This window comes from Hyperolius riggenbachi, chromosome 5, assembly GCF_040937935.1.
Source record: "Hyperolius riggenbachi isolate aHypRig1 chromosome 5, aHypRig1.pri, whole genome shotgun sequence".
In the NCBI taxonomy this organism is placed as follows: domain Eukaryota; kingdom Metazoa; phylum Chordata; class Amphibia; order Anura; family Hyperoliidae; genus Hyperolius; species Hyperolius riggenbachi.
This window is the reverse complement of record NC_090650.1, coordinates 218005023-218077111: the sequence shown is the minus strand read 5'-3', so window position 1 is coordinate 218077111 and position 72089 is coordinate 218005023. Positions and strand designations below refer to the sequence as shown.

At 42.8% G+C, this 72089-nt stretch overlaps 1 long non-coding RNA gene across 1 annotated transcript; it reads left to right on the top strand.

The window, feature by feature from the left end:
• The first annotated feature begins 37264 nt into the window (after positions 1-37264).
• Positions 37265-68020, top strand: LOC137517576 (uncharacterized). Its single transcript, XR_011020576.1, has 3 exons — positions 37265-37347; positions 42850-42897; positions 67794-68020. It is a non-coding gene; the product is annotated as an uncharacterized lncRNA (long non-coding RNA).
• Positions 68021-72089: the final 4069 nt, after the last annotated feature.

Sequence of the window (72089 nt, the reverse complement as noted above, 5' to 3'; positions counted from 1 at the left end):
CCCAGGGGAAAAAAAAAACCCTTGTCTGCTGGCAGTTTAAGTATAATAAATTAGCACAGAACGAGATAATAATAATAAAAAAATATTTTTTTACCCCATTATCGAGCAGTAAAGGTAGTGAAGTAAATTTTCCATTACAAAATACAATTCATGTAAACTTGGTACACCTTCAAGTAGGAAAAATAGAATTTAGTCAATTTTTTTTTTAGAAATTCCAATACATGGGCAGTACAAAAAAAAAAAAAAAAAAAAAACCCCACCCCAAAAAAAAAAACCCAATTTGATGTCCCAGTACATCACCGCTAATGGACACATGTAGGCATTGAACATGTACTACTTCAGTTTTCATTTTTTGAGGGGGGAGACAAAAAGAACAATGGGATATCGTCATCACTGTTCACACGGTTAGAGTGCAGCAACCCGAGACCAGAATTGTTGAAAAATTTGAGACCGTTCGCTGAACTGCTGCCGTCACATGAATTCTTGGAGGTAGTCGTCATACCGGTCATTATGAGCAGTATTCAGACTGTGTGCTCTCTTTAGGCGATGTTTGAATCGGCACCAATGACTCTCAATCCCTTGAGTGTGGGCACCTGTTTGCGAGTCGACAAAGTTTATGGAGTGGTTGACAGTATAGTGGCAATACTCAGCAGGTAACGCCGAAACCCCTTCATACGCCGCCCAGAGGTCCGAAATAATAGAGCCAGGTCAGACATACTGCTGAAGAATGGGCATTAGAGTACCAGCATCGCAGGAATCCATCAATTTTTAAAAGCCAAGATTGGTTCTACTTTCAATCCCACCAAACATCCTTTTGCGTTGGTGGCCTGGCAATCTCCCAACGTTTTACTTCCGGTGGGAGATGCTGGTTTCATCGATTTCCACAACGATACCAGGACCGCCAATCTGCCTAGGGTTTTAAAAAAAATTGTCCCTAAACCATTGTGTCCACTGCACAGATGACTGATGAGCTACGCCTACTTCGTACTCCATCTGTGCCAACTGCCAAGGTACCCATTTGATGAAGGTACAAGTAGGACAAGTAAAAAATTTGGGGGGAACGGGACTAAATGAGTTTCCTCAAAGAAGGTGCCTGAAAAATATCGGATTCGCATTTTTCCACTGCCGCTCTCGTGGCAGGGACGATGATTGCAGGTCCACCTTCATCCGCTACCAGCGCCACCATCCCCGTATGCCCGCATGCTATTGCTGCCGCACCTGGGGCAGCTTCGGCGCTTCTAAAGAAGGCCTAGGTCTTTTAGCCATTCTTCAAAAGCAACGTCACTTTGTTTTAGCTGATCACACAGCTGAAACAAAGTCATGTTTCTTAACCTCTTGAGGACTGCAGGGCTAAACCCCCCCTAGTGACCAGGCCATTTTTAGTCAAATTGGCCACTGCAGCTTTAAGGCCAAGCTGCAGGGCCGCACACATAGCACACAAGTGATTCCACCCCCCCCCCTTTCTTCCCAACAACAGAGCTCTCTGTTGGTGGGGTCTGATCGCTCCCCCCATGTTTATTTTTTTTAACAAATATTTTTGTTTGTTGTTTAAAAAAAAAAAAAAAAAAGCCTGTGTTGTGAATTCCCTTCCCTCCTTCCCCCCAGCCAGCCAATCATAGCGATCAGCTCTCATAGGCTTCACCCTATGAGAGCCCATCGCTCTCTTGTCCCCCAGGGGGACAGCCGTGTCACACGGCTGTCCCCAGTGCAGCGCTGCTGCTGATCGCAGCGCTGCACCATGTAAATAGATGGCGATCACGCCGTCTAACAGTCTCCCAAGCGGCAATAGCTGCTCGGAGACTGAAGGCGGGGCGGAGCTCCGCCCCCCAAGCAAGAGATGCGCGTGCAGCGTGCGCTCGATCTCCTGCAACACAGAGCCCCAGGACTTTACGCCAATCGGCGTTAGGTGGTCCTGGGGCTGCCGCCGCGGTCACGCCCATTGGCGTGACGCAGTTGGCAAGAGGTTAAACTGTCCATTAATGAATAAAAAAAGATACAGCCCAAAAAAAAAATAATGAAAATTTGGGGTCTGAATAAAAATTGACACACAGTAAATTGTATTGGCTACTCTTAAATTTACCTCACTAACTGAAGAAGAGAGAACCGAGAGCCCGATATGGTGTAGTATGTCAAGGTAATTGGATAATTAGAAAGAGTATAAATTGTATACTCACAAACCAGGGTTACCTCCAGGCAACCACTGTGTAGGCAGGTGAGGAGATTAGCCTGTCCTCACTCAGGAATAAGAAGTCGCTCTCTGTAGGCTTGAAAAACAAGAAGGGGTATCCCCCTCCACCAAAGGTGGATACAATCAGTATTATGGTAGAGAACAGAGGCGCCAAAAGGATAAAAACAATATTTAAAAGTTTTAAAATTATTGCTTAGGAGGCAGTGGTGGACTCACCTCCCACAAGCAGACACAACAACTGTGTATTCACAAAAGGGACATTTATTGGTATACTCCAAATAAGGTTGCAACGCGTTTCGCAGGTCAAACCCGCTTCATCAGGCAATTACAGGAAGGAGCACACAACTGGGGGTAAGAGGCAACACATTTGTACAAATCCTGAACAGACTGCATATCAATAAACATAAATATTTGTATGATGGAATTCACTGGTGTGATTTAAATTAACGGGAAGAGGTGGCTAATTATTGTATTTTGGGGGTGGAGGGGGGGTGGGGAGAGGGGGGGGGGAAAGAGGACGGAGGGCCGGGGGGGGGGGGGGAAATGGGGAAAGAATTGGAGATCGGAAATGGGCGGGGGGGGGGGGGGGAAGAGGGGGGGAAGGGGGAAGGGGAAGAAGGGTGGGGGGGTTTGTTTTAGGGGGAAGAAAGATAGTGGTAATTTTAAGTATTACATCATAGCATTAATATTCATAAACATAATCATAAACATAGTCAAACGTTAATCTCAAGCATGTGGCGAGATACTTTCATAACATACAGTACACAGTATCATAATTCATATATATATATATTTTTTACCCATACATATGTGTATTGGGAGCGGTTAGCCTATATGAAATAGTGCAAAGGAGTTCAGGGCTGGCAATAGTACATTGGGTATTTAAGAAAGACATGCAGAGTAATTTATAGAAGACACATAATGAACAAGCATCAAACAAGATTCACTTACCAGCAGTATGCCCAGATAGCACCTGGCGCCTCAGTGGCCGAGTAGTACTGAACTGCTGTTTATATAGTGTTGAACTCCTCCCCTTAGCTAATTGGAATGTGGGGCGGGCACTTAGTTACGTCATTACGCATGTGTACATGCGTATTTTGATGCGTAATGGCAGTGGCTGGATAGTGTACTGGCTAAGGGTGCTGCCTTTGACATGGGAGACCAGGGTTCAAATCCCGGCCAAGTCAAGTACCCATCCAATAAGGAATTCAAGGCAAGACTCCCCAACAATGCAGGGTGGCCTCCCGAGCGCGTCCCTGTGGCTGCAGCTCTTGAGTGCTTTGAGTCTGACGGGAAAAAAGCGCTATGCAAATGTTTGGATTATGGATTATTATTAATGGCGGTCAAGGATTTCGTATGCGTACATGCGTATTTTGACGCGTAATGGCGTATATGGATTGCATATTGTCAATGCGCGATGAAAAAGGGGCGCATGCGTACTAGCATGATGCCATGCGTACGGTGGCATGGAATGGGAATGTGGCGTATATTTGAACGTGTTGGAATGCGGAACCATTGCTCAAGATAAGAGAACCACTATTTAATATGAATACATTTCAGGTTACTTGATCTGACAGAATATACCATTGTGGCTGTACAATTATATGCAATTATTGTCATACGATTGGCTCTGCATTGCAACAGTACTCTCTATCTATGTAAACGCATATACATGTAAAAATGAGTAAAATTGATAATACAAATAAAAAAATATAAAAGGTTCCGACTAGCCAACTAAGACATAGAGTATGGATAAAAACATGATCACGTTGGAATACTAAGCATAACGTTCTTAACATAAATACGCTCAAAAACAATTATAAAAATGAGCTAAAAACCCAGTTTTTTTAATTGCCTGATGAAGCGGGTTTGACCTGCGAAACGCGTTGCAACCTTATTTGGAGTATACCAATAAATGTCCCTTTTGTGAATACACAGTTGTTGTGTCTGCTTGTGGGAGGTGAGTCCACCACTGCCTCCTAAGCAATAATTTTAAAACTTTTAAATATTGTTTTTATCCTTTTGGCGCCTCTGTTCTCTACCATAATACTTACCTCACTAACTGTAATTGGTTAGCTTTACTGCTCGATAATGGGCAGTTCTGCAAGAAAACAAAACAAACAAAAAAGATTACAGAAAATCAATCAACTGCCTTTATAAACCACCCCCCAAAAAATTGATTACAAAAAAGAGGCTTTACAGACCACAAATTCTACAGACTCCTGCTGCTCTTGTAGAAAATCCTGAGGTGAAAATTCCTGAGGTGAAGTGAAATGATTTTACCTCACACCTGTATAGTTCCGCCTCTTTGACCCCTCCCCCTTCATTCATTTACATTTATTATACATTTCAACAGGGAAAAAAATGGACATTTGAGTCTGTAAGTATGCACCTTCCCTGCTAGTAATTCAAACATGTATATTCATTTAAAATAATTGACATTGTCATGTACTTTCATTCATGATTTTTTTTTTATTGGCTATAATTGTACTGTCTGCCACCAGGTGGCGTGGGTAGACAATCTTTTTTTTTTCCCCCTCTTCACAAACCCTGCGTCACGCCCCAAGCACAGCATTCCTCCAATCAGTAGGAAGAAGTTGCAGAGCACAGATGAAAGAAAATGGCTGCCACAAACGCGAGTGTGGCGTTTTGGGGCCATTTATTCTGTAAGTATGTATCGCAGCATGAAAAGGTTTACATATTTTGTTAGAGGAGATTGTGCGCTTTCTAATGATATATAACATGTGGTTGTGGCGGCGGGAAGGCGGTAAATCGTTGCGGTTTACAGTGATGTTAATTGGTCTATGGGGATTTGATTTTTCCCTTAAAGAGAACCCGAGGTGGGTTTGAAGAATATTATCTGCATACAGAGGCTGGATCTGCCTATACAGCCCAGCCTCTGTTGCTATCCCAAACCCCCCTAAGGTCCCCCTGCACTCTGCAATCCCTCATAAATCACAGTCGTGCTGCTGACAAACAGCTTGTCAGAGCTGGCTGTGTTTATCTCTATAGTGTCAGTCTGCTGCTCTCCCCGCCTCCTGCAGAACTCCAGTCCCCGCCTGCATTCCTTCCCTCCCTGCTGATTGGAGGGAAGGGACGGGGGCAGGGACCGGAGCTATGCAGGAGGCGGGGGAGCAGCTGAGACTGACACTACAGATGTAAATACAGCCTCAGAGCACGGCTGTGATTTATGAGGGATTGCAGAGTGCAGGGGGACCTTAGTGGGGTTTGGGATAGCAACAGAGGCTGGGCTGTATAGGCAGATCCAGCCTCTGTATGCAGATAACATTCTTTAAACACACCTCGGGTTCTCTTTAAAATAGGCTAGCTGCTACATAACTGTAAATCCATCAGGCATTGGTCTTCAACAGCCTTTCTACAGACATGAAATTCTGCAAGATCACAACTTTTGTGGTGAAGTGGACCTAAAAAAGTTTATGCTCACTACCAATTCCACTTAGAATGTTATTCACTGTCTCTCTGCAGTTTGCTGTTGGTCTATGGTCTAATTCTCTCACAATCCTGCTGCTAACCTGTTTTTTGGATTTAACTTCTTTAATTTCTATTGATGAACAAGAGTATGTGCGCACATCAGTTTATTGAAAATCTACAGCAACCTAATGTAGTTTTTTACACAATGAGTTTCTATCCGCAGCATGTCATGGGGGGTGATCCCCCTGGGCCAGTACCACCAACCAAACAGAAAAGAGACCCTGAATCAGGTGGCTTCACATATCTAATAATTTTCAAAAATTCTATATTTTATTTTCACAATTGGTACAAAATTAAAAAAAAAAAAAATACATAAGAAAAACAAATAATAACCTACTACACAAAGTGGAGGTAGCCAAAAAAATAACTCCCTGTTGTAACACTAATGAATCCCCCTGATCTGCTGTCCACAAACAAAGGTGAAACATTTCACCTATGTTGCATGGACCTGGGTCCTGCACTGTGTTAGGTTGTAACACTGTACCAGCGGTGTAAAGACTCAAAGAAAGTTAATGAACTGTGCTGACAGTAAGGGCTGGTTCACTCTACAAGAGCTTTTTAGGGGTCTTTCACACTAGGAGCTGATCCATGCGTTTTCACGGATCGCTTCTAGATTGCGTTTAGAAAGGTAACATAAAAGTCTATTTGACGTTCATGTTAACTTTCCCATTAGATGAAAGCGTTCCAAAGCGTTACATTGTAACACACCTGGGAGCTTCGTAACGTCCAGTTGTGGGGTTTTCCCGTGGGTGAAGTAGAACTACCGCCGCTAATCAGCGTTGCACCGTTCACGCCGCAGGTCATAACATGTGCACGGAATTGGTTTGTGCATGCGTTCTGTGATGCGAAAGAGCCCTAAGCGCTAGTGATTTTGAAAAGCTCGAATGCAATGCACTGTTATGGGGGATTTTTACAAAATCACATTGTTCCAGTGTGAACACTCACATAAGATTACATAAGCAAGAGCTTTTAAAATCACAAAACGTTCAGAAAAGCTCTAGTGGTGTGAACAAGACCTTAGTGACGCATCACCTAATAACACCCATGTCTAAAGACAGAATATTGAACATCAATAGCATTATAAATAAATTAAGTACTGAATGGTGAGATGTGCATGGAGGCACAATGGAGAAGATACACTACACAGGTATAGTTACCACACCAGTGTCCCAAGAAGGCAGCATTGACCAGGAATCAGGATGGGAGAGAGAGGCCCCACATGAGGCATGGTTAAATTACCCTCTTCATCAGGAGATGTTGGCTAAAAGAACTGGAGGCTCTTATGTATCAGTTAAACAAATTGCAGCTGAGCCCGACGGTGCATAGGCAGTAAGCTGGAGCCCGGGCTCCGTGCTTCTGCACATGCACAATCGGACTTGCACGGCTATTGCGCAGCCATGATAGAGGAAGAGGAGCTGTAGAGGGGGACCGCGCTCAGCAACATAGGGCTTCTGCCAACTAAGGGAAGCCTCAATAGGTTCCCGAGGCTTCCCTCTCTTCACGGTAAGTATTAGATTTTGAACCCGAGCTTCGGCTTGGGTTTACTTTAAAGGGTACATGGGGATAAATGAATTACTGCAGATTTACTTACCTGGGGCTCCCTCCAGTCCCTAGAAGTCTCTGTGTCCCTCAATGCAGTTCTGCTGTCGGCCACTATCAGTAACACTACTTCCCAGCTATGAGAGCGCAACCATGAGTGGTGCATGTGCACACTCGCACATGTGCAGAAGCTGCTGACCCAGTCAGGTCAACAGTCGATACAGAGGGGACCCCAGAAGAGTGTTTGACAGCGGAACTGCGGCAAGGGATACAGATAATTCTAGGGGCTGGAGGAAGCCCCAGTAAAGTAAATCTGTAGTAATTTCTTAGCCTTATGTATTCTTTAATGCTCATCACATTTTAATAATTTTATAGCTAATAGAAACAGTAACACAGTATCGCATACAGGTTTTTTTTTTTATGTGAACTTGATTATTTGTGCTGTTGTTTACTTTATATTCCCTATGCAATGTACCTTCATTCAATCTATTTGCATGTACATATGCATAATTCACAGCTTGACTAGAAGCCTACTTTTACAGCCTGCATTATTGTCAGTGTATTAGTGCATATTATTGCATCAGCATTTTAGGCTGTTGTGATGCCAGATTTTACAATGACTCCAGAGACTTCATGCTAATCCTGTTCTATTTCACCTGCTCACAAGAGACGCAGAGAGAAAATAATGTTCTTTGCATGTTCTATATAAATGGTGTAGAAGTAATGAACAGTGCACATCTTAATGGCCTGTTAAATGATCATTAATATTGATTCCCGCTCTATTTATTTTATTTTCCAAATGTCTACTTACTTTATATCCTTTAAATACACTTTTAACAGTTACATATTAGGCACAATAATCTATTCTGCTTTTAGACTGCTGAATGCATAAGCTAATGGCTATGTTTTTCTAAACATAGACATTGCAGCTATAGCAATTTTTATTATTTTTATAGAACACCACAGATTATAGAGTACAATATTGAAAGTATTAGTGGGCACAGTAGTGTATCTAGAAACCATGGGGGTACATAGCAAAAGTTTGATTGCCTCCACCCCCAAAGATTATAAAGTACCTCTGTGCCCTAGGTAGCCTTCCACTATAGAGAGCTAGAGATACCCCCAATATTAGGTTGCCTCAGTATAGATTGGCACAGTATATGCAGCTAGAGGTACCCCCAATATAGGTAGCCAAATTACTCCAAGTATATGTAGCCAGAGTAGCCCCCTCTCTGAAGTATAGGTAGCACCCCTATATTCAGAGTAAGGGAGGCATGCTGGACTGAAGTTACAAACCTCTCTGGGCTCAACCAATGATTTTCCTTCCTCCTAGCAGCAAAGTATCTATGATTACAGAACCCTTTTTTGTCATGTAACAAGAGAGGACACAGTGGCCATAGAGACTCTGATGTTAGGAAGAAGATCATCAGTGCAGCCCAGAGAGATATGTAACTTCTGCCTGACTTGACGTCTATTTTTATTCTTTTGGACTGCATATAATTTATTATTTGTGGGTGATAATACACAATATACAGTATATATTTGTTAAAGGGCCATGCTATACAATAATGTATGTTTGGATGTTTTTAAGAAACAAGTTTGAAATAACGGGTTGGCTCATACAAAGTTGGTAAAATTGCCATGTGCAAACAGCACATGGAAATTTTAGCAGTACTTAAAGGACTTCCGAGGCCAAATGTTCCCCCAAAAAATAAAAAAAAGTTAGATACCTGTATAACTTTGGTGGACACGGAGGACACCGTCCGCGCCCTCTGTGCCGTTCCGCCCGGTGCCCGCCTCTCAATATCCCCCCGAATGTCTCACGACCCCACGGCCAGGGTCGGGCTCTGCTGCCTGTATAAAGATGGCCGCCGACGCTGGCCGCGGCTGCGCACTCTGCATGGCCACTACTGCGGCTGCGCAGCTCTTGGGCCAACCCCCCGATCCACGCTACGGGAAACAGCCTGTTGCGTGGATCGGGGGTTGGCCCTAGAGCTGCGCAGCCGCAGTAGCAGCCATGCTAAGTGCGCAGCCGCAGCCAGCGTCGGCGGCCATCTTTATACAGGCAGCAGAGCCTGACCCTGGCCGTGGGGTCGTGAGCCATTCGGGGGGATATTGAGAGGCGGGCACCCGGCGGAACGGCACGGAGGCGTCCTCCGTGTCCACCAAAGTTATACAGGTATCTAACTTTTTTATTTTTTGTGGGAACATTTGGCCTCGGAAGTCCTTTAAGCCAGTAGAGTGGTGCGATTTGGTGTGACCCACTAGTGTAAGTACCTATAAAATTGTCATGCATTTCCTGTGAGGATAGGAATGGTCAAAAAAAATGTAAATGATTCTGATTATGCAAATGTTTAACGCAAATGTATTCAGCTTCAAAATGGTCTTAATTAAATTCCACCTCAGCTTCATTCAGTTGAACCATTTTATTGCTGCATACATTTCCATAAAAAATGTGTATAATTCTGCATCAACTAAAAATTATTTGCATTTCATGAATCATCCCTACTACTGAAAAAATATGGGTACAACACTTAGCATCTGACCAAACTGGAAATGTGGTAGGGACCTTGAATTGTGAGACTCTCTAAGGCTATACCCACTAAAATGTAGTAAAGTGTTGTACCATGTACTAAAATGTAAAACACTTATCAGCACCATATAAATACATGAACATAAAACTAAATACATGAACATAAAACACTTATGAATACAATATAGTGTATAGTGTAGTGTAGACCAACCTGCTGCAGTTAGACCAACCTGCTGCAGTTCCACACTGCCCTTGCTCATGCCAAGCAGGAATACTTTACCAAGCTCATTGGAGCACAAGCTTCCAACCCCCGGCGTCTCTTTGCCACTTTCAACTCCCTGCTTAAACCCCCCCCCCCCACCCTCCGTTTCCTCCCTCTCTGCCACAGATTTAGCCACCCACTTCACCAACAAAATTGTCTCTATCCGCCAGGAAATATCCAATCTCAAATCTTCACCTCCCACCCCCTCCCAACCAGCTCCTCCTCCACCCTATCCTCCCCTCACATCCTTCACTCCTACTACCACCGAGGAAGTCATCCACCTACTGCAGACTTCCCATACCACTACTTCCCCACTTGACCCCATCCCTTCTGATTTACTCCAGCCTCACTTCACGGAATTGGCCCCAGTCCTCACTACCCTGTTCAACCTCTCCCTATCCACAGGCACCTTCCCCTCAGACTTCAAGCAGGCCACTGTACTACCCCTGCTCAAGAAACCCTCCCTCGACCCCTCGCTACCCTCCAACTACCGTCCTATCTCCCTCCTCTCCTTTGCCCCAAAACTCCTTGAGCGTCTGGTTCACAAACGCCTGACCCAGTTCCTCAATGCTAACTCACTGCTAGACCCACTGCAATCTGGATTTCGGCCTGCCCACTCAACCGAAACTGCTCTCACCAAAGTGGTCAATGACCTTGCCTTAGCTAAAGCTGAAGGTAAATACTCCATTCTCCTCCTTCTTGACCTTTCAGCAGCTTTTGACACAGTAGATCATCCCCTACTCCTCCAGTCCCTCCAGTCCATGGGCATTCATGATCTTGCCCTGTCCTGGCTTTCATCCTACCTCTCCAACCGCTCCTTCACGACCACCTTCAATGAGTCCTCATCCACCCCCAACCACCTCTCGGTGGGAGTCCCTAAAGGTTCGGTCCTTGGCCCCCTACTGTTCACCCTATACACATCGTCCATTGGCAAGGTTATCTCCTCCATGGGTTTTAACTATCATCTGTATGCAGATGACACCCAGATCTACCTCCACACCCCTGACATATCCACCACTACCATGGACAAGGTCTCCTCCTGTCTATCAGCCATCTCCTCCTGGATGTCCGCTAGGTTCCTGAAACTAAACCTAGACAAAACGGAATTTATGATCTTCCCACCCCGGACATCCATAAACCTCCCAGATGTGCATGTCACTGTTAACCACACTACCATTCACCCTACCTCTCAAGCCCGCTGTCTGGGTGTCACCCTGGACTCCGCACTCTCCTTCACTCCCCACATCCAAAACCTCACAAAGTCCTGCAACTTCCACCTTCGTAACATCTGTAAAATTCACCCTTTCCTGACCTCTGCCACCACCAAACTCCTCATCCATGCCCTCATAATTTCCCGCCTTGACTACTGCAATGCCCTGCTGTCTGGTCTCCCTATGACCCGAACAGCCCCACTGCAGTCTATCATGAATGCAGCAGCCAGAATTATCCACTGCTCCCATCGCTCCACCATAGCGGATCCCCTCCTTGAATCCCTCCACTGGCTTCCTATCCAGTCCAGAATCAGATTCAAGATACTGTGTCTGACCTACAAATCTGCCCACAAAACCTGTCCAACCTACATTTCCGATCTTACTCAGAGGTACACACCTAGCCGCTCACTCCGCTCTTCCAATGAACTTCGCCTAACCGCCCCCCGCATCACCCAGTCCCATGCACGCCTCCAGGACTTCTCAAGAGCTGCTCCAACACTATGGAACTCCCTACCTCCACCCATTAGGGCAGCCCCCTCCTTCAACATCTTCAAGAAAGCCCTCAAAACTCACCTTTTCACTGTGGCTTATTACCCCTCACAAGTGCTCTAAACCCACAGCTGAACTCTGGTCTCCTACCTCTCGTGTCCCTACCTCTCCCTTTAGATTGTAAGCCTTTGGGCAGGGTCCTCCTCCTTTTGTGTCCAACCTGATCATGCACCTCCATTACTGTGAACCCATGCTAGGCATCTGAGTGAACCTAACTTGCCTAATCTCCATGCTCCATCCAGTGACTGACTAAGCATTACCTTGTACTCATACTGTGCTGCATGATCTGATCTTTCTTGTATTCAGGTATTGTCATTTTGCTGTATGTCATCCCTAAATATTGTATGTATCCCTATTTATTGTCCAGCGCTGCGTAATATGTTGGCGCTTTATAAATACAACAAATAAATAAATAAATATAGTGCTCTTGCTTTAATAATTCTGCAAAGAAAAAGGTCCTATTTATTAGACCATGTACAACCTGACTTGGAAATAGTCCATTGTAATTTACCAAATGTCATCAGAAACATTGGCACTTAAAAGTAAATACAAAAATCCCTCAAGCATGTAAAGAATAAATCATAGTTAAAATGTGCAGAACGAAAGAAAATGCTGATTTAGTTTGATTTTTGGCAGACTAAACATTTCACTATTTGACTGTTTAAACTTTCTTTTCATCGCGGCCTTTGGAAGCACAGTGGTTAGCTATTAAAGTGAACCTCCAGACTAAAAATCGACTCAGCAGCACTGCAAAGGCCTGGTGTTTCTTTAACAGTTTCACAGCATCAGAACTTTGTTTCTTTTATACAAGCCTAATTTTTAGCTGCACAGAAGAAAACTGCCCGGGCTTTTTTCCCCTGATGCTGTGCAAAGCATGATGGGATTTCTGATGTTGTTGTTCTCGTTCTGCTGTTTTGGTGCAATTTTTTTTTTTTTTACATTTTGAATTTGACATTTGAAGCCTAGCATGTGCAGCTGGGAGGGGTAATCAGGACACAGGACAGTTGGAACTGTGTCTTATGCTCCTTGTCACCTCCTTACAACCAAAAAGATGGCTGCCCCCATGACAAAGATGGCAGCCCCCATGAATCACAAACATTTGCCTGTTCTTTTAAAACCAGGTGGATAAAAAATTATATTACCTATCTATTGTAATTAAAATAACTAATGTAACTTAATGACAGTATGTTTGTTTAGGCTGAAGTTCCCCTTTAAGTAAAAGCAAGAATTACTCTGTAATTTATCAAATGCAGTTCTTCATAAATAAGAACACTATGATCGCTGAAAATATCCTCTAATCATAGTTCTTTGTCTGTCCAATACTGTAGATCAATTAAAGTAAGTAACGGGTGTCAACTTTAATTCATTAACATGGAACTGCTGCCTAAAGATTTTTTTTTATTCTTAGAGATAGAGAGCTGGTAGAATGAAAACAGCTTCTCATACCTGTGACCCAGGGGCGTAACTAGAAATCACTGGGCCCCCCTGCGAATATTTGGATGGGGCCCCCCCATAGGTGCCAAATAATCGTAATGGGGCAGCGTTTCACTGTAAATTAATTGTAAAGTGGGCAGCATTTTACCAGACAATCGTAATGTGGGCCAGAAAATCGTAATGTGGGCAGAGTTCACCAGAAAATCGTAATGTGGGCACCAGTCACCAGAAAATAGTAACGTGAGCAGCAGTCACCAGAAAATTGTAACGTGGGCAGCATTCACCAGACAATCGTAATGTGGGCAGCGTTCACCAGAATATCGTAATGTGGGACAGAAAATCGTAATGTGGGCAGAGTTCACCAGAAAATTGTAACATGGACAGCATTCACCAGACAATCGTAACTTGGGCAGTGTTCACCAGAAAATCATAATGTGGGCCAGAAAATCGTAATGTGGGCAGCGTTCACCAGAAAATCGTAACGTGGACAGCATTCACCAGACAATCGTAACGTGGGCAGTGTTCACCAGAAAATCGTAATGTGGGCCAGAAAATCGCAATGTGGGCAGCAGTCACCAGAAAATCGCCATGTGGGCAGCAGTCACCAGAAAATTGCAATGTGGGCATCAGTCACCAGAAAATCCTAATGTGGGCAGCAGTCACCAGAATATCGTAATGTGGGCAGCAGTCACCAGAAAATCCTAATGTGGGCAGCAGTCACCAGAAAATCCTAATGTGGGCAGCAGTCAGTCACCAGAATGTCGTAATGTGGGCAGCAGACACCAGAAAGTCGTAATGTGGGCAGCAGACACCAGAAAATCCTAATGTGGGCAGCAGTCACCAGAAAATCGCAATGTGGGCAGCAGTCACCAGAAAATCGCAATGTGGGCAGCAGTCACCAGAAAATCGCAATGTGGGCAGCAGTCACCAGAAAATCCTAATGTGGGCAGCATACACCAGAAAATCGTAATGTGGGCAGCAGACACCAGAAAATCGTAATGTGGGCAGCAGACACCTGAAAATCGTAATGTGGGCAGCAGACACCTGAAAATCGTAATGAGGGCAGCAGACACCTGAAAATCGCAATGTGGGCAGCAGTGACCAGAAAATCGCAATGTGGGCAGCAGTGACCAGAAAATCGTAATGTGGGCAGCAGACACCTGAAAATCGCAATATGGGCAGCAGACACCTGAAAATCGCAATGTGGGCAGCAGACACCGGAAAATCGCAATGTGGGCAGCAGACACCTGAAAATCGTAATGTGGGCAGCAGACACCAGAAAATCGCAATGTGGGTAGCAGACACCAGAAAATCATAATGTGGGCAGCAGACACCTGAAAATCGTAATGTGGGCAGCAGACACCTGAAAATCGTAATGTGGGCAGCAGACACCAGAAAATCGTAATGTGGGCAGCAGACACCAGAAAATCGCAATGTGGGCAGCAGTGACCAGAAAATCGCAATGTGGGCAGCAGTGACCAGAAAATCGCAATGTGGGCAGCAGTGACCAGAAAATCGTAATGTGGGCAGCAGACACCAGAAAATCATAATGTGGGCAGCAGGCACCTGAAAATCACAATGTGGGCAGCAGACACCTGAAAATCACAATGTAGGCAGCAGACACCTGAAAATCACAATGTGGGCAGCAGACACCTGAAAATCGCAATGTGGGCAGCAGACACCTGAAAATCGCAATGTGGGCAGCAGACACCTGAAAATCGTAATGTGGGCAGCAGACACCAGAAAATCGCAATGTGGGCAGCAGACACCAGAAAATCATAATGTGGGCAGCAGACACCTGAAAATCGTAATGTGGGCAGCAGACACCTGAAAATCGTAATGTGGGCAGCAGACACCAGAAAATCGTAATGTGGGCAGCAGACACCAGAAAATCGCAATGTGGGCAGCAGTGACCAGAAAATCGCAATGTGGGCAGCAGTGACCAGAAAATCGTAATGTGGGCAGCAGGCACCTAAAAATCACAATGTGGGCAGCAGACACCTGAAAATCACAATGTAGGCAGCAGACACCTGAAAATCACAATGTAGGCAGCAGACACTAGAAAAAAAATGCACCTGTGAAAAAAAAACAATTCACTTACCTGACAGAAGTCTTCTCCTCTTCCGGCATCTCTGGCTCGCAGCTCCCCGAGTCCTCCTGCAGCACATCTCCCGCGCTGACAGGCAGATTGCAGGGCTACGGCAAGATGGCTGCCGAAGCCCTGTACTAGAGACACAAAGTCTCCAGTGTAGGGCTTCTTCGGCGGCCATCTTGCCGTAGCCCTGCTCTGCCTGCCGGAGACTATGCAGGCTGCTGAAGCGGGGCTGCGGGGAATGAACTGGCGCAGCGTCTATTAGACGCTGCGGCCAGTTGAGCACCTTGCTGGGGGGTCCAGAGCAGCGCTCCCCCCACGGACAGTGAGCGGGCCCCAGAGCAGCCCCGGGCGGCCGGGCCCCCCTGCGGCTGAGAGAGTCGCATCCCCGGTAGGTACGCCGGTGGTGACAGCCTTTCCTCCTCCGGGCCCCTGACTTGCTAGGGGCCCCCCTGCAACTGCAGGGGCTGCAGGGTCTATTCCTACGCCCCTGCTGTGACCCAAACCTAAGACTTAGTTTCAGAAACAATTAACTCAAGTGGTATTATATTCAAATTTCATCTATAGTCACAGCATAAAATTAACAGCTAAAAACACCTGACTGGTTTTCAAAGGTTAAAACTCTGTATTTTCACTTTATTTAGCTGCAAATTGATATTGATATAGCGAACATAAAAATTTTGGTACGCAAACTGCAAATGTTCGCTAACTGGCTGTTCGCAGCGAGCTCATAGACTTAAATGGCAGGCGAATGGCCGTCAACTTTAGCGGTTAAAAGCAAAGCCCCCTAGGTGCTGGGAACACCAAATTTGCAGGGTATGTGGAGGAGGACAGTGGGTACAACAGGAAAAAAATAGTTCTTGGCAAACATGGTCTGTTCTCCATTCGGGTTTTTGAAAAGACCTTATAGTTTTTGAGAAAATTGATTTTAAAGTTCTCCTTCAGAGGGTGGGAAATAATTCCGCTGCCGCCGACTTTAACAGTTAACAGCAAAGCCCCGGTAAGTGCTAGAGACACCAAATTTACAGAGTATGTTAGGAAGAACAGTGAGAACAAGAGGAAACAAAATCTAAAATATCTTATAGTTTTTGAGAAAACCGATTTTAAAGTTAAAGCACAAAAATAGCAAAGTATAGCAAAGTCAGTGCGCTAAAACGACTGTATTATGTATTAACATGCATATAAATGTTTTTTTTTTCAGAGTGTGGGTCCCCACTCTAAAGCCTCTTTAACCCCCTGTTCCCCATGCAGGCTGGGAAAGCATGGGGCTTCGCACCTTGAGCTATACCAGCCCGCATGGTCCATAGTATGGGGGGCTGCGGGGGAGAGGGGTAGCCAAGCCTTCCTCTCTCCCCCAGAGCCTTTATCCAATCCATGGACAATGATGATGCCCTGGGGAAGTTCATGGTGGCATGAAGGGGACCCCCAGATGCCCACCCCCCTCCCAGGAGAAATAAGTATAGGGGTACAAAGTACGTCTTACCCACTTCCACAAATGGTTAAATTAAATAAAAACACTAAAACAGAAAAGTCCTTTATTTTTCTTAATTAACCAGAAATACTTACATGTACCTTTAAGAAAATGTAACCACGCCAATATCCTCGGAAATGTCCCACGCCAATATCCTCTAATCGTGAGAGCTTCATTAAGTTGATTGCTAATCTCTGCCCACCCGAGGCCACACATCGCCGCTCCCCACACATCTCTAGCTATACTAAGTATAGCTACAGCCAAAGCATCTATAATTGTTGGCTCCAAGGCACCCCACTGGTCTAATAACAGACCAGTGGGGATCAGGAGGATTTCTACTTTGACAAGTATCTACTTGTGTGGTGTTTCCTCTTGTTCCCACTGTTCTTCTTAACTTACCTTGCAAATTTGGTGTTTCTAGCAATTACGGGGGGCTTTGCTAATAACGACCACTAGTCGGCGGCCGCTGAAACATTTGCCACCCTCTGAAAGAGAACTTTAAAACGATTTTCTCAAAAACTATAAGGTCTTTTTAAAAAATGTGACTTTGCCGGGCAAACTGTTCGGGCCATCTCTAATTAATAAGTCTGCCTTTGCTGGCCAGAATTATCAAAAAAGTTTCTGCAATATCCAGAGGGGAAGCAGAAAACGTTTCCTCCTTTATTTGCTCACTAATTACTTCACTAGGAGTATTTCTGGTAATTTGTCCTGTAACTGGCAATGATACCAGTTAGCTTCAGTGAGGTGCAAATATGCATTCAGAAGACATCAGAGCAGTCTCATAGTGTTTCATATTTATTTTTAGTGTGTTTAATGTTTTAACTGGAAAAAAGTATTTTGAATATAATCCCACTTTAAAAACACTAAACTCATCCCTAGTTTGTAAAATAGCTGCTCATCTCCACACACATAAAACAAATATTTTTCAACTTAAAACACTGGGGCCAATATGCAATTCACTTTTTCTCCTGAGTTTTATCCTAGGAGATATATTCACACCTTCTCATTAAATGCTTTGTAAACCACCAGCAAGCAAGAAAATACTCAAAATAATTTTAATAGTACATTTTTTCATCAATTTATAGGTACTTTTTCAACTGTAAAATGCTGACAAGTTATTTTAAAGTTGAAAATTATCACTTAGGAGATAACTAAGGAGAAAAAGTTAATTGCGTATGGTCCTGAGTGTGAAACTGGTTGACTAGCAATGACATTGAACTCATTTTGGACCAAAGCCTCTGAGAGTGCAGGAAAACAGCTCCTGACTGATAGGTGGAACACCGTTGTTTTTAGACAGCGGAGATCTGTGCCTGAAGGGGTGCGCTATTGTGTCCTGTGCTCGGGAGCTGCCAGCATTAAAACTAAGCTGCATCAGGCTTAGGCAGTCACAAGTGAGGCGCAGTTTTTAACTATTGCCGGTCCAGAATCAGTTAAAGCTTGAACATTAAATTGATGATGAGGGGAGCTAAAAGAAACTAGAAAACCCCCTTTTGTAATCTCTTGATAGTAATCATATTGTCAAATTTAGATTTAGACCTCTCTTCGGTACAAAACACTACTTTATAAAGCAGGAATGTAACATTTAAGATTCAGTACCTTTTTAGTACATTTAAAAAATAGTGGCCAATTCTATAAGTACATACCTTGGTTTACAGCTCAGACACAACCAAAACCTACTGTCTTATATGTATTTTGTGCACAACTCATTGAAATGTATTGGTTCTCACAGTAGAGGATGCAAAATGCTTCCTATGGAGTTGGATTTGAAGTAAGCGGGCACACAGTCATACAATGTCAACGACAGATGTTCACATTGCCTGGTGGAAAAGGCAGCCAAAACATTAGATGATCGTCAGGTGATCTGGCTGATTCCAGCTGGATCAGGTATACTTTCCAAAATTCCAGTATGTTACCACTTAAATGATCTAATATGTGATAGTGAAGCCTTGCACAGCTTATGTTGTGTTTAGCATTCCTAACCATTAGCCCTCTATGCATACCATTTTATGAAATATACGATGTGATAATGGTCCAGGGTACATCTGTATCTTTGCATATCTGAATAGTTCCCTGGCTGACATTGTAACAATATGGTGCTGCTATTCATATTCCTGACAACTAACAGAGATTGAATCTGCTGTTTTTAAATGTATACTTTATTCCATTTGTGTGATGGATTGTACTGTCTGATGAAGATGAACCACTAACTTTAAAAAGTGCTCAGTGTTTAAATAATTCATACCTACTTTGACCTACTTTGACAAGTATCTACTTGTGTGGCATCCTACATTCTGCCTAGAAAGAGGAACATTTCTAAACTCAGAAATAAAACCAAACGATTTACAGTTGTAAAAACATAAAGGGCAACGCCAAGTGTTAAAAAACGTAATAAGACTTAAAGTATGCCTATGCTACATAAGATATATATATTTTTAACAATATGTTTATTGAATTTTTCAAACTATTCACTAACAATACATGAGCACAATTGTAACAACACTCCAGCCTCGATAGTCTGACTCACACTCCACACAGTATCACACTGTACAATAATCTTCCTTCTCTCACAGGAGATACTAGACAGGTAGTCCCCAGTTACCTTACAAGATAGGGACTCTAGGGTAGTTCTTAACCTGAATCTGTCCATAAGTCAAAAAAACACTGTGCCATCTCTGTCCACTGTAGCTCCTCTATGCCCCCATGCCTCCAGTATCCCCCTCTGTGTAACCTCTATTCCTCTGTGCCTTCAGTGTCCCCCTCTACTCTCTCCCCCTGTGTCACCTACCTCTGTCCGCAGCAAAATGTCATTAGACAAGAGAAAATTAGAATGGCAGTGCTCTTAAACCAAGCTAGTCCTGACTCATACTGTCTACAAAAGACTGCTAAGCCTCTTAAAGTCACACACTGTACTCATTACATCTGCAGCAGGTGCTAAAAACTAATCACCCCTAAAAACTAGGTAGGCAGGAGTTATGTTTGTGAAATGAAAGTAAAAAAAAACACCCCAAACAAATGGATTAACCTCCCAGCCGTCATCCGTCAGTGTTTACATACACTGAGAATTACATGTGGCTTTGATGAAATTATTCATTTTAGAAGGATGTTTAACCACTTGAGGATTGCAGTGGTAAACCCCCCTAAAGACCAGGGCAATTTTAACTAAATGGGCCACTGCAGCTTTAAGGCATAGCTGCAGGCCCGTACAACACAGCACACAAGTGATTTCCACCCCCCCTTTTCTCCCCACCAACAGAGCTCTCTGTTTGTGGGGTCTGATCACCCCCCCCCCCCCGTCTTACTTTTTTTAAAAATATAAATATTGGTGCTCGTTTTTTAATAAAATATGCTTGTTTTTTTGTGCTGTCCTCCGCTCCCTCCCTCCCCCCGCCAGCCAATCAGCATGATCAGCTGTCATAGTCTTCAGCCTATGACAGCCGATCACTGTGCAGCCTCAGGAGGGGACAGCTGTGTCACACAGCTGTCCCCAGTACAGCGCTGCTGCCGATCACAGCGCTGTACAAGTAAATAGACGGCGATCACGCCGTCTAACAGTCTCCCGAGCGGCAATAGACTGAAGAGGGGGCGGAGCTCCACCCTCCGAGCATGAGATGGGCGCGCACGCGATCTCATGCAAATTAGAGCCCCAGGACTTGACTCCAATTGGAGTTAGGCATAAACCACTTTTTATTTTTTTCCTTATTCACGAAAGAGGTCCTTTAAGAGAGAGACATCAGTTCCATTCATTGCAATACACATTGGCATCCACACAGCGTGCTGACTTCTCTCAGGCCCCTCCCTAACCTAAGTTAAAAATAACCCAAGGGTTTGGGAACATGCAAGCAAATAAAATTTTTTCGATGTCCAATGTGTCAAGGAGTGTCCTTGTCCCACGAAAAGTGTAAAATATCAAAGGAATGTGTTGTGGTGAATTATCAGTTTCCATCAAAAAAGTAGAGCATTGTTGGTGTTTCAGCAATGTGGTCTAAAGGTGGCCATACACTGGTCGATTTGCCATCAGATCGACCAACAGATAGATCCCTCTCTGATCGAATCTGATCAGAGAGGGATCGTATGGCTGCCTTTACTGCACACAGATTGTGAATCGATTTCAGCATGAAATCGGTTCACCATCTGTGAAGCTGCCGCCGTCCCCCCTGCATACATTACCTGATCTGGCCGGTCTCCGCTGTCTTCTTCTCCGCTCTGGGCTCCAGGCCTGCAGCTTCACAGTACTTCCTGTCCGGGAAGTTAAAACAGTAGAGGGCGCTTACCCTCTAATTTAAACTTCCCATCGGGACAGGAAGAAGTGAAGCCTGCCGGAGCCAAGTGGAGAAGGAGCAGCGGTGACAGTGGGGATACGCGCCGGCCGGATCAGGTAATGTATTGCCGCTAGCGTCAGTCATCGGACATTCGAACGCCGCTATCGACGCACTCCCAACCTGCTGATCACAGTTATTGAATCTGCTGTATATCGGCGGGAAAATCGTTAAGTGTATGGGCCCCTTAAGTATTGTTGGATATGAACTTGGATTTAGAAGAACACTTGGGGCCCATATGTAATTCACTTTTTTTCCTGAGTTTTCTCCTAGGTGATATTTTCACGCCTTAAGGATAAAATTCCTTTCAAGCCACAAGCAAGCAAGAAAACACTCAGAATAATTTTGACAGACTGTTTCACCTACTAATTTTTCAATTGCAGAGTGCTGAAAAGCCATTTTAAAGGACACCAAGGTTAAAATAAACAAATGAAATAAACAATTGTTTCTATCCTGTTCCTCCTAAAATGACTTTTTAAGATATTACACAGTTTAATTTATATTTTTATCTGCTTTTAAGTTTTTACTGTTTTATTGTTTTTGCTTAAAGGATACATACCACAACTGACATGTGGCATAATGAGATAGACATGGGTATGTACAGTGCCTAGCACACAAATAACTATGCTGTGTTCCTTTTTTTCTTTCTCTGCCTGAAAGAGGTAAATATCAGGTATGTAAGTGGCTGACTCAGTCCTGACTCAGACAGGAAGTGACTACAGTGTGACCCTCACTGATAAGAATTTCCCCCTTTTTGTATCTCTTTCTTGCTCTCAGAAGCCATTTTCTTCTAGGAAAGTGTTTTATAGTTGGAATTTCTTATCAGTGAAGGTCACACTGTAGTCACTTCCTGTCTGAGTCAGGACTGAGTCAGCCACTTACATACCTGATATTTACCTCTTTCAGGCAGAGAAAGAAAAAAAGGAACACAGCATAGTTATTTGTGTGCTAGGCACTGTACATACCCATGTCTATCTCATTATGCCACATGTCAGTCGTGGTATCCTTTAATGACACATTCATTGAAGAGTGCTAAAATCGATGAACTATTTATCGTTTTTATATTTTTCCTGCTCTGAGAAGCCATGTTCTGCTAAGAAAGTGTTTTATAGTTGTAATTTCTTATCAGTGAGGGTCACACTGTAGTCTGACTCAGACAGGAACTGCCACTTACATACCTGATGTTTAACTGTTTCAGGCAGAGAAAGAAAAAAGGAACACAGCATAGTTATTTGTGTGCTAGGCACTGTACATACCCATGTCTATCTCATCATGTCACCTCCGTTATCCTTTAAAAAAGAAGATTAAAAAGTATCTCCTAGGAGATAAATCAGGAAAAAAAGTGAATTACATATGAGTCTGGATCTACTAACATTCTCCAGGCTAGACAACACTGAAGAACACTGAAGTGAGCCACCTATGTGGCCAGTACAGATATGTATAATAAAGTGTGGTATTAGGTGGCAAACATTTGCAACCCTAAAGGTGGCCATTAACAGTACAATTTTTAGTGAACTACCATATTTTTGATTAGATTATTCAGATAGTATTGTATGCAAGTGAAGTATGGTCCGGTGTTAGTCGAGTAGCGGAAATGCAGACATCAAACCAACAAAAGGAAAGTTACCCCAATAGGCCTACATTTTAATAACACAGCATAATTAAACTGAAAATTACCTGAAAATTCTAAGGAAAATTTCAAACCTGGGAAAGTACGGCAGTGTGGTATTGTAATTCCAAGGTACACAAAACTTTGGAGAACCCATCACACTGTCCTATTGGTTCATTAACCTCCCTGGCGGTAACCCCGTGTGTGACACGGGGTAAGCCGCCGGAGGGTGCCGCTCAGGCCCTGCTGGGCCGATTTTCATAATTTTTTTTTTGCTGGACGCAGCTAGCACTTTGCTAGCTGCGCCAGCACTCTGATCGCCGCCGGCCCCCGCCCGATCGCCGCTATTTGCTGCGGCGCGCGCCCCCCCCCCCCCCCCCCAGACCCCAGCGCTGCCTGGCCAATCAGTGCCAGGCAGCGCCGAGGGGTGGCCCGGGACTCCCAATGACGTCCCGACGTCAGTGACGTCGGTGACGTCATCCCGCCCCGTCGCCATGGCGACGGGGGAAGCCCTCCAGGAAATCCCGTTCTATGAACGGGATTTCCTGATCGGAGATCGCCGAAGGCGATCGAAGCGGGCGGGGGGATGCCGCTCAGCAGCGGCTATCATGTAGCGAGCCCTCGGCTCGCTACATGATTAAAAAAAAAATTTTTTTAAAAAAAACTGCTGCGCTCCCTCCTGGCGGTATTTTTCATACCGCCAAGGAGGTTAAATGAACCTCTAACAGGCCATTGCTGAGGTCTTGTAACGATTGGTGTCAGCACGCAGAGAGTATCTGATTCTTGGCGATCTGCAGCACCACCAAGAACGCAGATATATGCCTGATTATCGATGATCTGCAGAATCAGCGATAATACAGATGTATTGCTAACCTCTGGATACCAGAATAGTGAGAGTGTTTGGTGCAACAGTAACAACTCTGAGTGGAGACCACCAGAGGAGCTGGCGGCCCAAGACTCCTGAGGAATTCACCCCTGACTGTGGGTGATATTCCTGTAGCCTGTGGACCCCTGGGCGAGGGATCGAGGCTGGGTTGCAGGAAGCCCTGCAGCTAATATGAAAGGTATTGCCCTGGACTGGGCTAATGTAATACAGTAATAGCACAATCCTAGTCTGGGTGTGAGGTCCATAGTCACAACACCCTGGAACTAGTCTGGAGCATAACATAAAATATAATACAATTCCCTAGTCTTGGGTGTGAGGTCCATGATCGTCAACACCCTGGAACTAGTCTGGAATATAACACAAAGACAATACAGTTCCCTAATCTTGGGTGTGAGGTCCTTGATCATCAACACCCTGGAACTAGTCTGAGGTATAACAGAATGATAACACAGATTCCTAATCTTGGGTGTGAGGGCCTTGATCTCAACACCCTGGAACTGGTCTAACAAATAAACAGTACAAAGTAATCTGGCTCAGTGTGAATTCCCAAGTCCTCTTGGTTCAAACACACTGTAAGGATCTGACTATGGTCTGAATGCTTCCACAAAGTGTTTGCAATGGCAGACAACCAGCAACTGACAAGCAAGCAGAATATATAGTAGCTGAACACTGCTGCCCCGCCCAAGCCACTCAGCCAATCATGAGTCCAGCAGGAATCAGCTAATCGTCCTGATCAGCTGACACTTCCCCTGCTGGTATAAAGGTCCTGACTTCTGGCCCGCGCGCGCATAGCTCTTCATCCATCTATGTGGACTAACAGACACAGCCACTCCAAAGGCACGCTGCTGCGTACAAACTGCCACCTTGGACGCGGAAACAGACGCTTTGCTATTAGAACATGCGGCGGCTTTTCCGCGTTCTGCCACACTACCAGACGCGTGCCTACGCGTGCAAACCGCCGCGTTGGACGCGGAATCAGCCGCCTTGCTTTCAGCAGACGCGGCGGCTTTTCCACGTTTTCTCACAGGTCTATACCCTCGTGTAAGTGACACTTTGGAAGAACTCAAAATAGTGGGTGAGTTTGAATGGCAGCTTTTCTACCATTTTGTATCTATTGATGTGGTCTCCTTATATAGCTGTATCTGTCATGGAGATAGTCTGAATGAGATTGGACATTTTTTTTACCTCTTTTATAGAAGATGAGGCTTTACGCTGGTTTGTTTTGATGGGTCTGGAGTTTGTCTTGACTAGGAACTTGTTCCTTTTTGACCAGCAGTGGTACCACAGCGATGGGGACCCCATGTGCCCCCTAGCTTTGCTGGCCTCTTACATCTATGAATCTAGGAACGGTTCCTGGACCGGATAAAACTCAGGACCTGTTACACTGATGACATCTTGATGGTATTGGAGGGGTAAAAGCAAGAATTTGAAGAATTTGAGGAGTTTATGCAGTGTATCAACTTGATTTTTTTTGGTTTAAACATTTTTATCCAAGGTGGTGTGTTACTGACCAATACAAATAATAAGCAGACAGCTGTTAATTTTTTACTCCATGCTTCCAGCTTCCCACCACCATTAATAGCCTCCCCTACAGTCAGTAAGAGGGTCTATAAACAAAAGTAATCCAGAGAGGTTTTCAAAGAATGGCAGATCAGGATAGAGGAGATCTGCTTTCCACCACTACAAGCACCTCTCAAGATATATTTTACCTACTCTCCAATGTATGATCAGATGAAAACCTTGATTAAGAATATTATTGGTAGATTATCAAACAAGATAAGCTAATGGATGGTAAGCGTGATCTACCCCCTTGTGTTTCGTATCAATGAACACAAAGTTTAAAGGATAGACTAACACGTAGTAAGTTAGTCCTCAGACAACTGCATGGTTGGGTGGCAACCACTCTATGGGCAATTTTAGGTGCTACTTTAGGCTCATGTTGCAACCATATTGTGCAAAGTACAGCTTATGCCAGATTTGGTCAGACCTGCAAGTTTAGGCAGTTTATTAACTGCCAAACCTAGGCCAGTTCCCCTTTTCACCTCTGGCCAAGTTGTTCTCCTAATAAATAACCTAAACCACACTGCCTCTAGGTAGGAATATTGTATACTACGCTACCTCTTGTTCCCCCCCCCCCCATTCTTTTAGATTGTAAACTGGCAAGGGCACGGCTCTCTCACCCTTTTGTGGGAGCTAGTCTACTTTAGGGGACCCACCGCAAATCCCCATAGACACTTTCAGCTGGTCTGCAGAAACGGAACAAATGTCCGCTTTCACCTTGTTTAAACCCCCACAAGCCTTATACCCACGGATAGGTAAGCATATCCTGTAACGAACTGTGAGGTTTTCGGTCCAAAAAAAGTTGAAATGGGCTGTGTAGGAGCCGCCGAACGGCCTTCATCTCGGTTCCGTCGGCCATCTTCCTTCTGCTGTGCAGGTCCTTTCTTTCTCCTCATTGGAGGGTTCGTTAGCTGCCGACAGAAGCTGGCACGCCCCCACCTAACAATCCCTCCAATGAGGAGGAAGAAACGACCTGCAGAGCAGAACAAAGATGGCTGACGGACCCGAAATTGCGGCCGTTCGGCGGCTCCTGTACAGTCAGTTCCAACTTTTTTTTGACCGAAACCGCAAAATTCGTTAGAGGACCTGCTTAGCTACCCAGGGATATAAGGCCTGTGAAGGTTTAAACAAGCAAACGGAAGACATTTGTTCCGTTTTGCAGCCCAGGTGAAATTCTCTATGGGGATTTGCGGTGGGTCCCCTAAAGTAGACTAGCTCCCTTTTGTGTTTTGGAATTTGTTACACATTTATTCATATTAATTTTGTCACTGTACTACTAACTCTGTATATTGCACTGTTTCTGTATTTCGTACCATTTCTGTATTTTGTATATTGGTGTGCACCATTGTCTGTATTATTTTGTACCCCATGTTTGTTTCTTACTTTGTACAGCACCACTGAATATTTTGGCGCTTTATAAATCAATAATAGTAATAATTTACTGTTTGTGTGCACCACCTTTGATACATTGCATATTGTGACTGCACCAGTACATTTTGGTCTCTCTTAAAGAAAACCTGAACTGAAAATAAAAATTCAAAATAAATATACACAAGTCATACTTACCTTCCGTGTAGTCTACTCCTCAGTGTCTTTCTCCTGTCCCGCGTCCTATTTGTTCACTGTGATCAGGGGAATTTTCTGTCCTCCATTTTGAAAATGGCTATTACCCATAACAGCTTTCTGGTCAGCACACAGTTAAATTGTAACATCGCCCACTTGAGCCATAGGGAAACATGGACATTACCTGGTACATCAGTTTTCCTCTCAGCTATAACTGACAGCAACTGATATTTTACTGACAGCAACTGATATATTTCAGATCTGACAAAGTATTGTCAGCACTGGAAGGGAATATTGTCAGAAGAAAATGGTGAGCTTCTGAGAGGAACTGATGGCAAGGTAACTATGCAATGTTCATTTGAAGTTACCTCATGCGTTTATTTTAAATATTTTTACTCAGTACAGGTTCTCTTTACGGTGGCCACACACCATACAATTTTTTAAATATCTGTTCAATTTAAGAATTGCAATCAGTTTTTCTGACTGATTGTAACATTTCAAAAATCTGACCAATGTACCACACACGTATGTTAAATTTTTCCCCAATTATGATAAAAATGATTGGATACTCTGACAAAATTGCTAGGGTGTGTATATTAATAAATTGGCAATCTTTAGAAAGATTGAAGAAAAATATCTGGCATTCCAGATCGATAAAAATCTAAGAAAAAGGGAGATCCGATCGTTTTTATCGAATTGCTGAAAATCGGATCATTTTATTGTATCGTGTGTGGCCACCTTTAGGCTCCTTTTCAAGTGATGCAATGCACTGGCAAAAGTAAGGAACTCACTACAAAATGGGGAACAAGCGTTTTAGGTGTCACTAGGCAGATGGATTCTGCTGTCTCTTGCGTGGTGGTGGTTAATTTCACTGGCTTTGCATGGATATTAAACAAAATGTATGTGTTATCCATGCCTACATGCCTGTCCTTTTTTGGATACAGAGTAAGGCTGTGATCACCACTGAGAGATCACACCTACTGACCCAACCTTCTCTGTACAGATGAAGATTCCATACTAATCAGGTAATATTTCAATATGATAAAGGGCTACTGAGTGACAAGCTACTATGTAAGCCTCAAATGAGTCTGTGCAACTCAGTCTATAAGAGAAACTATTCCCAACTTCCCATGAAGGAAAGACCATATCCATACATACAGTATACATACCTGATCCCTTATAGTCTCAGTACTGAGTTAAGTTATTCTTTACAAACTGGATCCCCGCTGCAGAAGCAAAATATCTTCTGTATCCTGTACCTTCTGGTCATAGGAAGTTTGGAAAAGCATTAGAAATGGTTTCAATTAACAGGATTCTGTTTCCAATGTAACTGTATGCAAAAGAGTAAAAGACATACCTCCTGAGTCCCAGTCTTACAGAGAATCCAGCAACCTGCTAACAAGACAAAATCTACAGCCTGCATCAGGTCATCAGCAGGGAGTCTGGAAGTAATAAACACGAATGATGATTTCAGGCACATAGAAGTGTTTTGTAAAGATACCTCAATTCTGGTAGGGTTATCAAACAAATTACCTCATGTGAGGTAATTTACCTCATGGGGTAATGTCATGTAACAATTCTTGTAGGTTTTAGTCATGTTTTACCTCATGAAGTAAATTATGAGGTAATTTGAATTAATTTTACCAAAAATAGCTTCTTTCGTGGAAATTAGGGTTCGAAATCCCTGGTTCGAATCCCAGCCAGGGCACTATCTGCAAAGAGTTTGTATGTTCTCTCCGTGTCTGCAGGGGTTTCCTCTGGGCACTCCAAAAACATACAGATAAGTTAATTGGCTCCCCCTAAAAAAAAAAAAAAAAAAAATTGGCCCTAGACAACAGTACTTACATTACATAATATAGACATATGGCCATGGTAGGGATTAGATTGTGAGCTCCTTTGAGGGACAGTTAGTGACAAGATATATATATATACACTGTACAGCGCTGAGTAATATGTCGGCGCTATATAAATACTAAATAATAATAATAATAATGTTAGCACATAATTTACTGATCAGTTTAAGACCTGCCTGTACCTGTAGGTAAAGTCAATTTGTATGCATTTTGCAGTTTTTAGTGGAGTTACTATTGCTGTTTTACTGTCGTTCCTATTCAGGCTGTGTAATAGAAAAGACTAGTAGAAATAAAACTTTACTAATTTTTACTGGATTTTTTTTTTTGATAAGAGATGCCTATAAATATACTTTTCATAGGTTGCTACATAATCAAATATACCTTCCCCCCTGAAAAAAATAAAATAAAAAAAAAACCTCTTCCAAAGACTATCCTAACTTATGGAAGACAATTAACCTGCTGGGCGGTATGGACGAGCTCAGCTCGTCCATTACCGCCGGAGGCTGCCGCTCAGGCCCTGCTGGGCCGATTTTGTTCAAATAAAAAGCAGCACACGCAGCCGGCACTTTGCCAGCCGCGTGTGCTACCTGATCGCCGCCACACCACGGCGATCCGCCACGTGCAGCGGCGAAAGAGGGTCCCCCCAGCCGCCTGAGCCCAGCGTAGCCGGAACAAATATTTCCGGCCAGCGCTAAGGGCTGGTTCGGAGGCGGCTGACCTCAGGACGTCGGCTGACGTCCATGACGTCACTCCGCTCGTCGCCATGGCGACGAGGTAAGCAAAACAAGGAAGGCTGCTCATTGCGGCCTTTCTTGTTACTTCTGATCGCCGGAGGCGATCAGAAGAACGCATCCGGAGCGCCCTCTAGTGGGCTTTCATGCAGCCAATGTTCAGTTGGCTGCATGTAACAGTTTTTTTTATTAAAAAAAAACCCCTCCCGCAGCCGCCCTGGCGATCTTAATAGAACGCCAGGGTGGTTAAAGACTACTATTATTTATTTACTGCATGCTTACTGCTGAAATACCTTATGATTTACCTCACTTTATGCATTTACCTCATGTTTTACCTCATGTTCGGAAATGGAAAAAAATCTTTCAGAATTGCTAAAAAAAAAAGAGGAAATTACAGCATGAGGTATTTTACCTACAAAAAAATATTTACCTCACATAGCCACCAGAATTGAGGCCAATGAATTTTAAGACTGTATTACTAGTATAATTAAAATTCTTGAAATACTTAAAGCTGTCTGCCAAACCTCTGCCAAATTGTGCTCTCTGCCAAACCTCAGGCCACTCTAAATATGTCTGGTGAGAAGGGTGTACATAACACTTGTTAAACTCCATTTCTTGAGGGCCATATCCATACCAATGTTTAGGATGGACAGAGAAATGTAGAAGTGTGTTCTACTAGATGAGCCACACCTTCCCTGATTAAGTCCCATCAATTAATCTGAGCTGTGTGAGGGCCTTGGCCCTTGAGAAGTGGAGTTCGACAACTGTGGTTTAAATTTCTCTTAAACACCTTTCCCCTTCCCATACTTCCTATGACCTTGAGGTAGAGGTTAGTGGTGACACATTCAAATGGATGCATGCTCTGTGTACCCAAATGATCTGTCTAATGGGTGAAGTAAATAACATGGCTTTTAGTCTGGTTAGAGGCATTCTAAAACCTCATACACATGTACAAAAACAGCAAAGATCAGGATCGCTTGGGTAGCAGTTTAGGGCCCAACACTGTATAGACGTGTCACTAGCCTGCAGGCTAGCGAAGCACCTGCTACTATTTATGGTGAAGGCGGAAGGACAATGCACGGCTCATGCAGTCGGGGTGAGTGGGCTGAATAATGCACTAGGAGGTCGCCATGCTGGATCTTTGGGTGACAATGGGGGCTAGATACTTGCTAGATTCTTGCCCAAGGCAGCATTTATTGGCTATCCAAACTGAGTTTAATGTAATGTGTGTACATAGCATAACATGGGAATGAAAAGCACTTCTTATTACTTCTTATTACAGATTGCTACCATGAGACTCATATTACTAGTGGTGTTAGTGGCTTCAGGTCCACACAGTAACTTTTTTGCAGTTGATGTACAAGCTATTTAGAACTCTTTAAATACTATGTTGTCACACTATTGCCTCATAATACATACTACAGGGAATATATTTTTGAATAGACAATCTATCATGTCCACGCTGATATAACATAAATCATCGGCTCTGCCTGTCAGTCAGCCAGCACCTATTCAGTAGGAGACCTTAGGCAAGTCTCCCTAACACTGCAACTGCCTATAGAGTGCGTCCTAGTAGCTGCAGCTCTGGCGCTTTGAGTCCGCGAGGAGAAAAGCGTGATATAAATGTTCTGGGTTTGTTCTGTGTTGTGATATGTATACAGATGCAAATCATGCATAATCCCCAATATACATATAATGCAAGGAGTAAAATAACAGTTTTAATGTAAACATTATCTCTACACTCATAACTGAACAATTTTCTTGAGCTGACAAAAACTATGATTCAGATTAAACAAAGTTTGAAAACCTAAATTTGCCTGTTATAATTTTTGGATTTATTTTTGTTATATAAATGAGTTCAAGTTTTAAAAATGCATATTTTATAAGTTTTAAAAATGCATATTCTTGTATTTAGATCAAGTACATCAGGATACAGAAGAAAGCTAAACATTAACACTGTTACCTACTATTATTACCACAGGGATCATACAGACGTGAAATATATTCCTTTCATCTGGATTTTCATATTTAGAACTTTGTGCAATAGGTAAAGAATATATTATCAGACAAAACAGGTTGCACAGAACAATTAGCTTCCTGATGGCTTTATAACTATAATGCATGCTGATACGTGACATGCAGTATTTTCTACAAACATCCTTTTTTTTTCAAAGGCAAATTATAACTAAGAACATTGCTCAGTAAAATGTGTGCTCTCTGCTCACAGAACAATTTGGGAGGACATTATAGAGATGTGTTTTCAGACCCGAAGACTTCAACAGACCCGCTATCTGCTTTGCTAGTACTGTAGTTCCTATACCTGTAGCCAACCCACAAATGTTTGCAGCAGGCAACTGACCCATTAACCACTTTACCTCCAAGGGTTTTTCCCCTTAAACACCAGAGCAATTTTTACATTTTAGCACTGCACCCATTCATTCACCAGTAACTTTATCAGTACTTATCACACTGAAATGATCTATACATTGTTTTTTCATCATCAATTAGGCTTTCTTTGGGTGGTACTTTTTGGTAAGAATTATAATATAACTGCATTTTAAAGGGGTACTATGGCGAAGAATTGTAAAATTTAAAATATGTGCAAACATAGACACATAAGAAGTATGTTTTTCCAGAGTACAATGAGCTATACATTACTTTTCTCCTATGTTGCTGTCACTTACAGTAGGTAGTAGAAATCTGACAGAAGAAACAGGTTTTGGACTAGTCCATCTCTTCATAAGGGATTCTCAGCAAGGCTTTTATACTTTATAAAAAATATTTCCTAATAAGGATTTAAACAATGATTCTGGCCAGCTTCCCTGCTCGCTACACATTTTTTTGGCAGTTGGACAGATCAACTGCCATTCACTAAGTGCTTTTGAAAATAAATAAATCCCTGAGAATATCCTATGAAGAGATGGACTAGTCCAAAACCTGTCGCTTCTGTCAGATTTCTACTGCCTACTGTAAGTGACAGCGTAGATTCTTCAGATTCGCACCATCTAAAATTCTTTATTAAATAATGCTCATTAAAATGTTACATCATAAAATATATGTGGGTATCTGTGCAGTAGATGACGCACAGGCGTTTGGTGTGGGTCTGTCATGATTTGAAAAAGGACTGAGGCAGCCCGAAACGCCTGTGCGTCATCTACTGCACAGATACCCACATATATTTTATGATGTAACATTTTAATGAGCATTACTTAATAAAGAACTTTAGATGGTGCGAATCTGAAGAATCTACATTGCCTTGTCTTGTGACTCCAAAGACGATTTCAGCACATCTATTGCAATCCATCGGTGCGGTGACGATTGTGGACTTTGTACTGTAAGTGACAGCAACATAGGAGAAAAGTAATTTATGGCTCGTTTTACTCTGGAAAAACACATACTTCTTATTTGTATGTGTTTGCATATAGGTATTTAAAATTTTACAATTTTTCGCCACAGTGCCCCTTTAATGGGAATAATATGAAAAAATAAAAAAAATATTTATCAGTTTTTGGCCATTATAGTTTTAACAAATAAAGTTTTAAGAAATAAAACATTAGCAGCAGAGATATGAGTCTAATATTGTTTCCAATACAGGATGAGATAAGAAACTCCAGTTGTTAGCTATGCAAAAGAACCATTGAGCTCCACGACTTGCCACGAGTGGCAGAGAGCTCTGTCTTCTGAAGCTTATCATCTCAAGTGTCTGGCACTGTTACTGTTTGTTCACTAGCCTGCTCTGTAATATCATTTAGAATGCTGAGTAGTGTGTAAACTGCACATATAAGAGAACTAGTAGACCCAAGCCCGTTTAAAAACGGGCTCTAGGTCTTTTTTCTGCCGCTGCCGCCAGTGCGCATGTAACTGAAAATAAAAATGAGAATATTTTCTTTGCTACTAATGTTCTAGTAATTATCCGTACTACACAACCAATTCATTATATCATAATTTATTTCGCTTCAGTGTCTCTTTAAAATAATACATGCTACCATAATTAAAACCCACATATTTATTTGCCCATTTTTCTCGGTTTTTACACTGCTTAAATTATGTCCATACCACAATGTATGGTGCCAATATTTTATTTGGAAATAAAGGTGCAACTTTTCAGTTTTGCGTCCCTCTTTATTTACAAGACCATAATTTAATAAACAACAGTAATATTCACTCTTGACATACATATTAAAAAAGTTCAGTACCTAAGGTAACTAATTTATGTATTCCCATATATTGATCTACTCTCTAAGGATCGTCGGCGAGAACGAGTGCTGGAGCGAGTGGGAGTGTGCAATGGCAAGGGACCATTATCTATGTCCCTGCGAGCTGTAGTGTTGTTTTGCAGGGACGTAGATACACATCCCGGGGAAGGGTAAGTGGTTAAACAACCCTTCTTTTTCCCTTTCTCTTCTAAAATAAACAGGGAAAACAATGTGAAGTCTGAAAATGAAGGCCACTTTTACACTTGCATTAAAAACCTGCGTTGCGTTACCCTGTTTTACAGCAGAGTAACACAATGGCAATGCGAGGCAATGGGGCCTAGCACACTTAACGCGTCTTGTTGCGCCAGAAGTGTGTCACTGGGCGAGGGCGGTGCAATGCATATAACCCTGCCAGCGCTCTCTACTGCAGGGTCATATGTTTGTGGTTTTGTGCATTGCATTGTGATGCAGTGGACAAAGGGCATCGTACCACATATGCACATTTCAATTGTAAAACTGGCCTAAATAAAACTTATTTGTATACACAAGCAAAGCCAAAGAGGTATTTTACAAACAAACAAACACAGAACATTTATATTGTGCTTTTCTCCTGGCGGACTCAAAGCACCAGAGCTGCAGCCACTAGGACACGCTCTATAGGCAGTAGCAGTGTTAGGGAGACGTGCCGAAGGTCTCCTACTGAATAGGTGCTGGCACACTGAACAGGCAGAGCTGAGATTCAAACCCAGGTCTCTTGTGTCAGAGACAGAGCCCTTAACCATTACACTATCCAGCCAGCACCTTTACTTTTAAGGAAACCATTAAAAACACAGAGATAGAATGGGTATTAAATCTGCATGTGTTTTTTTCCCACATCCCAAAAATATACATATACATTTATTGGCTTCCCTTAAAAAATGGCCCTTGAATACATTGGAAATATGACTATGGTAGGGATTAGATTGTGAGCTGCTGTGAGGGACAGTTAGTAACTGTGACATGTCACTTAAAGGGGCACTATAACGAAACACTGTAAAATGTAAAATATGTGCAAACAGACAAATAAGAAGTAAGTTTTTTCCAGAGTAAAATGAGCCATAAATTACTTTTCTCCTATATTGCTATCACTTACAGTAGGTAGTAGAAATCTGACAGAAGTGACAGATTTTGGACTAGTCTATCTCTTCAAAGGCAATTCTTAGCAAGGCTTGTATTCTTTATAAAGATATTCCCTAAAAAGGATTTAAACAATGATGATGGCCAGCTTCCCTGCTAGCTACACAGTTGGACAGAGCAACTGCCATTCACTAAGTGCTTTAGAAAATAAATAAATCCCTGAGAATCCCCTATGAAGAGATGGACTAGTCCAAAACCTGTTGCTTCTGTCAGATTTCTACTACCTACTGTAAATGACAGCAACATAGGAGAAAAGTAATTTATGGCTCATTTTGCTCTTGAAAAAAACATACTTCTTATTTGTAGGTGTTTGCACATATTTTAAATTTTAAAATTTTTCGTCATAGTGCCCCTTTCAGGTTTCTTTTAAGGCTGCGCTAAGCTCAATAAAGCACCAGTAAACCCTGTAGTGAAAACTAGTTAGCTGGATTAATGCTGCTTAGCTATGTCCTGTTCTATGACTCTCACCACTTGCAGCAGCTCCATAAATAAACTTGCCAAGGAAACGCCTCCTTCTTGTTACAATATTAGCGTTCTGCATGAATGGGATTATAGCCAGGAGCAGCAATCAGTCAACTGTTGCATAAGTTTGTACTGCATCAAAAATGCCTGCCATGTTTAAGAAATTTCAGGCATGCCTGGCCTCTTGCAGTCTGTGAAGCCCTGTTACAGCTTGCTTGTACTGAAGATATCTTCTCCCTACCAATCCACATCTGTCACCACTTCCCCTCCTCTTTCTTTTGGTCTGCCAGTGTTGTTTTTAAGTAATACAAATATGTAACAAAAAATGGTAAGGCCTCCAGGAGTTTAACCATTTCCTTACCATAGGTTATTTCCCCATAAAAACCACAGCATTTTTCACATTTCACTCATATGATTCATTCTCCAATAGCTTTATTGCTGCTTATCACATGGAAATGATCTATATATTTTTCGCTACAAATAAGGCTTTCTTTTAGTATTTTTTACTAAGAGTTATTTTATCTCTTATGCATTTTAACCACTTTACCCCCGCGCGTACGTATTTCTCCGCCCCTTTTTCCATCCTTTAAAAACCAGGGATGGAGAAACACGTACTTTCCGCGTTCCCGACGCTGCCCGCGCTCCCGCTCGTAAACACGCCGCCCGCCGCTAGTAAACACGCCGCCGCCCGCTCGCCCAGAGATCAATGAACGGGAAAATCCATTCCCGTTCGTTGATCTAAGCCCCGCAATGATCAGCTGCTCTCCTATGGGCAGCGCGATCATTGTGAGAAAAAACTCACGTGTCCAGCCTCCTTATTCTTCCTCCAAGCTTCCGGAAGGAAGCTTGGAGGTCGCATTAAAACAAAAAGTTACTGTGGCCATCTTGTGGCCAAATAGTAAACTACACCCTACACATTTTTCACATACAAATAAATGACTTTTACACATAAAATTAACTCATTACCTCCCACACTCCCCATTTTTTTTTTTTTTGTAATTAAAAAAAAATTGAAAAATTTACAATTAAAAAAAATACATAAATAGTTACCTTAGGGACTGAACTTTTTAAATATTTATGTCAAGAGGGTATAACACTGTTACTTTATAAACTATGGGCTTGTAATTAGGGATGGACGCAAAACTGAAAAAAATGCACCTTTATTTCCAAATAAAATATTGGCGCCAAACATTGTGATAGGGACATAATTTAAATGGTTTTATAACCGGGACAAAAGGGCAAATACGTTTCATGGGTTTTAATTACAGTAGCATGCATTATTTAAAAACTATAATGGCCGAAAACTGAAAAATAATTATTTTTTTCCCCACATTTTTCCTATTTTCCCATTAAAACACATTTAGAAAAAAATAATTCTCGGCATAATGTCCCACCTAAAGAAAGCCTAATTGGTGGCGAAAAAAACAAGATGTAGTTCATTTCATTGCGATAAGTAATAATAAAGTTATAGACGAATGAATGGAAGGAGCGCTGAAAGGTGAAAATTGCTCTGGTGCTCAGGGGGTAAAACCCCTCAGTGGTGAAGTGGTTAAAGGGAATAAGAAGAAAAACATGAAAAAAATCCTTATTTCTCAGTTTTCAGCCATTATAGTTTAAAAATGAAAAGTGCTATTGTATATAAAACCCACACATTGTATTTGCCCATTTGCCCTGGTTATAATAACATTTAAGTTATGTCCCTAGTGCAATGTATGGTGACAAAATTTTATTTGGAAATAGAGGTTTCTGTTTGTGTATACTATATAAATAATTACAAGCCCTTAGTTGCAAAAATACACTCATGACATACACATTAAAAAAGTCCCTAAGGTAACTATTTATGTACTTTTTTTAAAATGTTGTCACTATTGTTTAGTGTTTTTTTTTTATGTATTTTAGTGTATGTAAGTGTATTTTTACTATTTGTCCAATATATTTCCCCACGTTATACTTGTGTACTCTGAACAGAACACAGACATGTTGTGTATGTGTTTTTTACTTTCATTTTCTAAAAGACCATCGGCATCTTGCTAAAGCCGTTGCTCATACATTACAGGCAATTTGATTGGCTTTGGGAACACATGGTTACATTCACCGATCACAGACCAGCAGGGCGGTGATGGAGGCGAGCGTGTATACGTGGACAATTGGCAGTGGCGAGTTAGACAAGTAAAGATGCATATCTACGGCCCTGATCCACAAGTTAAGTTTTTCCGGGGCATAGGTATGCATGGCAAGGATCCGTAACCAGTTAATCCTTTATTATTTTTCACAAAAGAATTACAAAGTGGTTGTGTGAAAAAAAGAAAAGAGCAGCAATGTGGAATGTAGGCAGTTCCTGAAATGTAAGTCTTGGTGTGGGTATTTCTGCATGTTAAAGAGACTCCGTAACAAAAATTGCATCCTGTTTTTTATCATCCTACAAGTTCCAAAAGCTATTCTAATGTGTTCTGGCTTACTGCAGCACGTTCTACTATCACCATCTCTGTAATAAATCAACTTATCTCTCTCTTGTCAGACTTGTCAGCCTGTGTCTGGAAGGCTGCCAAGTTTTTCAGTGTTGTGGTTCTGTGATGCATCTCCCCCCTCCAGGCCCCTCTCTGCACACTGCCTGTGTATTATTTAGATTAGAGCAGCTTCTCTCTTCTCTCTTATCTTTTACAAGCTGGATAAATCCTCCTCTGAGCTGGCTGGGCTTTCACATACTGAGGAATTACGTACAGGCAGAGCTGTCTGCACTCTGCAGGAAGAAACAGCCTGACACTTCAGCGGAAGATAGCTGCAGGGGGAAAGAAACACACAAATGATCTCTTGAGATTAAAAAGAAAGGCTGTATACAGCCTGCTTGTGTATGGATGTATTTTCTATGTGTGGACATACTGTACATTAACCTACTTCCTGTTTTGGTGGCCATTTTGTTTGTTTATAAACAAACTTTTCAAAACTGTTTTTAACCACTTTTAATGCGGCGAGGAGCGGCGAAATTGTGACAGAGGGTAATAGGAGATGTCCCCTAACGCACTGGTATGTTTACTTTTGTGCGATTTTAACAATACAGATTCTCTTTAAGCTTGCATCAACTTCTGATGTGTTGGCCTAAAAAGTGACAGCTATTATGATATTAGTGGACCCTGCAGCTGGAGATTATATGATTCTGTTTTATATCAAACAGCTGGCTCATATGTCATTTAAAATCCTGCATTCCCCAAACAATGGTGGGTACAAACAATGTATGTAAAGCAGGATCCAACTGTGTATGTGTAAAAAGGGAGCTGCTTTAATTTGAGCACCGGAAAAACTCTGTAATAGAATATTGGTGAAATTACAGATATTGTACTTTTGGGCAGCAGCTACTTCTGATTGTAGAATATTGGTAATTTTTACCAATATGTTACTTTCTCCTAACCTCACACCTTATTTGGGCGCCGAGCAGCTTGGCGCAGGGCATACTGAATGACGGCTCTCCCTGCTGCTGCTAAACTCCCCGGTGGCGTTAATTACTATTCCCCCTCCAAGTTGATGCAACTCAGAGGGGGATGTAATTCAGGGTCTGACATCCACCAGAGCCCCGATTAGCTTTATGCGCGGCACGTAGCACATTATTGCTGCTATGACGCCGCCCAGCTTTGGTGCTCAGCGCTGTGTGCCAAAATAACCTGCTTCGCATTAACCCTTTCTACAAATGCCTTACACTAACCTAACCTCCCTTTCCCTCCCCATGATCTCCCTGCCAATATAAGCACCACCTTCTTCCACTAAACATTCCCTTTGCTGATTTCTATGCCTTCTATAGCCGGTATGTATCGTGCGCTGCTGGTGCCCAAATTACTATTTGGATGCCGCTTTAGTTGCAGTTAACATTGCGGGTCTATGCGACATCAAGTTAACCGCCTGGCTGCTGGTGCCCAAATTACTTGCTTCAGATCCGACTACCATATTTCCATACAACAATGAAAGATGGTGTTACAATTCAAGCTTTGCCAAGTATGCATGTTCTTATGGGGAACAGAGGGAAAAAAGCACAAGTGTGGGAGACCGCATCTTAACATTACCAAAGTCTATGTTCCTAAAGCAATGCTAGGGATAGAAAGTCATACAGGGTTTGGCTGCACCTGCAGACATTGTCACCCAGTTTTGATATTAATTCAATGTTGGTATCCAGGTTCGGAGAAAGGCTACATGGGCACTGCAGGATGAACAGAGGCAGGTGAGGTAGAGCCTGAAGTCTGCAACCAGCAAAGGACCAGTAATAAGTCATCTGTAGCTAATAGGGTTTAAGTGAAATTCCACGTTTGATGAGAAATAAGCAATACCATTAATTATAATTAATGACACGCACATTTTTTTTTTTAAGTGGGCCTGAACTCTTGCACAGGGCAGAAGGAAAACATAGAAAACTGCACCCTATATGTATTTAGAGTTTAGCCTGTCTAATTGTCCCTCATCTGTGACTAATCACAACTGTAATTTGATCTCTCAGCTGTTTCAGATGGCTGCCTTGGCAGAGCAGCTAATTTGTAAACACAGAATGTTAACCCTATGTCTGCTTCTATGAAATCAGGAAGTAGACACACTGCAGATTTATTGCAGGATTTCTATCAGCTGTAACAAATACATTTTTTTTGTTTAAAGGTTATTATGGTGTTGCTTATCTTTTAGAGCAGAGAGGAAGTTTTGTGTTCAGGTCCGTTTTAAGTTGCTTACATTATTAGAATTTGACCACTTCAGTACCAGAAGTCTCTGGCCCCTTATGGACCAGAGACTTCTGGGTTAAAAAAACGGAGCTCACTGCTTCGGACCCTTCTCTCTCGCCTTTCGCACCATTCTTCTGTCGCTGAAACCCTCTTCCTTTGCTGTCAGTATGACAACAGAGCTCCGTGAGCTGGTTGATCACAGTGATCCAATGTGATTGGCTCACAGTGAACACAGAGTTAGGAGCCAATAAAATCAGCTCCTGAAAGGCACACGGAGATCTGCTGTCATACCGACAGCCTCCTTCGTGAATGCAGCTACTGTGTGGACCAAACAGTGCGGAGGTCCGTTGAGGCTTGGGCATGCTACCCCTTTGAAGCGAGTGCCACTCTTTTTATCGTTGTGGATTGTACAGTCTGTGGACGCACTACAGAGGATGAGCACCACGGGGGATATTGCTTCTGGACATATACCAGATACTTTTTCATTAACAGATGAGCATGCAGCTCGAGTATTGGCTAAAGCTGGTGAGAATGCACAGTTCCTTCAGACTCCAGATGTTAAACCTCTCAAACGTGAGTTGGAGCTCCTTAAGAAAAAATTGGTGGAACTGGACATGCATGCAAGGACTTTAGCTGAGTACTGTTATACTAGGAGGATACCACGTACCTTGTGTTCACAGGTATCCCCCTTTATGTTTTTGGGTGATCAAAATTTTGGTTCTACCTTTGAGAGGATCTGGAACAAAGCAGCATTTGACACCATGATTTTGACGATTGAGAGGATTTATGATGAGCTTCCAATACTGGAGAAGAAAAGATTGTCAATCATCACCCTGCTAACTGCAATACTTTCAGCTGAGGAAATGCAATCCTTTATTGATCAGCTGTCTATTAAGATCACTGCACATACTAAATCTATTGAGGAAACCAAGCGATCAAAATTTAATCGTGACTCTCAGGATTATACAGATGGCTATGTATACTCTTGGTAAAAGATGGTTCCAGCTAATACTATACAAAAGTTCAACAGACCATTAAGGCCGAAGAGGAGATTGCCACGCCCACAAGGAGGGGGACAGGGGTCCTCACCAAAAAGTTGGAAGATTCACAGAAAAATAAGAGGATGGAATATAATCTCACAAGGGATGAACGTCTTGCTTTGGAGAATCTCAAAAAAAGAACTGAACTTAACATACGGCCAGCTGACAAGGGGGGAGCAGTGGTAGTGCTAGACAGTACATATTATGAGGCTACATCAGATGTTTATCTTAAGATTCAGGATGATTCTGTGATGTGTATACAAAGGAGAATTAAAAGCGTTGTTGATAAAGCGAAAGTGAAGGGCATTATTGATGAGGGCTTAGCTAGATTTCTGATTCAGGATAATCCACTTACTCCTACATTTTATACTTTGCCCAAGATACACAAGAACCTTCGCTGTCCACCGGGGAGACCCATTGTGGCCGGCACTGGTTCGATCTTTGTCCCTTTGACTCAGTTCCTTGACAGGATTTTACAGCCTTTGGTAACAGCTTTGAACTCTTACTTTAAGGACACCACTATATTCTTTCAGAAAATCCAGGATGTTGTTGTAGGAGGGGAGGACCTTAATTTGGTTACTTTTGATGTGGAGCCTCTACACCTCCATCCCACATGATGGGGGTCTAGAGGCTATTGACCTCTATTGATCTCTCTATAGACCAACGTTTGTTCATCTTGGATCTGTTGAATGTTTTGTTGCGCTGTTATTATTTTTACTTTCAAGGTGAGTTTTTCCAGCATCTACAAGGCATGATGATGGGGTTGAATTTGGCCCCGTCGTACGCTAATCTTTATATGGGCCTTTTTGAGGAGGCGTTTGTCTATAATAGTCGCCTATTTCAGCAACATGCGAGATGTTGACTAAGATAAATAGATGACATTTTCTGCGTGTGGGCGGGGCCAACTTCACCCTGGAGGCCTTCAAGGATAATTTGTCTCAATGCTGTGTGGAAATAAAATTGACAAGTCATGTTAGTGCTGAGTGGATTTCCTTTTTGGATATTTGTATTAGAATAGGAGAAAATGGCCTTACCTCTGATTTGTACATAAAAAACACTGATTACAATTCTCTTTTGCACTATGACAGCTTTTATCCTCCCCATATGAAAAATGCCATCCCTAAGGGACAGTTTTTGAGATTAGCTAAGATTGTATCAGACGAGGATGTTTTGAGGGAACGCCAGTCTGATATGGAGAAGAAATTTAGACAAAGGGGGTATCCTAGACAGGTATTCCAACATGAAGGTTCCAAAACGAAATCCCGCAAGAATACCAAGCAGTTTCGTCTCCCTTTTGTGTCCACATATAGCATGAGTAGCCATGAGAATGGCAATATTTTTAGGAGACATTGGCATCTGTTGAGTGATGCCTTCCCCTGGATCCTAGAGTTCAGATACCCACCGCTCCTCTCTTTTAACAGAGCCCCTACCGTTAGGGATAAGGTTTTTTATCATGCTATAGGACAACCAAGGGGGGAGGGGAGAGTGGGTACCTTCCCCTGCTTGGGATGCCACATGTGTGGCCTTGTCACTAAAGTATCAGAGTTCAGACATCCTTCTAAGGGTACCAAATATCAGATTAGGGATATCTATACATGTGAGTCCAGTTTTGTGGTGTATTACCTAAAATGCCCTTGTGGGCTTGGGTATATTGGGATGACTACCCAAAAAGTGAGGGATAGAATATGTTCACAAAAAAGTGCAATTAGAAATAAGGATATGAAACAAGCTGTCTCTGCCCATTTTACTGAACGTGGTCACACTGTTTCCAAGTTGAAAGAACAGATCATCGATGGGGTTTCCCCTAACTGCAGGGGTAAACTCAATAGGAGTAAAGAACTTCAGAGGAGGGAAGCTGGTTGGATTAGAAGATTAGGTGTATTGGGGAGGGAGGTCTTAATCGTGAGTATGAACTTGGTTTTTGTACTTAGCCACTTGTAGCTGTTAGCATATTCTGTATGTGTAATATTTATGTTTTGCTCTTTATTTCAGATCTTTCAGCTTTCCAGGAGGTGAACTCTTAGGGGACTGCAGTATATGGTAAAAATGCATGAGTCCGGTGGAGGTAAACTCATTTATCTTAGTGTATTTAATCAATTGTGTATGGCGCCAGTTAGCGTTGTTTGTCACCATGGCTACACTTCCTGTTGGGCCGGAGGTGTTGTTTCTTTGGCCGCTTATATGACTGAGCTCCTGTGTGTGGCTCAGCGGTATTGTAGTAGGTATTGTGACTGCAGCTGGCCACGCCCACCAGCATCATTTGATGCTGTGCTGGAGGTTCAGATTGGATGAGCGGCGGCTTAGCCAATGGAGAATGAGGTTAAGGGTGAGCCTTGCGGAGAGCCATGCGGGGATGGATGCTTCTGTTGGCTGCAAATCCCAAACGTTAGTCTAGTGATTTACATGTTCGGCTGTCAGTTTCCCTCTGAGTCTGCCTGTGAACCTGGTAAGTTGATTGGCTGATGGAAATTTGATTTTATTGGTGCACTGGTCACATGGGTACTATTTAAGGATGTGCTGTGTGATGTATTTGTATGGGTATCTCGGCTTGACAAAAGGCTGAAGACCAGAAACAGCGGGCTGTCGCCGCATAGCCCTATGCTTTTAACTTTTTCTCAATAAAAGAGCATATAATTACTGCAGTGCCAGTCTCCTTCGTGTATGCAGCTACTGCGTGGACCAAACAGTGCAGAGGTCCATTGAGGCTTGGGCACGCTACCCCTTTGAAGCGAGTGCCACTCTTTTTATCATTGTGGATTGTGTGTACTGAAAAGTAGTGCAGCACAGACACTAAACTAGAAAAGTTATACAGGTTGCGCTTATAGTCAGTTTCGGGAATTGATAGCTGGCTGAATCTTACAATGGAAAGATAATTACTATTAACATAATTTTGCAAAAAAATTGTGTAGCACTCATACATGTTTATGGCAATTTGTTATCAAGAGTAGAGTTTCACTTTAACCTCCCTGGCGGTAACCCCGAACGTAGTTCGGGGTAAGCCGCGCAGGAAGTTTTCTCAGGCGCTGCTGGGCCGATTTGCTTACTTTTTTTTTTGCTGCATGCAGCTAGCACTTTGCTAGCTGCGTCAGCACACCGATTGCCGCCACCCCGCGCTCGATCGCCGCTATCCCCAGACCCCATGCGCTGCCTGACCAATCAGTGCCAGGCAGCGCTGAGGGGTGGATCGGGACTCCCAATGACGTCACGACGTCGCTGACGTCGGTGACGTCATCCCGCCCCGTCGCCATGGCGACGGGGAAAACCCTCCAGGAAATCCCGTTCTTTGAACGGGATTTCCTGATCGGAGATCGCCGAAGGCTATCATGTAGCAAGCCCTGGGCTCGCTACATGATTTAAAAACAAAAAAACAAAATAAAAAACTGCTGCACTCCCTCCTGGTGAAATTAATTAGACCGCCAGGAGGGTTAATAGAGGAAGGAATTTTATATAGTACAGTCTACTCTACAGCACAGAAGCTGCTTCTGAATATAATTAGAATTCTTCTAACAAAAATACTGTACTGTATACAACTACAGACAGTTCTGAAGAATGATGAGAACATTCAAAATCTTGATTTATAAGGAAGTCTGCAAAGTTAGTTAGTTCATAGTAAATGAAATCCCCAAAGGTCTTCTGAGAATGTAAACATGAAAAAAAAGTGAATTGAATTCTATGCTTTTCATTATGCTGACTTTTCACTCAGTGAGATGGACATGTAGTGAACTTTTTGATTGGGATCGCTTCACCAGCAGATTGAATTTCACAATTTGTAAAGTAGTTACAGGATTCTTTGCATGCTTTGGTAGCTTATTCTATTGTTATGCAGTGTTACTTAAGCAAAAATTGGTATTCTCCTTCCACACCACAGCACACAATCTACTTCACTCCCATAATTACTTTGCCTCCTGTCTCAAAATTCATATTTATCATGCTTCCATCTCTTTATTGTGAACACATAGGAGTCTACAAAACCACTTCCCGGCTTAACATTGTGCCCTTTTGAGAGTAGGTTTTGTGCAATCCCACCACTGGTGCTTCAACTGGTACATAACATGATGATTATCTTCCTGATGTAATTAAGACTTAGATGTCCTGTACATTACACTAACTACCAACTAGTTCCAAGAAAGTTCTATCTCCTGCTTTCAGGGGCTTAACATTGCATGTTGTGTCCAAGAGCATTTCTTGTCCTACCATTAAAAAAAAACAGTAGAATGTTTGTATATAGTTAATTGTTCCACCCTTGGCACTCTACCAGCACTCTACCCATGACAGAATATACATTGATTTCAAAAGGCTAGCACTTATGTAGCTAAACCTCAATGCGTGTGTCACGATTTTTAAAAATGCAATGATATCAAGTACTTTCTAGCTTTTACCAAATCTGCATCTTTCATGGAATGAAGCAATAGCAAAAATCAATGAGTGAAGTTAAAATAACACTTCAAGTACTAATATCTGCACTTATAATTAAAATGGAAAATACAGTAATATTTTAAGACATTTCTCTGTGGGAAAAGAAAGAATATTTTTCCAAAGTTGTTCATAGCCATTTGGAAGCTGTTATGTTGCCTTCATCCAGACAAAAAAACACTGGAATTCTTGGGAGATGTAAGCTGATGGGCATGTGATAGCAAAGTGGGTGTTTCTATTTAAAATATATCTCTACTAGACTGCAGCAAGTGAAACAGGCGATTTCTAAGCCACCTTAAAACATTGCTTGCACAAGCCACACCTCCAAGTGGGGCTCTCCTGAGTCCTCCAAATCATTTAGACTTCCACATTATATATTGGGGACTGCAGCAGTGCAGATGTTGGAATTTTATCCAACATAGCAACCTACTGGAGAACAGGGGAACCTTTTTTAGCACATCTTATGAAGACAGGGTTGTATGCCTACTGCTCCATTCGAAATTGTACAGATTTCAAAAGAAATCAGTTTGAAAACTAATTAAAGTAGCATCAGCTCTAGCTGTATACTGAATGATACCATCTTCTGCCACTGCTGTTTGTGTTCAATCAATAAACAGAATTCATGTACAACATTACAAACAAAGGAGTCACAGTTGGGAAAAAAAAGTTGTAGACCTTCCCTCAGAAGAGGTTCCTACATTCTTATCACACACAGGCTAGTGACCTGACCTTATGGTGTCTAATTACTGGACACAGTGGAATGGGAAAGATTGGTGTCTGACTGTTGCTGCCTCATTGAGAGCTTGTTGTCTCACATGGAGTCCAAGATCCTGTAATAACAGTATCAATCGGTGACATTCTGAATGCTTTGCCAAAGTTACAGTGATATATTGATCAAGAATTAATCATGAGTGTTCTAGATTGTAGTAGATTTTTAATCATTTTTATGTTTTTTCCTCTTTTTGTTAATTGGACATCTAATCTTTTAACAACTTAACACCATGTAGCTTAGCTGTGCTCTAATCACTTCACATGATTCATTTAACTCTTGCCCTTTGATTTTCTGAAGTTATTAGTAATACATAATTATACATTTCCATTTTCTTCTCAAAAACAGGAAAAGCATAATCAAATTATTGTACACAATTATTTCCTGAATATATATATATAATAGCTATTCATCAAATTAAAAGAAGAGCGTAGACTAATAATAAAAATAAAATAAAACTATTCTTCTCAGATGAACATTCCTATTTAGAAAAGTAGGAAAGTAGCAATGATTGGATGACGGTAGAATTTCTTTTCTCAAAGATATTATTCATATTAATTGGCTCTGGATCACTGACTTTGATTGTAAAGAGTATATTATTCTCAATCATTCTCAATAATTAATTATCTAATTAGTGAAGAGTTTCCATTATTAACCTTCCTGAGTAGGTTGAAACATTTTCTTTTCTTGCATATACAGTATCTAGTAGGCATTTCTTTAGACATTTCTTCAGAACTTTGAAATCAATATATATTAATCATTTCTGTATTTTATATGTGTAAAACACACCCAGATGTCCTCACTATAAAAAGCACATTTATTCTTTTAGTTCGATCAAAGCACAAAGTGACGATAGAGCTCATGGAACTTGGAAGCTACAGTATATCTCAGTAATGTGTAAAGAATAAACATGTTGGTAAACTAGGGAGCTAATATGCTGCCAAAATGGCAATGCAAATGAGTGATGAGTATTAGCATGAAGGATAATGCTGTGGAGTATACACTATCTTCAAGAAGCAGAGCTAAGTTTCCTTGCACTAACTTACTGTCAGTCCAGCAACCTGATGCCCTTATTCTCATCTGAAATGAATAGTCATCAGGGCGAGATTTGTATCTCAGGGCCTATTGGCACAGAAGTCACAGCCCTTTTATCCAGACAAATACAAAAAATAGCTTATTATGAAATAAATAGGCTGTACAGAAGCAAAGTTAACATTGCCCTACAATTGCTATCGTATGTGCAGCCATAGTCTTAATGTGCAGCCAAAAGATATGCCCTATAACTCACGTGACCCATATTATTTGTGCCTCATACAACTTGTGCAGCCATTACATGAGCCCCTGATTACATGTTTATTATATACGTGTGAAGTCGTCATGGGCAGCACAGTGACATAGTGGTCAGTGCTCACGCCGTGCAGTGCTGGGTCCCCAGTTTGAATCCCAGCCATGGCACTATCTACATAGAGTTTGTTTGTTCTCCCTGTATCTGTGCAGGTTTCCTCCAGACACTCCAGTTTCCTTCAACATCCCAAAAACATACAGATAAGGTTATTGGCTTCCCCCTAAATTGGCCCTAAACTATGATACATACACCACACGACACACAATACATACATAGACATAGTTACATAGTTAGTTTGGTTGAAAAAAGACATTCGTCCATCAAGTCCAACCAGAAAAAAAAAATTAAAAACACCATCCTGAACCTGCACATATCCCAGTTGATCCAGGGGAAGGCGAAAAACCTTACAAGGCCTGGACCAATTATGACTATGGTAGGGATTAAATTGTGAGCCCCTCTGAGGGACAGTTAAGTGACAAGACAATATACTCTGTACAGTGCTGTGTAAGATGTCAGCGCTATATAAATACTAAATAATAATAATAATAAAATAGTAATCATATGCACATATAACAAACGGTATCAGTTGAAAAGGGCACCTGAGCCATCTGTGTAAAAAGAGCATCACCATAAACTTTAATGTTATTCGCTGCAAATCTCGGCAATAAGGTGGTGAAAAGGACATCCAAGATTTTTTTGGCTATAAAAGGGCACGCTTTTCAGTGGCGTTCCTACCATGGGCGGCAGGGGGCGCCCCGCTCCGGGTGTCGGGTGCCCCAGGGGGTGTCATCAAGGCCTCCCACAGAGGCCTGTGCAAGAGGGGGAAGCAACACAGAATGGAGGGGTGGTGGGGAAAGCGGTGGGGAGGGGGTCGAACCCCCACCTCCCTCACCTGGGTCCCCTCCTTCTGGCGCTTCCCCCCTCCTAATTAGCAGCAGCTTTAGATATGCGGGCAGGAGCGGGCGGAGAGGACTTACTCACCTGCTTCCTGCGTTCCAGGCGATGGTGCACAGCGTCATCGTCGCGTGACGCTGCTTTCCGCCTTCTCCACCGCCCACTGTGCTTCCTGATTAGCGGAAGCGCAGTGAGTGACAGAGAAGTCAGAGACCAGCATCACGTGAGGATGATGTGTGCGCCATCGCCAGGAAACAGGTAAGTCCTCTCCACCCGCATATTTAAAGCTGCTGCTAATTAGGAGGGGGGAAGCGCCAGAAGGAGGGGACCCAGGTGAGGGAGGTGGGGGGTCTGGCCCCCCTCCCTGACACCCCTCCCTCCAAGCTTCCCCCATATCAGGGGCACCTATACTACTGGGGCAACTATACTGGGGAGTGGGGGCAACTATACTAGCTATACTGGGGGCAACTATACTAGCTTTACTGGGGCAATTATACTAGCTATACTGGGGGCAACTATACTAGCTATACTGGGGGCAACTATACTAGCTATACTGGGGGCAACGATACTAGCTATACTGGGGCAACTATACTAGCTATTCTGGGGGCAACTATACTAGCTATACTGGGGGCAACTATACTAGCTTTAATAGGGGCAACTATACTAGCTATTCTGGGGGCAACTATACTAGCTATACTGGGGGCAACTATACTAGCTTTACTGGGGCAACTATACTAGCTATACTGGGGGCAACTAGACTAGCTATACTGGGGGCAACTATACTAGCTATACTTGGGCAACTATACTAGCTATACTGGGGGCAACTAAACTAGCTATACTGGGGGCAACTATACTACTGGGGCAACTATACTGGGGAGTGAGGGCAACTATACTAGCTATACTGGGGGCAACTATGCTAGCTATACTAGAGGCAACTATACTAGCTTTACTGGGGCAACTATACTAGCTATACTGGGGACAACTAAACTAGCTATACTGGGGTCAACTATACTAGCTATACTGGGGGCAACTATACTAGCTATACTGGGGGTAACTATACTACTGGGGCAACTATCCTGGGGAGTGGGGGCAACTATACTAGCTATACTGGGGGCAACTATACTAGCTTTACTGGGGCAACTATACTAGCTATACTGGGGGCAACTATACTAGCTATACTGGGGGCAAGTATACTAGCTATACTGGGGGAAACTATACTAGCTATACTGGGGGCAACTATACTGGGGGCAACTAAACTAGCTAGCTATACTGGGGGCAACTATACTAACTTCATTGGGGCAACTAGTTTCACTGGGGGCAACTGTACTAGCTATACTGGGGGCAACTGTACTAGCTATACTTGGGGCAACTATACTAGCTATACTGGGGCAACTCTACTAGCTAATACTTTAAATTACAGTAAGCTCCACCCTCATCTGGCCATGCCCACGCCTATTTTTGCCGCGACGCGCAAACCACGCCGCAGGTTGTGGCCACGCCCACTTTTTTCAGGGGGGGGGGGGTGTCTTTTAATACCCAGCACCGGGTGCCAAATGCCCTAGGTACGCCACTGACGCTTTTATAGCTGAGATTTTTTTTTGCTATAAAAGGGTGCTGGATATAGCCAAGATTTTTTTTTTGGTCTACAAAAGGGTGCTGGATATAGCCAAGATTGTTTTTAGGCTATAAAAGGGTGCTGTATATAGCCAAGATTTTTTTGGGCTATAAAAAAGTGCTGGGTATAGCCAAGGTTTTTTTCCGGCTATATAAATGTGGCTACAAGATCGGTTATATCAGCTGGTGACTAAATTTGGTTATAACAGTTAATTTTGTTATATCAGTTAATGCGGTTATATCATTTCAAAATAATATTTATGTTTGACAATTGACATGAAATGTGACGAAGATTGGGTGCCACCATAGTGTATTAAGGTTAGGCACCATGAGGGGGTTGTATTAGGCATCACAAGGAGCGGGGTCTTAGGGTTAGGCACCACCAGTGGGGTCTTAGGGTTAGGCACCATCTGGGGGATCTTAGGGTTAGGCACCACTAGAGGGTCTTAGGGTTAGGCACTACCGTGGGGGGTCTTAGGGTAGGCACCACCAGGGGAGGGTTCTGTGTCAGAGTAGGGAGAAGTGAGGTCATAGCAATCACTTTTCTTGGCTATATAACTTTTTTTTGGCTATATCACTATTCTTGACTATATCACTTTTCTCGGCTGTATCACTTTTCTTGGCTGTATCTGGCGTCACTTTATTACCCAACAATTAAAATCTCATCTATCTATGGCACCCTTTTATAGCCGGAAAAAATCTCTGCTATATCCAACACCCTTTAATAGCCAGAAAAAAAATCTCGGCTATATCCAGTGCCCTTTTATAGATGAAATGTCGGCTATATCAGGTGTCCTTTTTTACAGTCGCCCTTTTCAAATGTATGCATAACAAAAAGCCATCATGTGGTCCCTAACTTTACATGCCCATGAAATACACCATACCAAGCCATAATACATGCCCCACATTGCTTGTGCAGTTATTAAATTATTATTATTACTGATTTATAAAGTTCCAACATATTATGTGGCACTGTACAGAGTAAGAACAGAACCTGGAGTACACACAGTGGTATACACAAAATTGGTAAATAATAAAAAAAATTGGTAGACATAGTTACACTACAATTCTAACATGATGGACTAAATATATAGTGCATTCCAAGACATAAAAGGATGAGACAGCCCTGCCCTTGTGAGCTTACTATCTAAAGGAATAGGAAGGAAATAAGAGGTGGGGTAGTATACAATATTTATAGCTAGAGGCAGTGTGATTTTGGCTATATTTAGTAAGGAGTGCAGCTTGGCCAGAGGTTGAAGGGGGAACAGCCTAAGCTAGAGTGTATGCTTGTTGGGAAAAGTAAGGTTTGAGGGAGCACTTAAAGATTTCAATAGTTGGAGAGTGACGGGTGTGTTTTGGAAGGAGAATTTTAGAGGAGGGGTGAGGCACAAAAGAAGTCTTGTATACGTGACATGATTAATAAAATGTGACTATTGTTATACTATGTACCTGTAAATATACCAGTATGTGCAGAGCTATTTATGCCACCTGTGCTGAGTCCTCCATAGTGGTTCACATATAGACCCTCCAACTGGCCTTCTGATGCAAAAAAGGTGACTATTCGGATGGAACTGCTGAGGAGGATTCAGAGCAGGATCAGGTTTTCTCCATAGTCATATTTCATGGTATTTGGGAAAGGAAGCAGTTACAATTTTGCGTGGCAAACAAAGTCATAAAATTATGTTTATGATATCTGTGACATCTTGTTATTAATCTGTGGTACCTCCGGGTCCCTAATATGACTATTGAGAATTCAAGGCCTTATGTGCTAATATGGTTATAGCTTGATGAGAAGATAAAGCATAAAATTAGCATAACATTTAAATCAACTTAAAATTAATAGCATATCATTGGCTATCTTTAATGGTATGTCTAGCATGCCAGACTAATCATCTAGCTACAATTTACCTGCTTTCTAGGTCCTAACAGTGTTATTTGGGAACCGTTTAGAATGATTTGTGAGTTGCTTGCTAACTCTGTAAATGTCTTTTATATGCTTGAAGTGACTATGATGCAAATACATTTCATGTCACTTCTTTAAGGCAGCTAAGAGTGAACACGTTGTATCAAGCGCAGTAGATTTGGGCGCAGCTGGTGCCACCATAGACCGTAATAAGAATTACGGCTATAGCGGAACACAGTGAGTAACTTCAGCGCTGTCAGAAGACGGAGCTGAAGTTACTTTAAAAACACTGTCATTTGTCCGTCAGAAATAGCTGGAAGCCGAATTACATCTTTCCCCATCATCCACGTGGACCTGAAGAGGGAATAGTAATTAACACTGCCAGAATTTGTGCAGCAGCAGGGTAAGCCATATATCGGCTGTATCCTGCACCCAAGTCTCCTGGCGGCAATTTCATTTGTACTCGCTAAGAGAACATGGTTGACTTTGTATCAGAATCACTTTCATGTTCCCGAAGAGACACTTTCATGTTCCCGAAAAAAAAGTTATAGATTCCATTTGGAGGATTCTTAATTTTTTTACATCTACGGTTGCACCACTCTAGGCCTTTGTAGTAGTTTAACCTTTGTCACACTATTAAGAAGGTTGTTACTGCGACAACTGCCAACTGTGCTACAGTTGCGAAAAAATTACATTCCCTTCTTGCGCCTGATAAGAAATTGGTGGAACCAATTGAGCGGATAAGGAGACGGGGCACTTTTTCATGTTTGTCATGTGGTTGTTGTAACACCATCATCAAAAGCGAGCATATTGCATCCACGTTCCAGAGAAAAGATCAAGTTTAGGCATTACTATGTATGCAGCAGCTGCTATGTGGTATATTCATTAAAGTGCATGTGCGGTCTTCTCTACATGAGTAAGACCACGAGGGAAGTGAAGGCTAGGATCCCGAAGCATAAGGGCTTGATTAGGGGTTCAAGCCACCAGTCCCTGCTACTGACACACCAATAATCAGGCACTTCTTTAAGTATGGACATGGGGTGTCACCACATGATACCACCAATGAGGAGAGGCAGGGATAGAGATAGAATGCTGTTTCAGAAGGAGGCCCAGAGGATGAGAAGCTTACGTACAGTGAAGCCAAAAAGGTTACGTTTAGCTATAGGCTAATTTTCACTATCAAATAAAGGTTTGAATTATGTCAGGAATTTACATGCAATGTAAATAATTAAATATGTAAATGTTGCAATGATATAACTAATAGGTAGTATACCTTGTTCATTTGCCTGTACATTATGTTACTGCAGGTGATTAGTGGGTAAACACCTGAAGTGTGTAGTGCCCAGTGGAGATTGGACTTTTACCCTAAAGGGTTAAGATGAACTATGATGTCATTAGTCAATTTACCAGTTGCTGGGCTGGCCTGATGGGTGTGGTACACTGCATATATGTGCTGTGGTTCCTTTGATAGTTGTACACCTAAGGAGGGGGGGACATGAGTGTTTGCTAAATGTCTATATAAACGCAAACGTATAAGCCAGTGGAGTGCCTCCTTTATTCACAATTACTTGGAGTTCTGCTTGATAGAGTGGTGAGCCATGGGAAGGAAAGTGCACCAGCTGCCCAGGTATTGCTTTGTCTGGAGTGAGTGTCAGATCTGGCAAACCACTACTGATTGCTAACATGTTACAAGACCAGACTTGAGTTTGTGCTCTCCTTTGACACTGTGATTCCCATAGCCATCACTATGACCCTTTTATGATAGTTTTATGTTACAACAGGGAGTGGCAGCAGATGGGAAGGGATCCCTCTAGTGAAGTTGACCAACTTATATGTTTCAACACATGTAAAGTAACCTGAGAGCTGGGCGAAGCTAGGGTGAGAAGGGGCGTGACCGGGTGGGCTCTGAGCTGGACTGTCCAAGAACAATAGGGTCGCCAGGTGTGAAGGAAAGGTGGAGTGTCCTGGCCAGGGCCAGGACACTATAAGACCAGGGGGCTGGCTAGGCAGCCTTTCTTTTGGGATCGTGTGGATACAGCAAACTTCTCCTCGCTGGAGCAAAGGCTGGGGTAAGTGCAAACATTTTCTTTATTGGGCTTTAGCCAGGAATCCCTCCCCACCCTTGACCCAGCATCGGGAGGAACAAACTGTAGCTTCCCCTCAGGGCTACCTTTAATTTGCCCCAAGCTGCAGATTCCGCCTCTCCCAACAGCCCATCCATCCCGAGCAGCTTTATCAGCAGGGACACAGCCGGTGATCCCTCATCCCCTTTTGCCCCGGACCTACCTTTCATTACCCGGCCCATCCAGAGCTGCTTCTGGGCTCCCAGGCCTCCCACCCACCCAGTGAAGCTTCTGGTTGCGCTGATAGGTACCAGAAAAAGATCTTTCGGGCCCCGTCCATCCATCCCACCCCATTCATCCCATCCCGTCCATCCCATCCTTCCCATCCCGTCCATCCCATCCCACACAGGCCGGGAACAGCACCCCCCTTGGCTCCTGCACTGCAGTATTAGTAGCCATCTCCCCCGCATCCCACCATAATCCACCTCCCTCCCCATCCCGAACAGGGCACTGTGGACAGGGCAGATAGGGCACAGGGCAGCCATGGATTCCTCCATGCAGCAGCTGTGGGACCGGGTGCGGGCCATGCCAGGTGAGGAGAGGATGCAGTGGCTACAGACACAGCTCACTCACCTGACTGGGGCTCCGCTCCCGGAGAGCTCTAGGAGGAGGAGGCCACCGGTCCATTTCAGCCCCACTGGCTCTCCAGCCAGGAGCAGGAGGTGGGGGGAGGAGGGTCCCATCGGGGCGGTGATCGGCACGGCTGGCGGTGGGTCCCAAACGGCGGCCAGGCAGGGGAGAGCAGCATCTGGTCACCGGGGAGGTTCCAGCAGGCAGGCGGGGAGCGGCCCAAGGGGAGCATCCAGCACGTCCGGGGAGAGCTGCGCGTCTGGCTCGCAGCAGCCCGCAGGCCCACGCCCCCTCCTTCTCCCTGGTACACACCAAGATGGCCGCTGTCCGGAGCTCCAACAAAATGGCCGCTGCACGGAGCTCCGGCAAGATGGCCGCCGCCCAGGCTGCACAAGCCCACGACAAAATGGCCGCCGCCAGGTCAGGGAGCAACTGAGCCCTGGTCAGTGCGGCCCGGAGGGAGATGCAGCCAGCGGTGGGGCCAGGAAAGGCCCATCTTTAACCCCCCCAGTCCACCTCTTGCCCAATCAACCCCCAGCTAGCAGGAACCCGAACCCCCACCCCCGCAGATCACACAAGCAGGGCTGCCGAGGAGGACCCAGAGTATCTGGGTCCACAAGAGGATGGCCAGGAAAAAGGGCCATTGCGCAGCCAGGTCCCTGAATGGGGGGCCACCAGGGGGAGACATGGGCCACTGACCAGAGGGCACAGGGGGGCAGACAGATGCAGGACAGCACGGGGCAGGGGCCTCGGGGGCGGGGGGAAGCAGAAGGGGCCAGGAGCAGCAAGCAGGGGAGCCACTAGAAGCCAGGGTGGGGGCCACGGTACAGAAAAGAGACGCGGCGGGACAGAAGGGGCGAGAAGGCGGCAGCAGCAGGCGGAGAGTACCACGGAGGTGAGTCCGGCGGAGGAAGGGGGGGAGAGTGAGGGGGAAGGAGAACAAGAGGAAGAGCAGGAACAATACTGGGACCAGCAGGATGAAGGTTGGGGACACCAAGAGGCAACAGGGGATGCGACAGCATGGCAACGACAGGTCGCCCGGCAACAATATAACTGGGCGGAGGGGGTCTCTTCTTTGTTATTACCCCCACAGGTCACCCACCACGGCTCCGGGGAGCAGATAGCTCAGGGGCCGCATGGAAAGGAAGGACCAGCGGCGCCTCCAGAGACGGACAACTGGACAGGTGAGACTAATCGATTAATTGCTAACGAAATGCCCGGGCCTAGAACTGCTAAGATTGTTTCCCAAGATGTGGACCAGCGGACTTTGCTGCTGGAAATTTTAAATGCCATTAAGGCTAATAAGACAACGCACCAGGTGGGGGCCTGGGGTGGGGGAGAGAAAGCGGGGCCCGCGAAACAGACGGAAGGGAGCTGCTTGGTCCCAGAAGTTGGGAATGGTCAATCGCCAGTCGTAGCAACCCCAGAGGTGGGAACGACCGAGAAATCTGCACAGACCCCCCGAGTGGCCGATTCGGCCAAGAGCAGCACCTATGTCTGTTTCGCGGGTCCATTGGGGTTCCATGTGTCAGAGGAAACAAAGAAAAAAAATTGGAAAGGTCAGTACATCGACATATTTACAGTGCTCCCGCTAGATAGTTATAACATTGAAAAGTGGGAAAAGGAGCACCGCAAAGAAGAGGATGACCAAAGGCGGATGTATAGACTGATACCTAGAACCTTTCCCAATTGGTCGAGAGCTTTTCAAATATTTGCCAGCATAGTGGGTGAGAAGACCCCAGAACAGTGCGCAGCAATGTTCTGATATTTAGACGGCATTAGGGAAGCATATCACAAATATGGAGGGAAGGCCTGGCTGCTCTATGATGAACAGTTCCGGTAAAAAATGGCAGTCAGGCCATCTTTGACGTGGGAACACAGGGACATCATGCTATGGATGTCGCTGAGTAGCCAAGCCAGAGTACGGTAGCGGGTACAAGGGGAGGCCACAACACCCCCTTTCCAGCGGCGGACGGCGGGGAGGATGCCTCGCTGGCCCAGTAGATAAAAGGTTTATGCTGGAACTACAACAATGATACCTGCAAGCGAGGAACCACATGCAGATATAAGCACGATTGCGCGGGCTGCGGGGCCAGCGGACATCCAGGGGCTAATTGTTTCAAAAGAAAAAAAATCACACAGGATACCAAGACAGAGCAAGGAACTGGGAAAGGGGGTCACGCCAGTTAACGTCGGGGCGATGGCCTCATGGCTAGATAGGTACCCCAATAGGGAGCAGGCCGACCTTCTAGCATATGGCTTTCGGGAGGGGTTTATAATGCCATGCAAATCGGCCTACTCAAATGGCAAATGCAAAGAATTTGAAATCCGCTCACCAATTCCCAGGGGTGGGAGCTAGCCATGGAAAGGATGGCAAGCCCCCCCCCCTTTCAGCACCCACCCATATCCAATCTGCATCACGCTGGCACTGCTGAGTGAACTACGGGGCACACTGGAGGCATATTGCCGCAGTGAGCACGAAGTTCGGCTGTTTCAACTGACTTATGCATTAGCCTTCCATGGAGCTCTAAGGTTGGGGGAGCTGGTAGGCCCCAATAGAAGTAGAGAGGGGGGGGGGGTACAGCGGGAGGATATCTCGCTGTCTCAAGGCAGCTTGTGGTGGAGTGCATTTAAACGACCTAGGCAACAGCATCCTATTATGTGGCCTGAGAGAGGCTCTCGAGGCAGCACTCTGCGTGTGGGCGGGCATTCGTCCTTGAGAGGGCAAGGACGAATGCTGTGGCGGGTCCTTGACAATGCCGTATCTTTGGACATCGAGAAAGTATTTCCCACCGAGCTGGCATAACCAATTAATGCGCCGAATGAGGATCCCATAATGGAATATATATGATAATGGATAATGGCAATAATGGATAATGCAATAATGGATAATGTGATAATGTAAGCCGAAGGCTGGTGGCCGGCACGGGAGGGCATTGTCAAGGGACCTGCAGAGCGCTCAAGCCGTCTGTTAATAGAAATATGTTTGTGATTGTAATATGTTTTTGTTCCCCCCCCCCCTTTTTTATTTCAGTGTTTCTTGTCACAGCTCATTTAATGTTTAATGTCAATACTGTAATAAAGCTGTGGCCTTATAACTCCAATTGGGTGTCATAGCTTCTGTTACGGTACTTAATAAGGTCGGCTCAAATAGGGCCCTACCCTGGTCATGAAGTATCTTTGTTTTTAACAATGAGATGGTAACAGAGGTGTCAGACCTGCAATGTGCAGGGGCTCATTGTATTGCATTAATCAAAAGCACACAGCAAAGTTTCACAGTAATTCTACAGTGCAATACCCAGGAGATGTAGGTGTTTTGATGTGTGTGCTGTTAACATGTCATGGGATCTCTTGCACTGTAAATCCATCAACAACTGAAATTAACTTTATCGATGAGCTATCTTTAGTCTACAGAGTCATAATCATAATTTATAAACATTCAGCTTTACAACCATAATTTTGCACTGAATGAAAATAATAGTTGATTTATTACATGCTATTTTCAGGCAGATTTGAGAGCTTGGTCACGTTCATCTAATTCAAACCCTGTGGAGCTTTGCACACCCAATGCATTTTGTTAACAGATATATGCTTTTGATGTGAATATTGACGGATTACATTTTTAATTCTCTTTTCATTTACATTTAATGATTCTTTATTTAAGATGGATTAGCCAAACAGCACCTGCAGAGGCTACAATGATGTAAGCAGAAGGCAAAATTCAGTTTTACATAACATTTTAGTAAGACTGTGTTTTCCTCCTTTTCAGCCCCTTATGCACTCTTAGGAGTTCTGGTTTACCATGAGCTTGCTGGGTAATCTGTAACTCTGGGTGTTTCAAGTTCTTCCCCATAGAGCCACATTAATCCATGCCATGCACTGATGAGGATCAACCAGTCTGAAACGGTCTGTATGCATGTTGAATTTGTGTGGCTCTTCAAATTTAACAAGCTGACACATCATTGCATTCCAGCAGTTATGGAGGTGTGTTTGGCTTACACGAACAACAAAGGGATGATTTGCATACTTAGCAGTGATGCATTGTTGGACACCATAGGCTCACTCCAACCTGAATAATCACATATAGCTTCTGTTTTAAGAAGGCAAAATTCAGTTTTGCATAGTATTTTAGTAAGAAGGCTTTTTGGTCCTTTTCAGCTCCTTACACATTCATAGGATTTCTGGTTCATGCTTGCTGAGCAATCTATAACTGTGGGTGTTTCTAGTCCTACCCCATAGAGCCATATTAATCAGTACCATGTACTGATGAGGATTAACCAGTTGGAAAGAGTCTATATGTACGTTGGATTAGTTTGGCTCTGTAATATTAACAAGCAGACACATCATTCCATTCCAGCAGGTTTGTAGGTGTTCAGGTATCAGGGACAGCAAAGGGATGATTTGCATATTCAGCAGTGATGCACTGTGGGACACTATATGCTCACTCCAACCTGAATAATCACAAATACCTTCTGCTTTACTTAGTATTTTAGTAAGAGGTCTTTTTGGTACTTTTCTGCCCCTTACACACGCCTAGGAGTTCTGGTTCACCAAAAGCTTGCTGGGTAATTTGTAGCCAGAACAAATTAGACAATAATTATTGTATGCTTTTGGATCTTGATCTTGTGAACTATTTATGTTTGTATTTATATCTTCTTTTGAGATTAGTTTTCTCTGAATTGTGTCTCTGACCCTGCGTTTGGCACTTTATTCTGTGAACTACTGTTATTTTCATATATAACTATCCATGAGGTGGTAAAAAGTGTGGATCTGTCAACATGTAAAATTAAGAAGCTATGAATAAGAAAAAAAGGAAGATAAAAAAAAAGCAACGAAGAGAGCGTAGAGAGAGATATAGAAAATTGGGTCAAAACCTAAAATTTAGTAGTAAAAGAGGAACTTTACTGTACATAGCTTAATAACTAAAATTGATTATTTTTATATTATTTAATGATAAATTACGGTATATATTCCCATACAAGCCTAATTTTTCAGCATTAAAAAATGTGCTAAAAAGTTACCCCCTCGGCTTATATGCGAGTCAGTGGAGCAAAACAGATGGTGGAGTAGGTTTTGTTAATAGCAGAGGAGAGTAAGGATTGTGCACTAGTGATCGTGCTCTTACCAGCCTGCGCCCTGCTTTGTCTGTGCCCTCCATTCCCTGCAACATGGTGTGCAGAGTGTTCTGCTCTAGATTACCTTTGTCCCCTGGCTTGTGGCATCCTGAGCGCGCCCAAGCTGGGCTGCAGCTCTCTCAAGCTGCTCCACATCTTGTCTCAGAAATTTGATTATTTAAATACATTTGGGCATGGACAGGACCCAAAATACAGAGGAATCCTATTCATCACCTCTCTGGCAACAACTACAGCTCATCAGAAATTATGGATCACTTATGCGCTTTGAGTCCTATGGGAGAAAAGTGCTTTACAAATGTTATTGTATTGTATTATTGTATTGTATTGTGGAGCGGAGTGTGCAAGCAACTTGTGAACGGTGCAATGATCGGGGATTCTTCCTGTGTGGCAATCGCTGTGTCTCATATCTATGATGCCATCTAGTGGCTTCTTGAGACACTGCTGTATGATCCTGGGGCACATATGGCTATGGGGGCTGACTTGTACTTGGGGCACATATAGCTACTGCGGAGGGGGCTATACTGGGGAAGGGGCTTATACACAAGTCAATCAATTTTCCTAGTTTCTGAGGGAAAAGTGGGGACCTCAGCTTATAAACGAGTATATACGTTGTTTTCCCATTGTAAATTCCAACCTCACTCTAATTTACTGATTTACATCCTTGCATTTATCAGAGATACTGATATACTACTGGCAAGGTGATTCACTGTGGGATGTGTTTACCCATGTGAGTAGGAACACCACATGAACCCCTGCAGTGCTCTAAGGGAGAAGGTTGCATAACATCATAGCCTAAGCTAAATGTCAGGTCACACAACTGGCTGAATATGTTTCTGATCCTAATTTGTTCAAGCTCTGTCGAGTTATTATAAATATATATATTTTTTAAATATATATATATATATATATATATATATATATATATATACACAGTATGTATATATATATATATATAGATAGATAGATAGATAGATAGATAGATAGATAGATAGATAGATAGATAGATAGATAGATAGATAGATAGATAGATAGATAGATAGATAGAGAGAGAGAAAGAGAGAGAGAGTGTGTCAATGTCATATCTGTCATGTTAATGCCCATTATAAGATTATAAGCAAGCTTTACCTTTTTGCTTCTTTAAACTGAATCATTACTGGGTGTGCTTTGCAGCTATAATTTTGTAATTTTACACAATACCTGGAAGAATCCAAATTAAAATATAAATAAAGAAGGCTTTACATATTTAAATCTTTTCATCTGTTTTTTCAGGTGATTGTTTTCCACTCCACAAAGACCATATGCAAATACAGCTCATGAATTGCTACAGTAATATTATTACGGGCCAGTTTTGGCAATTTATTAACCTTCAAGCACCTCCGAGTTCTTTGTGAAGCTATGCTTTTGTGCGTTATGAAAATTCAATGGACTAGAAATGTTATACTAATTACAATATGAATTGAGTGCTCTTAAAGTAAAGAATATTTTAAAGCCTCTCTGTTTCACTTCAGATAAAGAGAATACTCATAATTCAGTCAAGATGGGATTTAGCCTCAATGAATACAATCAACTGAATGGTCTGATTAGATTTTACTTTTCAGAATTTTTTTAAATTATTATTTTCTTTAAAGGGAATTAACCATTAGCTGGCATAGCCATCGACGCCATCTAGTAGCAGCGTTGCTATTGCCTGGCCTCTGTAAAATAGTGCTTAATGTGGGGGAAGGCACAAGAATGTTCATTATCATGGAAAGATGGATTGTCTGGCAAATTATTCTGACTCATGAATATAATCAGTAAGGACCTCTTCAAGAACCCTGTGTGGATACAGAAAATTTAAAGAGACTCTGTAATAAAAAAAAGTGCCCCTGGGGGTTACTTACCTTGGGAGGGGAAAGCTTCTGGATCCTATTGAGGCTTCCCTCATCCTCCTCTGTCCCACGGTGGTCTTGCTCGGCCCCTCAAAAACCACATGCTGTGGCGCTAGCGCGCCTGCAGTATTTACCTTTCCTGGCTCCATCGCAGGTGCAGTAGCGGTTCCCCGATGGGCTAAGGTGGAAATAGCCAATCCCAATCGAGTATGCTCTACTGCACAGGCGACTTGTGCCAGCGCAGTAGAATGGACCCAATTAGGATTGGCCTTAGGCCTAGCCGAGAGCCACTACTGCGCCTGCAGTGGAGACGGGAAGGTAAATATTTACATGCCCGCCATTCGGGGACATCTAGCGAGACCATGGTGGGACGGAGAAGGATGGGGAATCCTCAATAGGATCCAGAGGCTTCCCCTTCCTGAGGTAAGTACCCCCAGGGGCAATTTTTTATGTTACAAGTTATCTTTAATACTGTCTGACTTACTAAGCTTGGAGCTATAGAAAATTATATTTTTGTTATTATTTTTAGTATTCATATAGTGCTGAAACATTCAACAGTGCTTTTACAGAATGTATATATAGTCTTGTCACATACTGTCCCTCAGAGGGGCTCACAATCTAATATGTCCATCATAGTCTAGGGCCATTTTTTGTGTGGCAGCTCAATTAACGTATTTGTATGTGTTTGGGATGTGATAAGAAACCCACGCAGACACAGAAAGGATATACTGTACAAGCTCCGTGCAGATAGTACATTTTGCATATATAAATGTATGTTTTGTCTCTCTGTCCATTTGTTATACTTGTATGATTTATTTAACAGGGTGGATAGAAAAATTAATATAGCTGAACTTTATCGGCCTTTTTCCACCTCCTGAGTTATTTGTAGCAATTAGTACAATTAGTATTTTAAACTGAATTCCTCCTTAAAAGGATCTGAGCACTGTTTCAATAAACTATATAAAACAAACCTCTCCCTGAGAGGGGTTCGTAAATAGTGTGGACCACTGGCGGGGTGGCAAGCATTACTTACCTATGGGCGACTGCTCCCCTGAGCCCCATGTGTAGGTGCTCCGCCATATTCTTGATCCAGTGCAGTAGTTTAACCCTTTCTACTCGTTGGTAGTATGGGTCCCTGGCCGCTGCAATGCATGCCAAGAGACAGGGGCGTTGCTAGGATCCTAAGAGATCCAGGGCACTTTTGGGCACTGCAGCCAAAAAAGGGTGTGGCCACATACCAGGATGTGGGTGTAACCATGGGTAGAGCCAAATTTACATGAACTTAACAGCAGTCTAAGTAGGCCTACCCAGCAAAATGTTGAATAAAGCCCCCTCTCCATTAATACAAAAAAAACACTTAAAGTGAACCCACATTAAAAATACAAGATTTCAGAAATAAAATCTGCTTTCTAACTTATAATAATAAATAGCAGCCTTTTTTCTGTTGCATGATGACAAATATAAAATATTTTACATTTAGTGGAGAACCCCTACCTTCCTTTCATATTGCCGGGACAGAATCCGGCAAACTGTTGGAGTAGGTGGTGTCCAGCAAAGGAGGAATTGCTAATGGCTGCCACCTGTATAACTCTAGTTATGAAAAGAGAAGGGTGAAAAGCATGCACTGAAATGCTCATAGGCTTGAATGAGTGTTTATTTATCGTTGTATGTGTCAGAATAGTGCAACTACATATTTTGAATTAAAAAAATGTTTGGTTTGGGTCCGCTTTAACTTAAACATAACTAGGCCAGTCCTCCCATAGCATTCCCTGACCTTCAACTTGACCCTCTCTCATGGGCTTCCCATTGAGGCACCACAACTCCCAGCATGCCCCCATAGCAGAACCACAGCTCCCTGCATGCTCAAATAAAAGCATCACAGCGCCCAGCATGGTACCACAGCATGGCACCACAGCACTCAGTATGCCCACATACAGGCACCACAGCACAACCCCAGTTGATGCACCAAACCATGTTTTCATTTATTTTTAGTTTTCTGATTGGTTCCTTGAGAGTTGGTTTACATATTCTCAAAGATATAATTTGTCTGGACATTCTGTATGACTAGTTCTTAAAGAGAACCAGAGATGAAGCACCCTCATGTATTTTATTACATTTATCAGTGGGAACATGACAGTAAACACCTACCCTGCTTTTAGTTTCATTGTTATCTGCTTAATTAGTCTATTAGCAACTGTGATAAGAATCCACCGACTATTCAGTCGAGGTTTGACCTGGAATCATTATAGCTGAGTCACTCTTCTGTGGAGTCCTTTCAAGCCCAAGCCTTCCCCCTCCTGGCTTAGATCTTCTGCTTTGCATACTGAGAGCTGTGATGATATGGGAGGGGCTGCTCCTGAGAGAGAAGCTCTGTGGCTGTAATATGATCCCTGTGTGCTCTGTGTGCACTAGATTCTCATAGGAATGAAACTGCAGTTATTATCAGTGACACTTCCTACAGGCAGATCATACCAAAATGAAAGCACATAGACGAAAGGCTGCATTTAGCCTAGATAGCAGCATAGTCTCATATAGCCTAGACAGCACATCCAGAACAACTTATAACCCGGAAGGAGAAGGGATATGAGCCGGCGGCCATATTTGATTTTTCCTGGAGCAATAATGGATAAAAAACACTAAAAAAGGCCCACCAGAGTGGCGAAATTATCAGGTAGAGCATTTATTCTTTACAAGCTATCAACTGATATGTTTATTTTGTGTGAAACGTTCCCTTTAAGTGGGTATACTAGCTGATTTGCAGATTCGAGCAATTGCTGTTTTGCTAGCCAGTAGTAGTATTAATAAAATAACCCCGACATCTTTACAGCACTGTACAGAGTATATTGTCTTGTCACATAAATGTCCCTCAGAGGGGCTCGCAATCTAATCCCTACCATAGTCATATGTTTATGTATGTATCGTGTAGTGTATGTATCGTAGTCTAGTGCCAATTTAGGGGGAAGCCAATAAATTTATCTGTATGTTTTTGGGATGTGGGATGAACCCCAAGTGTCTGGAGGAAACCCGTAATATGTTGCAGAGCTATACCAAAAGCGAAAAGCAATGACCTCAAAGAAACCGCACCAAAACAGCTATAACAGTAAGCAATATATCATCCTTTATTGAAAATACAAACATTAAAAACCATTAAAATATGGTGGGGGACAATGTATAAGCCCACAATGTCGGAGAACTGGAGGAATTACAAAGTGCTAGTGTTAATATTGAAGAGCCTCAAAATAGCATAAACGTGGCACTGATCGTGTATCAATATTGTGACACATACAAAACCAAACATGAATAACATACATGTGCAAATAGCATGAATAAATATAACAATTACATAATATGAAATAGGGGAGAAGAGTGTGATAACACCAGGAAGGGGGGACCCCCTGAAATAGTAGTGTAGAACCTGACAGAAACAGAAATCAATCACATAGTGATCACAGATTGTGAACAAGTAGTAAAGTCAGTAGAGTGAGATGCAGGCAGTATGGAATTAGTATAGTGATTAAGAGTGAGGTCAACAACAAGTGAATAGGATCCTACCAGTACAGTGTCTCCACGGGTACCCACCGCCGCTATCGCGATTCGCCACGTATACCGTGGCTTTTTCAAAGCTAAAGCTTTGTTTAGCTTTGAAAAAGCCACGCTATACGTGGCGAATCGCGATAGCGGCGGTGGGTACCCGTGGAGACACTGTACTGGTAGGATCCTATTCACTTGTTGTTGACCTCACTCTTAATCCCTATACTAATTCCATACTGCCTGCATCTCACTCTACTGACTTTACTACTTGTTCACAATCTGTGATCACTATGTGATTGATTTCTGTTTCTGTCAGGTTCTACACTACTATTTCAGGGGGTCCCCCCTTCCTGGTGTTATCACACTCTTCTCCCCTATTTCATATTATGTAATTGTTATATTTATTCATGCTATTTGCACATGTATGTTATTCATGTTTGGTTTTGTATGTGTCACAATATTGATACACGGTCAGTGCCACGTTTATGCTATTTTGAGGCTCTTCAATATTAACACTAGCACTTTGTAATTCCTCCAGTTCTCCGACATTGTGGGCTTATACATTGTCCCCCACCATATTTTAATGGTTTTTAATGTTTGTATTTTCAATAAAGAATGATATATTGCTTACTGTTATAGCTGTTTTGGTGCGGTTTCTTTGAGGTCATTGCTTTTCGCTTTTGGTATAATTACTGTATTTTTGACCGTTCTGCACATTACAGACCCACCCCGCGTTTATACATATAGGGTGGCGTATTGATTGCAGGGGATGGTGCTCCCCATATTGCTTTCTGCTTAATATGTTGCAGAGCTGCGCAATATGTTGGCGCTTTATAAATACAATAAATAAATAAATAAATAATAAATAATAAACCCGCGCAGACACGGGGAGAACATACAAACTCCTTGCAGGGATCCAAACTCAGTGTTGCAAGGCGAGAGCGCTAACCACTACACCACCATGCTGCCGATACAAGTAGATCAACCGTTTCTCTTGGGGGAACATTTCTGGGATTCCAATATTGAGTAAAATCAAACCTGGGTTTTTGTTATTACTACTACTACCCTATATATAAAAGGATAACTTCATCCCAAAATAACTCCTTCCCCACCTCCGCATCAAGTATCTTACGCCCCTTTTGACAGACAATGGACCCGATCCAATTCATGTTTTTTCTTAGGTGATATTTTCATATTAGAAATAAAATGCCTTTTAAGCCACCAGCAAACAAGAAAATACTCAGAATACTTTTGACAGGAATAATATCACAAAGATTGTAATGATCATATTAAGGTGTAGCCTTCTTCCTGTTTATCCAACCATTGCTGTTGCCATTCCCTCAGGCACTTGGTGATCGCGTGGTAATCAATCTACATTTGGACATTATTTTGTCAGGACCAATTTTCCTCAGTCAGGACCAATTTTCCCTCTGCCTCTTACACAGGAGATCGGCTCAGATCTCAGCTCTTCGTGTTCAGTAAGTCTGCACCTATTCAGTGAGGAGACCTTGGGCAAGACTCCGTAACACTGCTACTGCCTATAAAGCACGCCCTAATGGCTGCAGCGATACCGCTTTGAGTCTGCCAGGAGAAAAGCGCAATATAAATGTTCTGGGGCTTGTCTTACTTTGTTAAACAGCACAATGACACGCGTACGTTAAAAAGGGGCGATGGGAAAAAAGGGCGCTGGGTTTTTAACGATAAACATGGATTACGTTTAAAAATGTATTTCGTTTAAAAGTAATGTTTTTAAACGTTATAAATCATTAAATAATGTGTATTAAATCGGAAATTGTAAAAACGTTAATCTTTCGTTTAAATAATGAAACGCATAATAACGTTTAAAATTTTTTTTACTAAGTAACCCTCCCTGTACCTACCCCTAACCCCTAGACCCCCCTGTTGATGCCTAAACCTAAGACCCCCCCTGTTGGTGCCTAAGTAACCCTCCCTGTACCTACCCCTAACCCCTAGACCCCCCTGTTAGTGCCTAAACCTAAGACCCCCCTGTTGGTGCCTAAACCTAAGACCCCCCTGTTAGTGCCTAAACCTAAGACCCCCCTGTTGGTGCCTAAACCTAAGACCCCCCTGTTGGTGCCTAAACCTAAGACCCCCTGTTGGTGCCTAAACCTAAGACCCCCCTGTTAGTGCCTAAACCTAAGACCCCCCTGTTGGTGCCTAAACCTAAGACCCCCCTGTTGGTGCCTAAACCTAAGACCCCCCTGTTGGTGCCTAAACCTAAGACCCCCCTGTTGGTGCCTAAACCTAAGACCCCCCTGTAATTTTTTTCGTTTAAAAATAATGTAAAAAAAAAAAAAAAAAAAGTAATGTTTTCCGTTTAAAAAAAATTTTTGGGAAAAATATTGTACTGGTTTTCGTTTAAAAATAATATTTAAACATGTATAAATCATTAAATAATGTGTAATCATGAGAAACAGTAATAAAACATTAAGTCTCCGGGCGCCGCTTTTAAAACGTTAGTTTTCTCCGGCGCCCTTTTTTCCTACCGGGCGCCCATTAAACGATATTTATTATAGAAGTGAATGGCGGCGCCCGATTTGTCCACTAGCCTCAGGCGCCCGAATTTACTGTTTCCCAATGACACTGCTGTAAATAACACTGGTTGATCCAGTGCGTCAACATCACAAACAAATAGTAGTAATGCATACTTTGTAAATGTATTAATACAATAGTGAAAAGCAAATCTCTACAATCATATTGTTCATAATCGACTTCTATTCTGCTTCTCAGTTCTGTTTTCTGTTCAGCAGGAGTGGAGAAGAGAAATTGGATTAGAATTGGCATCAGATAGATAGATGCCACAGAAGCAGTCCAGGCCAAATGTGTGCCCTTTGGAGTGGATGATTGTAATCAGCAGAGGAGGGCGTACATTCACTGTGGCACGGCGGTTACAGACATCTGCCTCTGGAATGCTGCTAGATTGCTTTCACTGGCAGCAGACACTGCACATTCACCTTTTCAGTCTTTTACCTTCGGAAATATTGCCTCAAAAAGACCTGGTCTCAAAACAATAGAAATTTATTGACAGTGTCATCCCAGGTATAAAGCTGAATGCATAAATACATTACGCAGGCCTCGAACTTAGAATCCAGATAAATAAATGCAGCCAGGAAAACATGAAATTTAAGAAAAAAAATATTGCTTTTATGATCTGTTTACAGTAATAAAGCAGTTGAAAAGTGAATGACTATGAACAAAGACACCGTGCTATTCAACACATGACAAATGCAGCTATAACTACAAGTTTACACCCTCCCATAAGATCTATATGCATGTTGGAAGCAGAATACTGTGCATACTATCCCTAATATAAGGAGAGGAATCTGGTAATGTCTAGCTATTACAAAGAGAGCAGGTTAAACTGAAAAATGTACGGTAATTTTCTGCAGTAGACTTTTTTTTGGTAATGTTGGTAACTTTATAGCCACTAATTGAAACCATATGAATTTGAGTTAGAAAGCACACCCGCGCTGACAAAGTGATGTGCCTGATCTGTTGGTTAGGCAGCACCACTAACCAGAAAAAATAGTAGAAACAATGAGACTGGCCCCATCAGGTTAAGTATTAATGCTCTTTCATTTTATAGTGATATGAAACTCTTTCCTCTTTCTTCTAAAAGATTATTTACAGCATAAAATCTACTACCACAAAAAATGAAGCAAAACAGCATTCAAACAGTTAAACATAGTGAAAAGCTCCTTGCTGCAGTGGAAAGCTTCTGTCTGCTTCAGAAGAGGGGATAACATTAACTTTTGTTTACATTCAGAAAGAGCTGAGAAGTGATCACTAGATAGATTTTAATATATAAATACAGCAGCTATGCAATAAAATGCAGCTTTCAGAGCAGATAACTGTACTTTGGGAATTTGTAAACAGACTATAACTATGTGGGTAATAAAAAGTAGGAAAGCTGTGCGGACCTGATGTGGAACTATATCACACTATGCAATTACATGTGCCGAGACACACGCCCACTGACGTCATCACTCTGTGTGCTGAATTTGTGGGAGGAGAGAACAGCTGCATATCATCCCACCACTGCTGTTGATGAGTGGGCCGCTTGGTGCTGGTGACCTCACCAGGCCGCCACCCACTGAGCAGTGGACCTTATGGAGAACCAAGCTGCCTCAATGCGAGCTGCTCAAAACACGCCCACTACACTCGCCAACCTATCACTGACTGGCAGGATGTAATCAAACCGCCCATCCATGACAGGCTAGCTGAAAGCCATGGGTACAGCACCCATGGAGAAACTCACCCAGAGGCCAAACAAAGTGAAGACCATTTCATAGAGGTCAATGATATCTGTAAAAATAGAGACAAAAATAAAAAGTAAAAACACTGGCAAACCTGAAGATGAAAGGGACATGATTGTAGATTACAGTACTAATAATGCTAATGATCAAAGCTACAGAGTGCCCATAATGCTATTATTATTATAGGACCAATAGTAAAATCGATCAAATCCACAAACTCAAAAAAAAGAGGGCAAGGTTGTATTCCCTATTCATTCATTGTGGCTCAGATTGTCTAGCCTGCGGATCCATACCGCTTCTCTGTAAACTAACTTCTTGATCCTATCACCACCTCACCTATTTGGGGGTGGGGGGTACTTATTCCAAAATGTTATATACCTAAGCTGGCTAACAGCATGGCTTGTGAAAAGTAATGAGGGACTGCCAGGTCTTCCAGGTTATTACATATGGTATCTTTCATCCTCTGTGTTGTCTGTCCTACATACATACAGTATCATAACCCACAGGGAGATTTAAAACGGACCCAAACCAAACATTTTTTTAATTCAAAATATTTAGTTGCACCACTCTGACACATACAAAGATAAATAAACACTCCTTCAACTCTATGAGCATTTCAGTGCATGCTTTTCACCCTTCTCTTTTCATGACTAGGGTTATACAGGTGGCAGCCATTACTTCTGAGCTTAGTAGGAGGTTTTAGATCATGGGTGTGTTTGTCATCAGCTACCCTCCCTCACAGGGGCGTTGTCTATGTGAAATCTCACACAAGCTGAGATCACCTACCCTGTGACATCACCAGTAGCAGCTTGTGTTTTGTTTTTGATCTCCTCCACCAGTCTGCCGGATTCTGTCCTGGCAATATGAAAGGAAGGAGGGGTTCCTCCAATAAATGTAAAATATTTTATATTTGTCATCATGCAGCTGAAAAAAAGGCTGCTATTTATTATTATAATTTAGAAAATAGATTTTATTTCTGAAATCTTGTATTTTTAATTTGGGTCCACTTTAACCACTTGAGCCTAACTGGACAAAAATGTTGGTCCAGTTAGGCTGCGCGCACTCCCGCGGGTCGCGTGCACTCCCACGGCCCCCCTTGCGCGCTCCTGCTGCCGGCCATTAGCCCAGCGATCATTGAAAGAGATTATAGATCCCTTTCATTGATCGGACCCCCCCCCCCCCCCCCGGAGAAAAGCCGACAGCGTCTCTTCTGCAAATTTTCTGAGCTAAAAAAGTTCCTGATCTTCTTTCTTCTTCCTGGGAGCAAGATTGATCGCTCCCAGGACTTTTTGACTGTGGCCATCTTGTGGCCAAATAGTAAAACTACACCCCTAACCACATTTTATTAAATAAATACATCTTTAAACATTTAAAATCCCCTGTTTGCCTCCCACACCAAAAAATACCAACATAAAAGTTTTAATAAAAAATAAAATACAAAATTACAATAATAAAAACAAAAACAAAACATAAATAGTTACCTAAGGGTCTGAACTTTTTAAATATTCATGTCAAAGGAGTATATCAATATGATTTATTAAATTATGGGATTCTAAATAGTGATGGATGCAAATTAAAAAAATGCACCTTTATTTCAAAATTAAATATCGGCGCCATACATTGTGATAGGGACATAATTTAAATGGTGTAATAAGCTTGAGAAATTAGTAAATAAAGTACATAGGTTTTAATTATGGTGGCATGTATTAATTTCAAACTATAATGGCCAAAAGCTGAAAATAATGATTTTTTTCTTTCTTAATATCAATAATGATTTTTTCTTTCTTGAACCACGCTGTTCATTTCTTTGCTATGTACTAATTTATTTCGTTTTTGGTCAGCTGCTCCCACTTAACAGCCATGCTTTTGGTGTATATGCAGAGCTTCTGTTTGGGTTCAAGGTGCGTTTGTAGTTTCTGGGGGGGGCTCAGCGCACCTCTGATTGGAGACCATTCAGAGGCGGCCTGGTGTTGCACTGATCCACCTTTTGCGCAATTTTCAATTTTTGATTTTATTTGATTAGCCGCACCCAGGCTATGCATATACATAGGTTAGGATTTAGTTAGTGTCAGGCCCCTCCCATGGAGGACTGACTTCTTCGCAGTGGGAGGGACGAGTACTTAATAGGTTGCATGCAAGCTGTTACAGGAAACCAACATCCTCCTCTAGTGGTAGACAGGTCATGTGTATGCTCGGTGTGTATTATATCCCACAAGTGGGGCTTGCACTCTTTTGCAGGTAGGCACTTGCCTGTTTTTAAGTAGCGCTGTTCATTTCCTTGCTATGATGCATGCCTGATACAAACGGACCGGATTCGGATCGGATCCGGATCGGAACCCGTACGGTTCTGATCAGGATCAGGTCCTGATCCGATCAGGATCCGGTCCGTTTACTTGCCAAAACGCAAGGGTGAACGGGGCCTTAGTGGGACACATGCGCTTTCTGTGTTTTTTATACTTTTGACATTTATTTCCTTTTAAACAGTGCAAATTGTCTGCAAGTGCTGATGACCCTTTGCCTGTAATGCTCGGCACACCCGATTCAATTTCCCGTCTGATCTATGGCAATCTAATGGGAAGTTGTAACATGTGTACGTGTCCAAACTGCTCCCGATCGATAACGGGATCAATGAACTTTCAAAAATCAATCCCATTATCGATCGTGAGCTGATTGGACATGCTAAAAGTAATCGTTAGATTCCTCTCAATCAGATGGAAAATCGCATTGTGTACTGTACTGAGCATTATACATTTAGCCACGGACCTTGCAAACATGCAGATCAGATGTTTC